Raw genomic sequence first — 72,089 nt, 5'->3', positions numbered from 1 at the left:
CAAGTTTAGTGTTGAACCTTGCTCTGATGCCAGCTGTAACAGAACCGTCCAATTTATAAGAGCACAAGTACAATAGCAATCACCAAAGCGATCAAACTATCATACTTGAACCCATATAAACTCGGTAGTCCGATGAAATCATGAAGGATCTCAAACAAACCAACATACAAACCAAGATCGTACATGATTCAACATAACTAGTCACATGTTACATCACAGTTCACAAATAGTTCACAAGTATCTCACATACATCAGAGTTCACATAGTTATTACAAACCAAGTTCAAATAGTGGAAGCAAAGTAGTTTGACATCAACATTACACTTAGTTCAAATACATGCTAGTACCACGGTCATTTCCAGCAAAAGCAGAACAGAGAGGATATCTTAGGAGTACCATGCCCTATGGTTTAGTCCTCATCCACGGCTGGATGAAGGTAGTTCTTACAGTACCCATGATACATCATATCATCTACAACAAGAGGGAATAAACCCTGAGTATGAGAATGTACTCAGCTAGACTTACCCGTTGTAAACCAGAAATAATATGACACCAAGGAGTATGCAAGGCTTTATCGATGGAGCTAGCTTGACAACATTTTGCATAAAAGCTTAAGTAACATAACTTGGAGATTTAATATCTTTAACAGCAATTGAATACCTATTCAATTAAGCATCTCTAGTTTAGCACCTGTACTAGAGCAATCACATGATTAAGCTAACAAGCATTAGTAACCATATCCGGTGTAAAAATTTGAGCATCATCATAACCATCAAGTTCCATCAATTAATGCTACGTTGTCGCTGCTCAGTCAAGGTCTCACTATCCGAGAGAGACGGCGACTCGGAATCGATTCCATCCTAGCTAGGGAGTTATTCCTAACACAAACCCATACTTCCCCCATTGGGGTCATGTCGGTTCACCTTTGATACACTTCAGGTATAGTTGTGGGTTCGAGCAGCGCCGCACCCATAGGGATACTACCAGTCTGCTAGGAAGTTCAGACTCGGCCTGTCCTTGGACTCACACCACTGGCTCCCCACACATCCTTACTGCATCTAGTGTGTGCACTTTCACTTATCGAAGACCCTGGCCTGAGTTGAGCTACTCGGCTTCACGGTCGGAATGAGTTATCCGGACAGCTAAGTTCTAGGCATGCGTTTAACATGACATGAGGACACACAACAAATTGGTCCTTTATCACAATCGCGCCCGGTCTCCTTTTTATTCATCAACTCATGGTTATTTCCACGATAGCAATTATAGCCAACCATGATCAGATATCTACCAATATCTCGCAGGTGATAGGAAAATCACTTGACTTCTACCGGACTAAGCATGGCTAAGCATATATTTGACCCTAGACCTACAAAGGATTTCAAGATATATTTGTCTGGTCAAGGAAAATATATGCAACAAGAGTTTTCAATCAACTCCTATAACCTAATGCATCAAACATAAAGGGATCAAGTGATATTTGTAAAAACATAGGAGGCTTATAATGCTTCGGGGCTTGCCTTTCAGAAACGAGGAAGGTTGGTGGTTAGGACACTTAGGAATATCTTCCACGTTGACTCCTCCTTCCGCCTAAACCTCCTGCTCCTCCTGACGCTCGGGTTCGAACTCGAGGAGCATCACTCCTTCCAGGGAACCTATTGCATGCTTATGCATAAATGAGTATCATGAATGTATAAGAGATGAGATGACATGATAAAGTGTATATGCATGAGCATGGTTATCTACAAGACGTATGATAAGTTTAACATTCATTCCAAAAAGATGAATACTTTCTTTTAGTTGATCTTTACTGAGTAGGTGCATATCTCTTCTATAATACAAAACATACACTCACCAAATTCTAGTAACCTAAGGTAAAGTTGTTCATCATTAGTAAGAGGCTTAGAACCTGCAGCTAACAACTAATCCCAATTAGCCTCAGCATCTACACAAGCATCACATAAGACAAACAATTATAATTTGACTTAGTCATTTCCTGGACTGTAAACAGTAGTTACTTATTTTGGCCATATCTAGAGTTCTACTAAACCAAATACTATGATCATGGACTTTATGGAAAGCTTATAAAATTTCCTACAACTTTCTTATAGTCATCTCAAGATGATTCAATGGCTATCAAGGTCAAACAAAGCAATTTCTCAGATCTGTCCAGAAATTCCAGAGAATAAGCATTTCTGGAGACCAACTTCCAACAGCTATAACTCTCAAACCATTTATCCTATTGCCATGAACATTTGACACAAGCAATTTAAGTAAGTTATCTACAACTTTGTTGTTGACAAGATTCACAGCAAACATCATTTTACCTATGCGATTTAGTTAACAACAGAAACTGTCCAAAACAGTCACTAAAACTGAATTATAGAGCAATTAATATTTCACTGCATACAAGCAATCAAATTTGGGCACAACCAATGGTACCAACAGTTCATAGACGTCATATACACTTTAGAAAACATAATGGTTAAACCCAAATAAATTATTTAAATGCCTTTATTAATTTATTTGGACACTAAGGTGAAATAAGGAACATATATCTAAATTGCACAGTAAATTTTGAGAAAATTACAGTAGCCTACATATGACCCCAATAGTCTACCGTATAAATTTCATGCTATTTGGATATGTATAGCCATGTCTACAAAAATGAACAAGTTGCATTGGCTTATTTTAGCAAAAATAGTTTAGCCTAGTGAAAAGTTGACAACAACAGATTTCATATTTTTCTTATGTTCATCCTAGCACCATAAGAAACTAGCAATTGTTTAAGATTACTTAGGAAGACCATATTCCAATTATGCTTACTCTAGGTGTAGTATTTTTCTTAGCTAGAGCATGTCAACACAATTTTATCACTATCCTCGCTCAAGTTATTCATTTTACAAGATATAAACTACTTTAAAAGCACTTATCTAGCTCAATTTAATTCTCTTAGAAAAATATTCCAAACAGTAGGTTTCATATTTTTATCAAATAGTACACTTCATGATGAATCCAACAAATTTGGTTCACTCAATTTGGACACTCCTAGCTCTAGATATGAATTTTTGAAACATGTATTCAAATCTGTGAAAAAAATTAGAAAATCAAAGACACACAGACTGCCAGATGGGGCCCGCTCGTCTACGAAACCAAAACGGAGGATGGAGGTTGATCGGCGATAGCTCGCCATCGGCGAGGTCACCAGCGATGAGGTTACCACCATCGTGTTCCCCTCATCAACCCGCACCTAGGGGTACCCCAAGTTGGGTCAGCGGCTCATCGGAGCAAGCTCACCGGTGAGCATGGCGGACGGCGGTGGTCGCGCGGTGGTGCTTCGGCCGTCTCCGGTGATGACATGACCAAGTAAGCATGGCTACGGCTTCCTCGGACTCTAGCGGAGCTCTCGGGTTAGGTCTAAGCCATAGTAGAGCGGCGGTGAGTTTTGGCCGTGTGCACGGAGCTAGGCGGCGCTCGGTGCATGGTGGCGGTGCTTGCCGTTCTGGCGAACCAGCAGCGAGAGGTGGGTCTACATCATAGGCTACAGATCTAGATCTCAAAGAGACTCGGTAACGGGCAATAGAGCGGGCTAAGGGGTGACTGGTTGGGGTTGGCCACGGCGAGCTTGAGCTCGCGGCCATGGCAGGCATGGCAGGAGCGATAGTCCATTCCCATGTGATGGTGTGGTGGCATCTACGCTAGCTATGGCCTGAGCAGTAGTGACCTAAGGCGACTATGGACCAGACGATAGGAAGGCGGGAGATGTAGTGGAGCGGCCTGGCCTTGGTGAGCTGAGAGTGCGGCGGTGCTCCGGTGATGTCGCGGCGGCAGAAACGGCCGTAGGCCTTTACCTTGGGCTCGAACAGCAGCTCTACTAGGTCGAGTTGGTAGAGCGGAGCAAGGCGGAGCTATTAGCATGGGCAATTTGGAAATAGAGCGGTGATGGCTGCGCGCGAGTGGGAGTGGAGGAAGCTCACGGCGGTGACGGCGATGGTGGCGCTGCTGCTTGCTCTGCGTGTAGGGGCAAGAGAGAAGGAGTGCATGAGTGGGAGTGGAGCAGTAGGGACGCGGCCCTCATGTCTGCTTGCTAGCCCGACCAACCCGACTGTCGCTACTTTGGAGCTGTTTTGGACTATGTTAGGCACTGAATTAGGTCTTGGCCCAAAAATGAAAGTTGTTACTCTGGTCAAGTAATACAACTTTGCTTAAGGGTGCACTGCCATGCAAACACTCTATGCTATAGTTCAGAATGACAGGTGGGGTCAGCCGGCCCAGGAGGCCCACATGGCAAACCCTCTTCGCTATGTCGGTTCTTCACCACCTTGAAGATCACATCTACGTTATTCTTTTAAGTCAGTTTGATCTGAGGGTCTAGAATTGATGCTACCCCCTATATATATCAGCCCCTGCCCACCCTGAGCCAATAAGTCAAGTCAATCTATCATTAGATTAGAAGTTAGGGTTTCTAGAGAGAATAGAATAGATCTCCAATTCTTCAAGTTTTAGTATAGGCTAGCTAGTAAGATTAAAGTTGAGTTGGGCTACTACTTAGGATTCTAGATTCATCATCTGGAGGATGGTAAAGCCATTATATCTCGCTATAATTCATAACTTTGTGCTATTTCAATACTATGTTTCTATTTATTATGTTCCTAGTTTGCTCTAGTAGTATGCTTGATATAGACATATTTGGTACTAAATTTATGCATAAGTTCGCAAAGCGCTTAACTCAGTACTCTAGTGAGTTAAGTGGTCAACATTATGTAAGCGTGGTGCTTAAATATTGTTTACCTGTGAATGCACCCTATATTCTGGGCCATGTGGTAGATCATGAGTTTGACACTCTCGTTGAGTCCTTTGTAGTCCACTCCCCGTTTGTAGGACAAGTAGGACCTGGTTGTAATGGGAATCAAGCTCTGTTCTTGATCTTCCTTAGTAATGTTCCTTATGCCTAGATACAAGATTAATTGTGCTATAGAAGAAAGTATATATACTTGGGGCGTACAAAAGACTTAGTAAATAAGAAATGACTTAGGAATCTTTTCTCTTAACTAATCTCCTGCCTAGCTATACTGCATTTATGAGTATCTATTTCTATATCTAAATTACTATCAATGCTTTACACTTATCATTTATTTATCATTTGACTTACCCCTATCAGAGCATGTGGTTAGTCAATGATCTTATAAGTATATATATTTGCCAATATCTTTGGCCACCACTCCTGCTTGTGGAAAAATATAAATAACGATACCTGGTATACTACATGGTGAAATGCTACAATGGTATATTATCTGTGTGCATGTGGATTACTCCAATATATAACCTTTCCTAAATATATAAGTGTCATAAAAATTATCAACAAACATTTCTAGCATCATTTCTAGGGATGACAACCTAGTAAGAGTGATGTTAAGAAATGTCAACTGCAGTTTCTCTTGTTCTGTTGAAAAATTGAGAGAAATAGAGAAAAGGAGATGGGTTGTCAGTCTATTGGTTGTAGCTCTGCTACATTGCTAGGCAGCAGGCAGCTAGCCAGCTCACCATCGTCACCGCCCTCTAGTGCCACTTACGCGCACGTAGCCACGCAGCTGTTGTGGTGGCAAGATCAAGCTAGAGCTAGCAGCGCCCAGAAGCCTCACCTTCCCCTTCTTGAGCTTGAGCCACCGGTGCTCCTCCTCTTTTCCCTCCCTACAAGCCACCGGGCACCTCTGCCCATCGGCAAAAATTAGCCACCACTGTAGCACCCCCACGCAATAGCTCTCGCCCTTAGCCTCGCTTGCTCCTAGTGCTCCCCCATGACTTACTCGCATTGAGCCTCGTGGCCGGAGTCGCTCATGCACCGCCTTCTTCTTCGCGGTGGATCACCACCACTACCCCGAGCACCTCGCTGTGTCCAGCCATCTCTGGTTTCTCCCTCACCCGTTCTTTTATCGTTTTGGTTTCCTTGATATGCCGCGTTGCTCATCGGCTCGCTGGTTGTTCCTTTTAACCTCAATATGCATAGAACGCCACCTCGCCATTGGGTCCATGCTACCGTGTCCATCCTCGACACTGGCAGCCACCTCTGCTCCACCTCCGCCTCAACCGAGTAGCCAAGCATGGTCATGGTGAGCCCCTGATGCTGTCTAGCTTTTAGTTTCTATTGCTACCATACTCCAGTGACTGGCATATGGCTCACCATGCTGTTGTGGCCACCAGGTCCATGTCTAAGCTCATGGAAAACCCTAATCCATTCAACTAATTCCCTAGGTAGGTTCACATAGTTGTGGGGAGCATGCCGGTGCCCTTCCCCTCACCGGAGACCTCACCGGCGGTGAGCGCCATGGCATACCCTCTGGCAAGCGCTCGGTCAAGGCAGGCAGGGTCAGTTTGACCCTGGCCCCCATGTGTTAGTGAGAGGGGGTAAGAACCGGGGGTAAGAAAAGAATTTCAATCAGTTTTTTATTTCTAGAAAATATTAAATGATGCTATTTCTTGTAACATGTATAACTAATTATTGGAGTGTGATAGAAATGTGAAATTTATTCTGTAGCTTTGTTATGATATGCTCTATCCATGAAAAATATTATTTGGTCATAATCAGTAGTCTTGTTGTGCTTAAAAATTCCAACTTTTAATAGAAAAATGCTCCTTGTGTAATTTTTGTAGACAAAAATATTAGTCATGTGATCATGAAACTTTTTGTATAAATGTCATGTGCTAATATCTACCTTCACAAAAAGTCTGGTACTACTTTAATAATTTTAAATTAGTTAATTAATTTAAGTGTGTGTAAATGCCTTTTCTTTAATTAATTAAATACCTGAATGATTTAGATAAATACTTAAATGGCTTTGGTGCATTTTGGATATTGATTGTGGACCTTGGAACACCCATATCCCTATTGTTCCTTGGCAACTTAATTACTTTCTGGATATGCTTGTAATCAACATGTTTATATAATAATTAAAATGCCTTAATATAATGTTTAGTTTTATAAGTTCTTTATAATGATCATGAGTTAAGATAATGTTAATCTCTTGTTGGTCCATGCTAAGTTTAATTCCTTTTATGATAACTAATTAACTTGTTAGTTAAATAACTAAAATGTTTTTTATAATAATAACCCTAGTTCCTTGGTGAAGGAAAGTTATACTCAACTTTCTTAACTTTGTTTAACTTCTGTTAATGCCCTTATGTGTCTTTCATCATGCATCATGTTAAGCGAAGCATCATTTATTACGTGTAGTGCATGAGAGTGAGAAGAGTCGTGTTGATCAAGTTTCAGAGAAGGTCTATCCACCAGAGGTGTTGGTGCCAAGCCTAACTCCTGGACCCTTCTATGGAATCTAACCTTCTTTGCAACGCAGGCAAGCCCCACAACATAAACCCTCTCTTAATATTTACAAAATCTTTATTACACTTTTAAGTCTTATGAGATGTGCATTAAGTAATTAGGAGTTGGTCAAATACCGTTGATGCATGATTGCCTTGATCTTTAGGTATCCTTAGTTCTATCCTGCTAGTATAAATTGGTCGATATCTCTTATGCTTAGTAATGCTTAGACCACGATAGAAGTTGAGCGATGGTTTCATCATTCGTGAGAAATAGGTTTACCTTTGTTCTTCTCGGCTCCATTTTCTAGGTCATGAGAATACGATGATGATGATAATGTTAAATTGAGACTGGGTGGGACTTGATGTTATTGTAAGTGTTCTTGGGTAGACAGGTTCGCCTGGTCGTGCTCGTCCCGCCTATTTCTGTTGAGGACCATTCGTTGTAGGCTTGCTTGTGTCGAGACTTTTTGGTACTGGCCACATACTTCGGTAAGACTGACACCTTGGCTATTCCATTATGGGAAAGGACAACAGTGCACTAGGAGTGGAGAGATGGCGAGAGTAGTGTGTACACATCCTACGAATCCATTGAGGAACGACGCAGGGAGGTGGAGTACTATGCTCTTGCGTAGCGCGTATCCATTCATGTTTTGGAGGATCTGAGTGAAGGTTGATATATGTAGGTCTAGGACCTACATATGTCTTGTGGTAAGAAAACCCCAGCTAGGCCTAATCGATTCAAATCGACAGTGCTCCTCAATTATGGAGACTCGATCAACTGCCATGCATCGTAGTTAATCAATGGAAACATGGTTACTTATGAATATGATATGACTAAAGAAGTGGTTGATTTAGATCAGGTACAAACTGGATATCGATAATGACTTAATGTTGAGCTAAAACACTAAAAGTAAGGATCCACTTGTAGTAAGCCTTTCTGCAAAAGTTATTCATGCTTCAAACTTTCCTTAAGCATGCATATCCTTGGAGTCTTTTCTTTTCGTCGGGTAACACTTGTTGAGTACCCTCAAGCAATGTTTTCCTAAACGGTAAACGGTCTTTACATGGTCGCCCTTCGTTTAGCGTTTAGGCTGTTTACACGGTGTTTAAACAAAGTTAAACGATCTAAACTGGTTTTGTACTTTTTTAAAAAAATACATATAATTATATATGTGCATATAAAAAATCAAGTATTCTAGCATTTATACATATTTATCCGAGTAAAAATCAATTATTTTGGTATGTATATATATTTATGCATGTGAAAAGAACCAAATATAGATATTTATGCATGTAACATATCAAGTGTACACATTTATAAATATAATAAACTTAAGTATACAAATTTATCCATATAAATCTGAACTAGATTTACCTCATGTTCGCCTAAATGGCCGTTTAAACAGCTATTTAGCCCGTTTAATGTTGTTTATCTCTGTTCCGATTAGGCCATTTAGGCTGTTTTTTCCTGTTTTTTGACAATTTAAATGGTCAACCATTTAATTTCTATTTACCCCATAAACAAAATAGTTTACCACCATTTACCATTTACTATCCGTTTAAACGGCCGTTGAGTCCATTTAGGCGAACACTGTCCTCAAGTACTCAGGGTTTGTTAATCCCTATTGCAGGTTCTGACTAGTGCTACTAATCAAGGTCATGTCGGTGGGCTCGACATGATCTGGTTGTCTCTCCTACCTTAGGTGCTTCACCTAAATTGCTTTTGTAGTTCTACTCACCTCTTTGAACTTAAGTTAAGTTTTTACTTGAACATGTTTTGTAAACTAATGTTATAAGTTTTTCGTACTCCAATATAAGTTATTTTTGTAACAAATGTTGTAATGCTATGGTGACTCAAATGTTGATCCTATATGAGTTGTAAAAGTGGATGATTCGGGGTTCCTGAGGACATCCGACAGACTACCGGAGTTATCTGGCTCTTGTGTGCAGCAGTCAGAGGTCTTTAAGACAATGACAGGTGCACATGGGCCATATAATTTGAGTGGTTCTGCCACATTGCGCATCACTCAATTCCTACTAGAATAAATGTTTAGCTTCCTTTGGTATCATCGTTGTCTTTGCTTTGCACATAACGTAATTCTTATAGCCACATTATTGTTGACTCATACATGTTGGGTACAGCATAAGACCAGTCTTAGTGAGAGTCATGGAATTAAATGTTTATGAAACTATAGAATGAAAGTATAGAATGAAACTAGTTTCATTGCATTTTATTTGATGTGGAATTTTTAGAAACAACGCTATGAAACTCTCCACTGAGACTGCCCAAGAGTTCAATCCAAGGAACTCATGCAAGCTGCAACATAGGATATGTATGGTTCCAAGGACATTATGTGTTTTTGTGTCATCCGATGCACATGTTGTCCTGCTTTAGATTGACTTGACAAAATAATACAGTACTATTACGTATCGTCCGGCTATGCAGGCGTGTGGCTATAACTTCCCCTGCCATGGGGGTTGGATGGCCTCCTGAGACTTTGCGGCTAGAAAAGCAGAAGAAAAGGAGAAGGACGTGATTACGTATCGAGCTCTCAGACTCACCTTCCCCTTCGCTATGTCTTGTCAATCTTGTGCTCTGCCTCACCGAGATCAATGGCCAACGGCAAGCGCCCAAGGTCACTGTCAGCTGATGAGCTGAGGACCAGCAGTCCTCGTCTTCACGCCCTGATCCGGTAAGTTAGTCTTTCCTCCTTTGACTCATTCGAGTTGCCCTAACGCCCTGTGTGTAACATCCTAGATATTAAAAAGCAGTTAAAACTTGATCATGAGCATCATCAAGCATAATCACCAAGTATCATGGCATGCATGCACTCCATGTTTCATTTATAGCATTGCTATGTTGCATGAAATGTTAACAACATTAATGATTAAGGCTCTATGAATTTATATAGTAATGATTGCTTAAACAATTAAAATTTTGTTAATATAAACTTTGTTGTTTAAAGTATGCTCTTGAATGTGGAATCAAAATGTGATGATGTTTCTAAGTCAAACTTGTGAAATTTGAGCCTCCAAAAATTGAATTAATGCTGACTACACACTTAGTCATTTTTATGGTTGTCCCTAAAAACCATTTAATAAGTTCAATCTTTGGAGATTTAATAATGCATTTTCATAAATAAAATTTGTTCAAACTTTGTTCCTTTGCTTAGTGCTTTGTTTGAATTATGTTACCATGTAAGTAGTTGAAATGTTGGATAGATAGTTGACCACTAATTAATTACCCAAACTTAGCTAGTCAAAACAATTTCAAAACCTGAAACTAAATTCAGTCTATCAGTTTCACTGTACACAACTTCTCAAATCATAATCTTCAAAACCATCAAGTTTTGAGTATCGATCCTTTAAGCAAAGATGGAGAGCACATGTAGATGGACATCTTTCGTTCTTGGAGATTTTCAAGTTGCCACATGAAATCAAGAGAACGAGAGGGAGTAAGTTGGAGTTTCAGACGGTGAATAGCAGGTCGGCAAGAAGCTGCCGTGCAGCTGCTCACTGACAGCAGCCACCCTGCAACGCTGCATCCCCGCGCGATGGCACGCAGCTTCCTACGTGGCTCGCAAGAGCTAGAGCTAGTGTTCGAGCCTCGTCCCATCTTCAAATCGCTGAGCCGGCCGCCATCTCTCTTTTCCTCCCTCAGCTCCGCCGCCACCAAGCTGCACCTCGCGGGCCGAATTCGCCGTCCTCGCTCAACCTCCATCCAATTCGCAGCGTCCATAGCTCCACCTTGACCCCGCGTGTCGCCTGAGCCTACTTGCCTCGCCTCTCATCACCTAACGCAGCCACGCATGCTGTTCCTGGCATGGCTGAGCCACCATGGTCGTCATGGGCACCTCGCCGTGGCTAGAGCACTCCAAAGCAGCTCCTGCCCACCCTCTTGTTGTTTATGTTTCCTTGTGGCTGGGTGATGCTCACCGACTTGTTGGTTTTATTAGGCACCCACCAGAGCCATCAGAATGTCATCTCGCCGCCGGGGTTCACGTCACCGTCGTCATCCTCCACGACGGCAGCCGCCCCTGCTTCACCTCCGCTTCAACCAACCAGCACAATAGAGTCGCGGTGAGGTCTTGGTCATGTTTGAGCCCTTAGCTGAACCACTACCGCTCTAGAGTACCAGGTCCACCACTGCGTCAGCGTGCTCTGTGCCGCCGAGCGGCTATGGCTGTGGCTGCGTGCGCACCTAACCCTAATCGGTTCAACCGATAGCCTAGACATGTCCGCGTGAGCTTGGAGAGTGCGTTGGTGACCTCCCAATCGCCGGCGAACTCACCATTGGCCACCTCTGCCGCATTGCAGCGCCGCCAGTCCACCATGGTCACAGTTGTGGGTGCCGTGGTGTGCTAGAAGTTCAACTACTACCGCTAGTGTGTGCGCGGGAGATAGGGGAACTCACCCGTGTAAGCCCGTCGCTGGATACCTCGCTAGCGACGAGCACCCGCCGGTCAAAGGCTGTGCCCCCGCGGTCAGCGCGGGAGGACTGTGCAGTTGGCCACGGTCCCACTTCTTAGTCTCTGTGGCTAGATGGGGCTGGGTGAAAAATGATTTTCATCGGTTTTATCTTTTTCAGAAAATGTTGAAATATGCTGAGTCTTGTTTATTTCATAACTAATTATTGGAGCATGCTAAAAATATGAAATTTGATCTGTAGCCTAGTTATGAGATGCTTTAGATGAAAAAATATGAGTTGGTCAAAAATAGTAATTTTTGTATGCTTAAAAATACTTCTTTTAATTAATAAATGGACCTACCTTCACAAAAAGTTTGGTACTGTTTTGACATATGTAACTTGGTTAATTAATTTAAGTATGTTTAAATGCCTTTTATGGATTAGTAAAAATAATTAATGATTTCTATAAATCCCTAAATGACTTTGAGGTGTATTTTGGACTTGATTGTAGACCTTAGAACACTACTCCCTTTGCTATTCCTTGGCAACTTAATCCTTTCCATGTTATGCTTATAATGAACTTGTTAGTTTTTTAAATAAAGTAGTTTACTTAAATGACTAATTAGTTAATGCATGTAATTAGGTCATGTAATGATCCTTGCTTATCCCCATGGGTGAACTTGTGTAATGTTAGTTAAATACCTTGCCTTGTTTGACTAGTATAAAGTGATAAGTGTTGCTTTCTTAATAACCACATAATCAACTTGTTTATATAATTATTAATATGCCTTCATTATTAGTTTGTTAAAATGATCATGAGTTAAGATGCATGTTAATCTTGTTGGTCCATGTTAGTGTAATCCTTTTGTGATAAACAACTAACCAACTTGTGGTTAATTAAAATGCTTTGTAATATAATGACCCTAGTTCTTAGTGAAGGAAAGTTGTACTCAAGATAATTAACTTTATTACGTGTAGTGTACAAGAGTGAGAAGACTCATGTTGATCAAGTCTCAGAGAAGGTTCATCCACCAATGGTGTTGGTGCCGAGTCTAATTATTGGACCTTTCTATAGAATCTAACGTTCTCTGCAATGCAAGCAAGCTCCGGAGCATAAACCCTTCTCTAGCATTTACAAATCTTTATTACACTTAAGACTTATGAGATGTGCATTAAGTAATTAGGAGTTGGTTGAATAAACTGTTGTTGCATTATTACCTTGTTACTCAGGTATCCTTAGTCGTACCCCACTTATATGTGTTGGTCGATATCTCTAATGCTTGGTAATGCTTAGACTTCGATAGAAGTTGAATGATGGTTTCATCATTCACGAGAAATATGTTTTACCTTGGTTCTTGTTGGCTTCAGTTTATGGATCATGAGAATACCATGTGTCGAGGGTTTAAATCCACGGCAAGCATGTTGTTCAAGTCGGTTTTAGAGTACGGGTCTCTGGTGGCTCGGGTGGACTTAGGAACATAAGAATGACACAGGGGAGACACAATGGTTTATTCTAGTTCGGGCCTAATTCGGTCCCTATGTGCAGCAGCTGATGATCCTTTTACTCAAGAGCACCCAAAATTGGGGGGTTACAACAGAGTGTGTAAAGGAAGAAGATTTGGTAGGAGGTTAGCTCGGTGCTAATCCCAAGGTTGCATCACCACCAATGGAGCCTTCCCCTCATCAGAGAGGAGGAAGACAACAGGATGTGGTGGAGTAGAGGCTCTCGGTGCCCCTCTCTGGGTTGCCTTGCCCTCTGTGTAGAGCATAAGCGGATGGAATGGAGTCTCTCGTGATCGAAAAAATGGGAACCTCCCCCTCTAGGTCTGACCTTATCCCTTATATAGCGAGATAGGTCAGGTACATGGTGGTTTGGGGGTTTAGTCTAAGGTCTACGTGAGCCAAAGTCTAAGAAGGTCTTGTAGCGGTGCGCCATGGACTGTGGCGGTGTCTTGGAGCTGAAGAAACCTTGGGTGTCGTCTGGCTGCTCTGTTCTGACACTCTGCGTGTCAAGCGGTGTCAGCTTGGACTGGCCTACCCTGGGTGAGACCTTTTGAAGTCTTCTTGGTGGCAGAGGAGGTTGGCTCTAGGGGCTGGCATGCATGCCTAGAAGCCTACGAGCCCCTAGAGGCCGTGGGAAGCTTTGTCTTCTTGTGTCATGCCCTGGATGTGACCCTATTGGAGAAGCACTTGGTAGGGTCATGCTTGGGGAGATACGCCGAGGAGCCCCATGCATCGGTAGCTCAGGGCCTATCTTCTTGTGCTCGGGCCTTGGCTAGCGTTTCGAGCTGGACAGGAGCCAAGGACCGGGCTTGGTCGTGCCATAGATTAGGAGCCCAAGGCTCAGGGAAGCCACCAAGGCCTAGGCAGAGGCTACGGTCGAGTTAGGCTCCGCTGGATCTCTTTACTAGAGGGTGTGCACGAGCGTCTCCGATGGACATAGCCCCCGTGCCCCTGGGCTATCCTAAAGGGGTCAGTCGAGGGGTCTTCTTCGTTCGGGCACCATTGGACCCGAGGCTTAATATACCTGTATGTTAGGATCTCCTCACCATGATAATGGTAAAGTTAAATTGAGACCGAGCGGGACTCGATGTTATGATAAGTGTTCTTGGGCAGATAGGTTCGCCAGGTCATGCTCGCCCCGCCTGAGTCGATTAAGGACCATACTATTGTAGACCTATTGTGAGTCGAGACTTTGAAGTACTAGACACATACTCCAATAAGTCTAATACCTCGGCTATTTCATTATGTGAAAGGATAACCGTGCATAGAGAGTGGAGAGATGGTGAGAGTAGAATGTACACATCATGTGAATCCACTAGGAGTGGCGTAGGGAGGTGGAGTACTATGCTCTTGGGTAGCGTAGGACCCATTCATGTTTTGGATGATCCGAGTGAAGGTTAATATATGTAAGTCTGAAACCAGAACCTGCATATATCACTGTGGTAAGGAAACCCAAGCTGGGCCAAATCGATTTGAATCATGCTACTTCTCGAAGAAGAAGACTCAATTCTCTGCTCTACATTGTAGTTAATCCATGGAACATGGTTACTCATGGATATGAGATAAGATGAGATGATTAAAGAAGTGGTTGATTTAGACCAGGTGCAGACTAGATACTACCCATAACCTAAAACAAAGCTAAAACATTGAAAGTAAGGATCCACTTATAGTAAGCTTTTCTACAAAAGTTCTTCTTGCTTCAATCTTTCCTTTAAGCGTGCATTCCTTTGGAGTATTTTCTTTTAGTTACGTAAGATGTTAACCCCTATTGCAGGAGCTGACTCATGCTGCTAATCGAGGTCATGTCGGTGGGCTAAATATGATCTGACTATCTCTTCTACCTTAGATGCTTTGCCTATGTTGTTTCCGCAATTCTACTCATCATTTAAACTTAAGTTATGTTTTGACTTGAACGTGCTTTGTAATCTAATTCTATATATCTTACGCACTCTGATGTAAGATATTTTTGTATCAATTGTTGTAATGTTGTGGTAACTCCATGTAGATCCTATATGAGTTGTAAAATGTGGATGATTTGGGGTTCCCGGAGGACACCCGACAGACTGCTTGAATTATCTGGTTCTCTTGTGCAGCAGTCAGAGGTCTTTAAGATAATGATAGGCACATGTGGGCCATATAATTTCGGTGGTTCTACCACTAGATGGTATTAGAGCTCATACATTGATCGACTACAACATTACCTTTAGAAAGCTTCAAAATGATTTTACAATTTAAAAGTTTTTGGAAGGCAACAGATTAAAAATATTCTTTAATCTCACTTATGCTTGCTCCCAAAGATTCATGAAGACTTTCTAATGACCATGTAAAAGACATCGAAAGGATTTTAACTCTCCTTCAGCAAGTCAAGTGGAAAGTCAAACTTCTCCGATAATGTTCTGCTAAGTGCCTTTCAATGTCTGTCTGGGCCAGAGTGAAGATAGTGTATAAAATATTGCCCTATATAATTAACTTGTCCTCCTAACGTTGTGAAGACATATAGGACGAGCATTCATCATATCATCCCTACAAGGTTAAAATGATGATTAAGATTTCCACCTTTTAATCTAGGACAACTATTCTTCTTTATAGTTGTTTTGTTTCAATAAATCTCATCATGTACCAGGTTTTTGTCAAATAACCATCTTTCATGATCTTTGCTCCATAAGTTCCTAGTCCTTGGGGAACTTTTGGATGCCCTTTTATTTACTATGCCAACTCAATACAGAAACCTAGGACTACTCCTTGACTTCTCAACCTATGCTTGTGTCATGTCTTGATTTCTTCTATCCTGACACATGATATTGCCTTGACTTTGATAGCCAACATGTGTTGGTTGAAAGTTACTGCAATTGTGGCCTATAGTGGTACCCTGATCCGTGACCTCTGTGCAGCATTGAAACCTGAGGTCTCTTGTGGCTCGTGACCATAAGGAAGTACTGCTAAGCGCTTGCTAATATCGAGGTTTATGGTCATAATCCATTATAGCCCACAATTAATATACTTTTGTTCTCCTTAGAACTCCTTTTGGAGATTCTTGTTTATGCCTGTCCTGAATTTCCTAAATCCCTTCTCTTGCAACTAATCTTTCAATCTCGATTGTAATCTTCAAACCAACCCTTATTGTTTTATTAACTTCTTGCAAGTTAATGTGCTTGACACATTTCCTTTCCCAATACTAAGCCCATGGTCTTTTGTCACTCCTTAATCTCAGGACAAGATTTCTTTAAGGGGGCACGATTGTAATATCCCAGATGTTAAAAAGGAATTAAAACTTGATCACGAGCATCATCAAGCATAATAACCAAGTATCATGTCATGTATGCACTCCATGTTTCATTTATAGCATTGCTATGTTGCATATATGATGTTTCATATGTTACATGAAATGTTAACAACATTAATGCTTGAGGCTCTTTATGAATTTATTAAGTAATAATTGCTTAAACAATTAAAATTTTGCTAATATAAACTTTGTTGTTAAAAGTATGCTCTTGAATGTGGAATCAAAATGTGATGATGTTTCTAAGTCAAACTTGTGAAATTTGAGCTCCAAAAATTGAATTAATGCTGGTTACACACAGTCATTTTTAAGGTTGTCCCTAAAAACCAGTTAATAAGTTCAATCTTTGGAGATTTAATAAATGCATTTTCATAAATAAAAATTGTTCAAACTTTGTTCCTTTGCTTAGTGCTACGGTTGAATTATGTTACCATGTAACTAGTTGAAATATTGGATAGATGGTTGACCACTAATTAATTACCCAAACTTAGCTAATCAAAACAATTTCAAAACCTAAAACTGAATTTAGACTGTCAGTTTCACTGTACCCATCTTCTCAAATCAAAATCTTCAAAACCATCAAGTTTTGAGTATTGATCCTTTAAGCAAAGATGGAGAGCATGTGTAGATGAACATCTTTTGTTCTTGGAGATATTCAAGTTGCCACGTGAAATCAGGAGAACAAGAGGTAGTAAGTTAGAGTTTCAAACGGTGAACAGTAGGTCGACAAGTAGCTGCCACGCAGCTACTCACCGACGGCTGCCGCCCGTGCAATGTCGTGTTCGCGCACTGATGGCATGTAGCTGCCCGCGTGCCTCACATGAGCTAGAGCTGGCGTGCCTAGACGTTTTGCTCGAGCCTTGTCCTGCCTTCAAATCACCAAGCCAGCCACCATCTCTCTCTTTTCCTCCCTCAGCTCCGCCACCGCTGAGCTCACATCGTCGGCCAAATTCGCCGTCCTCGATCCACCTCCATCCAATTCCCCATGACCATAGCTCCGCCTTGACCCCATGCATTGCCTGAGCCTGCTTGTCTCGCCTCTTATTGCCTAACGTAGCCGCGCATGCCATTACCACAGCGATCGAGCTACCATGGTCATCATGGGCACCTTGCCATGGCCAGAGCACTCTAGAGCAGCTCCTACCTTCCCTGCTTGTCATTTACGCTTCCTTGTGGCTCGATGATGCTCAGTGACTTGTTGGTTTTATCAAAAACACCAGAGCCACTAGAATGCCATCTCGCCATTGGGTTTGCGCCACCACCATCATCCTTCCTGATGGCAGCTGCCCCTGCTTCACCTCCGCTTCAACCAACTAGCACAATAGAGTGGCGGTGAGCTCCTAGTCATGTTTGAGCCCTTAGCTAAACTGCTACCACACCTGGAGTAGCTGGTCCACCGTCGCGCTGGCGTGCTCTGCGTCGTCGAGCCACCATGGCTACGGCTACGCGTGCACCTAACCCTAATCGGTTCAACCAATAGCCTAGACGTGTTCGTGTGAGCTTGGAGAGTGCGTTGGTGACCTCCCAGTCGCCGATAAACACACCGTTGGCCACCTCTGCCTCGCCAGAGCACCGCTAGTCCACCATGGTTGTCGTCGTCGGTGTCGTGGTGTGCTAGAAGTTCAACTAGTACTGCTAGTGTGTGCACTGGAGAGAGGGGAGCTCATCGGGGTAAGCCCTGTCATCGAAGACCTCACCGGCGATGAGCACCCGCCGATCAAAGGCCATGCACCCGCGATCAGTGCGTGAGCACAGTGCAGTTGACTGCGGTCCTGCTTGTTAGTCTCTATGGCTGGCTGGGCTAGGTGAAAAATGATTTTGATTGGTTTTATCTTTTTCAGAAAATGTTGAAATATGCTGAGTCTTCTTTATTTCATAACTAATTATTGGAGCATGCTAAAAATATGAACTTGTGAAAAATGACTTTGAGGTGTATTTTGGAGTTGATTGTAGACCTTGGAACACTACTCCCTTTGTTGTTCCTTGGCAACTTAATCCTTGCCATGTTATGCATATAATTAACTTGTTAGGTAATAAATAAAGTAGTTTATTTAAATGACTAATTAGTTAATGCATGTAATTAGGTCATGTAATGATCCTTGCTTATCCTCATGGGTGAACTTGTGTAATGTTAGTTAAATACCTTGCCTTGTTTGACTAGTATAAAGTGATAAGTGTTGCTTTCTTATTAACCACATAATCAACTTGTTTATATAATTATTAATATGCCTTCATTATTAGTTTCTTAAAATGATCATGAGTTAAGATGCATGTTAATCTTGTTAGTCCATGTTAATGTAATTCTATTGTGATAAACAACTAACCAACTTGTGGTTAATAATTAAAATACTTTGAAAGATAACAACTAACACAGGCAATCCCTAGAGCATAAACCCTTCTCTAGTATTTACAAATCTTTATTACACTTAAGTCTTGTGAGATGTGCATTAAGTAATTAGGAGTTGGTTGAATAAACCATTGCTACATGATTACATTGTTATTCAGGTATCCTTAGTCCTAACCCACTTATATGTGTTGGTTGATATCTCTAATGCTTGGTAATGCTTAGACTTCGATAGAAGTCGAATGATGGTTTCATCATTCGACGAGAAATAGGTTTTAACTTGGTTCTTCTCGGCTCCGTTTATGGATCGTGAGAATACCATGATAATGATAATGTTAAATTGAGATAGAGCAAGACTCAATGTTATGATAAGTGTTCTTGGGCAGATAGGTTCACCTGGTCATGCTCGTCCCACCTGAGTCGATTAAGGATTGTACTGTTGTAGACCTGTTGTGAGTTAGAGACTTTGTTGTACTGGCAACTGTTGGTGGTCTTTACCAATCAAATTCCGATCGCCAATTAAGACACAAAAAGAGGAGAAATAAGCAATCTTAAACACATATGCATCTACTATTAACCAAGTTCCACATGTATTTGGAGGACATCATTTTGCAGGTCACAAACACAAATACATGGAATAATTCACTGAAAGGCGCTTTTTCGACACTGATTTGCGCAAAGGAACAAGGGAGATGCCTATCAAATCAATGCAACTAGGGCAAAGCACCACAGGGAAGCCATCCTAGTCTAGCCGATAGCCTACCATGCTGAAGGCGGTGGCGAGCGACCATGGTCAAGGGACGGTCGACCCCTAGGGGTGGCCGGCGCGGCTTAGACACCCCTTGCTATGGCGGTGTCATGGAAGCATCCTAAGGCGGTGGGAGCCAGACATGTGCCAAGAATAGGCTCCAAGCACCACCTAGCTCCTATATAAATAGAGGGGCACCCCCCTCGCATAACACACAGTTCACTTGAGCATCACCTCACCACTACCTCACTCACTTGTAGTAGTTGTAGTTTTACTTTTTAGTAGCTTTAGAGCAAGGCAAAGCTACCTTGGAGAGCTTGGCTCCTTGGAAGAAGAGACCTTTGGGTATGCATGGATATATGAGTTCTTCCAAAGTTATGCTCTCATATGATATTTATAGTCAGTACTTATGAACTAGAGTATAGTTATTGTGTTATAATCTTGATATATGAACTAGTCTATAGTTTATGTGTCATGAAAGTAGCACACTTAACTTTATCCTTAAACACTCATATAACTTATATAATCAGAATTAGAGCAAAGTTGAGGTGGCGATTCATCGTGCCATTAGGTGTGCCCAAGTTCTTTACCTATCGGTCTGTAGGGTCAGGGAACCGGGGGATTTGGGTAGTTTCTATATATGCAAGCATGGTGCTTAGGTATGGAGCGGTAGGTGAATGCATTGTCCCTTTCCACGGTTGAGGGGTAGATGGCAGGTGGTGACAGCACTGTCCGTCCCTTGTAATCCCCCACGTTCGACTAGGGTGTAGGAGTTTAAATTGTCACATGAGGTTGCTAGCAGACCAGTACTCGGTGGCCTCCCAACCTACTTCACACTTAGCCCTAAGACTAATTATGTAACTTGTATGATCATTAACTAATCTTTGTATGACTATACTAGACCAATGCCTACTTGACTTAGATTATTCTTTTACTCTTTCTCTTTATTTTATCTTTTGAGGAATGCCAAGTGTGTCCACTATCTTGAAATCACCATTTTTACCCCTACTATAAACATTGGTGTACTTGCAAGCATTATTATTCATGATCATATCCATACTAGACTCTTAATCAAATGCCTTCCTTTGGCAAAATATAAATAACGATACCATAAATACTTCTGGATGAAATGCTACAATGATAGCTCCGTGCACTTGCGAATAAATATCTAAAATTGTTAAGGAACTATCAAGACTATTACTTAGTGGCATTGCTAATCATTAGTGATGACGCTAAGAAATACCAACAAGCATTTCTAGCGCCAGTTGCCAGGGATGGATTCTAACTCCATACTTGATGATTATGTTTAGAAATGCCAATAGCCACATACTCTAGTAAGCCTAATACCTCAGGCTATTCCATTATGTGAAAGGCTAACTATGCACTGTGAGTGGAGAGATGGCGAGAGTAGCGTATACACATCCTATCAATCCACTAGGAGTGGCAGAGGGAGGTGGAGTATTGTGCTCTTGTGTAGTGGAGGACTCGTTCACATTTTGGAGGATCCGAATGAAGGTTGATATATATAAGTTCAAAACCAGGACCTGCATATGTCATGTGGTAAGAAAACCCCTAGCTACTGTCAAATCGATTCGAATCGCCGCTGCTTCTCAGAGAACAAGACTCGATTCTTTGCTCTACATCATAGTTAATCTATGGAACATGGTTACTCATGGATATGAGATAAGATGAGATGATTAATGAAGTGATTGATTTAGACCAGCTGCAAACTAGATACTACCCATAACCTAATACAAAGCTAAAACAGTGAAAGTAAGGATCCACTTGTAGTAAGCTTTTCTGCAAAAGTTCTTCTTGCTTCAATCTTTCCTTTAAGCTTGCATGCCCTTGGAGTCTTTTCTTTTAGTCGGGTAAGACTTGTTGTGTACCCTGAAGTACTCAGGGTTTGTTAACCCTTGTTGTAGGAGCTAACTCGTGCTGCTAATTGAGGTCATGTCGGTGGGCTCGATATGATCTAACTGTCTCTTCTACCTTAGATGCTTTACCTATGTTGTTTCCGCAATTCTACTGATCATTTGAACTTAAGTTAAGTTTTGACTTGAACATGCTTTGTAATCTAATTCTATAAATCTTCCGCACTCTGATGTAAGATATTTTTATACCAATTGTTGTAATGTTGTTGTAACTCCATGTTGATCTTGTATGAGTTGTAAAATGTGGATGATTTGGGGCTCCCCATGGACACCTGATAGACTACCTAAATTATCTGGTTCTTGTGTGAAGTAGTCAAAGGTCTTTAAGACAATGATAGGCACATGTGGGCCATATAATTGGGGTGGTTCCACCACACTGTGCTATATAGGGATGACTTGTCCTCGCCTAGTCCGCCACCGGCTGCTCGCCTTACCTCCCATGAACCTGGCGCATCTTCGGCGCGCCATCCCTCCCTGTTCCTTCTCCCGCAACCGTCGTCGGTGACACTTCAGGAGACGAACAAAACATTGGCACATTGGTCATGTAGCTCAACCCAGCTAGTGCCACCATCCATTATATGCAAGTGGAAGTGGATCAGTTATGGTCGTCTCTATAGGCTACGGAGGTTGCGGTGGCCGCGGCTCACCAAGAGAGGGTTGTGGCACAAGCAGAGATTGCCGGCAATTACTGCTACAATCGCATTTGAATCTACATCCTGTCGCATCCCGCCATTGACTTTTTTGTTCTTCTTTCCATCTTCTAGCCTTCCAAGAACAGCTAGACATGGAGCGCTAGAACATGGGGCGCCATCTTCTCGACATGGCGACTGCCAGCCATCACCTCTACATTGCCGAGGAAGAGACAAGTACTAGTAGGTCTCCTTGAACAATGGAACCATGACCTTGAAACCTTCCATGGGACGACCATCGTTGCTTGCCACATGGTGTACCCTACTGGCAGAGCTCGTTGCTTCGGATAGAGGTCGAGGAGGGCCTCCATGCACTTCCTACGCGTATCGCAGGCATGGTCTCTCTCAACTGTTCCGGTGGGGGGCACCAGAGCTCTGGCTGCCACCTAGCTCCATTCTAGTGATGCAGGTGGACTTGCATGAAGTGGACCCAAGATTCCCACCACCACCACTATCATCCACGAGGTGGATTGCAGTAATTGGTGGCCGACTTTGGCACCACCGATGATGAAATCATTGCTACAGTGAACATGGATCACATCCTCCATTTTGCTCTTGATGAAGAGTAGATAGGTTGTGATTTCGTCATCCCTACCATTTGCAAAAATATATTTTTTCTCTAGAACAAGGACAATGTTATCTTATTACGTTAATGGAGGAGTGAAACTAGGCAAACTCTGATGCTTTGTGTGCCAGTATGATCCTGGGTGTCCATGCAGGCGAGATTGTGGGACAAGTGTCCAATGACTATGTTGGTCCCCCTAATATATGGTGATGAACTCCCTACTCATCGGAGCATGATATAGTCATTGCTCTTTAGTCTTCACTCAATTCATACTTTAGAAATTAGAATGAGTGTTTAGCTTCCTTTGGCATCAACGTTGTCTTTGCTTTACACATAACATAATTCTTTATAGCCACATTGTCCATGACTCATACATGTTGGGTATAGTATGTTTCAAAGCATAATCCAAGGAGTGTTAAACATAATTCAAACATGTTGTCACATCAAATGTTTGGACACAAAACTACTTGCACAGATGGAGACTAATTTGTGAGACGAATATATTAAACCTAACTAGTCCATGATTTGACAATGTGGTGCTACAGTAAACATGTGTTTATGATGGATTAATTAGGCTAAGTCTACCAAGATTGACTTGTGTTGGTTGCACATCATCCGTGTGAGTTGAAGCGTCGATCTTGATGGTTTGACTATTGATGCGTTGTTATGCTTGGGAAACCTGCCCTACTGGGAGCCGTGGGGGCGTGGTGTGGTTGTAACTTCCATGGCCATGGGAGTTTCGATGGCCACCTGAGACTTTTTAGGCTATAAAAGCAGAAGAAAAGGAGGAGCGACTAACTGTCTAGCTCTTAGACTCACCTTCCCCTTTATGATCTCTACTCAATCCTCTGCTCCATCTTGATAAGCCGGGTTACATGTCCATGTACCGGTCCTTAGAATCCAAGAAGGAATGAGCACAATCCATTCCACCAATTCCAACAATCCACCAGAAAGCATTTACCCAAAATCTGGCACACACCTCCACCAAAACCAACCATCCTACTAGATTCCTATTCACCATGTTGCTACAAACATTACCAACCCAAGTTGCATAAATCATTAATCAATATTAAATGATAACCTTTCCAACCCAAGACTGCAAGCTAAGCAAGACAGCTACCCAACCAACCTAGGTTACAAGGATGATAACATCAAGTTCTAGTAAACCCTAACATAGGATTCAAATTATGACTCAGCATTAAACTAATGGTCTAACTACACTAACTCAAAGTAAAACAAATGTAGGAGCAAGATGGTCAAGGACACTTGCCTTAGGCTTAGAAACGCATAATAACTCGAACTCTGGGTCTTCGGGATCCACCGATGACTTTTCTTCTATCATGGCAAACTTTGGGCGCATAGACATACATGCAAACATATACAAATAAATAAAAACAGTACACCAAACAAGATAAACAACTTATGAAAAGGTTACTTATGAGTAGGTCTTGTTTCTACGATCGCGTGAGTGCAAGAACCGCTGAAAACAGAGATCGGACAGAAAAGATACGGACTCCGGAAGATTTATCGAGAGGAGGGGCATTTTCAGGTATTTCACTTGAAAAGCGCTGAAATAAATAAAATAATTAGTATTGGCGGGATTAAACAATGATAGAGATACATATTGGAGAGATGAAACTGAAAGAATTTAATTCGGATATCATATGAATGAATAATAGATGAAAAGGATGGAAATTAAATGAACCAGGGACCTATCTATGAAACCAGGAACCTATCTGTGATTTCCAAAAATAAATAATCACGAAGGGGTCCTTCTTCTTCCTCACTGAGTTGGATCGGCATGGCAGGGGAAGTTACTGTTCACGCTAGGAAACAGAGGGGAAAGGCAGGGCCAGGGGAAACTGGGCGGCTGGCCAGGGAGGAGCCTTGGGGGAAGCTGGGCGGTCGGCTAGGGCTCTGCTGGCTAGCCAGCGGCGCAGTGACAAGCCGCGGCTGTGGTAGGCCAAGCGACACAAGGGCGCCGGTGGTGTGCAGCAGGCACGACTATAGGGGCAGGGAGGGTGCTTGCCCAGCCGGGGAGAGCTGGCTGGCCGACGGCGGGGTGCCTGGATGGCAGGAAACCGAGGGAGAGAAGCGCCCATGGCCAGTTACGGTCGGGGACAGAGAGAAAAGGAGCCGGCCATGGATGATCTCTCCGAAGAAGGAAGATGAGATGGGAAACGGGTCAAACGGTAATGGATTCACGCAATAGGATATACCATAATGTAGGGAACGACGAGATCTACCTCTCGGTGGTCTCAGAATTCGCTGGGGATGCCGGAGTTAGCCAGAAAGGCTCGCCGAACCTTCGCTGGAAAAGTTCACCGTCGCAACTTCGGCGATAGATGTAGGGCAAAGGGATTGGCGGCTCACGAAACCGATCGTACTTTTGGAATGAGGGCGTCACGGATAACACCGGCATGTATTTATAGGCAGGGTTTTGGTCAGTGGAAAAATTAGGGTTTTGGGATTATTTTAATTTCGTGAATTAAAATAATTCTAGAAAATGCAGAATTCCTTTTTAAGCCATGAAAAATAGCCTGGAGCTCAGAAAAATCCCTAGAAAAATCTTGGAGATAGATTGAAGGATGAGGAACTCGACTAAAGTTGTTTGAGCTCACGAAAAGATTGTTGCAGAGATCAAGGAAAAATATTAAGCCCAAGGAAAAAGGAATTTAATTCTAGAAAAGGTCAAAAATTTCCCAGAGAGAAAGAAGCGTCGCTCTATCATATTTCAAAACCATTCGCACTCATAAACACCAAATGCAACCGGCATGAATGCAACACTCTTCACATTATATTACAAAAGTTATTTAAAAATCAACATTTTCACATTATAAATTGCAAAAACTCTAATTAAATCTTGGAAACTTTAGAAAATGATAAAAGCGTTAATTTTATTCAGTGAAAACTATTCACAACCCAAAATAGAATTTTTGGGGTGTGATACTCAAGAACATAAGAATCACAGAGGAGACGCAACGGTTTATCCTAGTTTGGACATCGGTGCCCTACGTCTAGCAGCTGATGATCCTTATACTCAAGAGCACCCAAAATCTAAGGGGTTACAACAGAGTGTAAGGGAGAAAGAGAGAGATTTAGGGTGCTGATCCTTGGGATGCCTCGCTGCTGGTGGAGCCTTCCCCCTCGCCAGAAAGGAGAAAGATGACTGGATGCAGTGAAGGAGCTCTCGGTGCCCTCTCTAGGTTGCTCTGCTCTCAGTGCAGAGCATTAGCTAAATGGTGAGGACTCGAATGATCTTCGTGGAATCGTCCTCCCCCTCTTAGGATCCGACCTTCCCCTTATATATCGAGGTAGGTCGGGTACATGGCAGGTTTGGGTAGGAGTTGAGCCTATGATCTACATGCGCCAGGAGTCCTAGTGTGGTCTTGCAGCGGCGCCATGTGGACCATGGTGTTATCTTAGACCTGAAGAAGCTCTGGGCATTGTCCGGCAGCTCTGTTCTGATACGCTGAGTGTCAGGTTGTGTAGGCTTGGACCGGCCTCCAGCAAGGTGCACCTTCTGGAGGCTTCTTGGTGGCGAAGGAGATTGGCTTAAGGGATTGACGCGTGGGTCTGGAAGCACCCGAGCCCCTGAAGCCAGCAGAGGAGTTTGTCTTCTTGTGTCACGCCCCGTGCGTGACCCTGTCGGAGGAGCGATTGACAGAGCTGCGCCAGCGAGGTAGCACTGGGGAGCCCCCCAAGCCTTGGTGGCTCAGGGGCGCACCTTTTCGTGCCTGGGCCATGGCTGGCATCGAAGACTGGGAGGGAGCCAAGGATCGGGTCTAGACCTCCGTCGATCGGGAGCTTGAAGGCTCGGGCAAGCCCTCGAGTCCCGAGCAGAAGTGGCCTGATCCCTTTGTCGGAGGGTACGCCCAAGCAGTACCCAATGGGTATAGCCCCCGAGCCCCAGACAATCCTGGAAGGGTCAGTCGGTTGGGAACATTTGATCCCGAGGCTTAACGTACCCCTATGTTAGGATCTCGTCAACACACCATGGGTTTAGCAAGGATTTGAGGATTCCCAGGCTTATCTATGATATGCTGAGGCGCACCCTTTTTTGCCAAGGGAAGGGAGACTTATATTAAATCTTGGCACAATATATCTTCAAATTATACATGGAAAAATTTAAAATAAAAAATATATAATATTCTATCCAGATCCTTACATCATCTTTTTCCCCAATGGTTTCCCTCGAACGCCGGAAGCCAAAGTGCAGTCCTTATGGCAATCAAAGACTACCCAAGATCCAACACTTCGAAACCAATCCAAAACGTATCTAAATCGCTAAAAGAATATCGATAGTTGCATCAGTCAGGTACGACATAGAATGCATAATCATCACCTCAAGACCTTGATTTTCTCTCCGCGACCATCAGCGATGAGATCGATGACCCAAAGTCGCTGCCCTCATAAGGGCTCCCTAGAAGCACCCCTCTCCATATAGATAAAGGCCACAAATTGGCCACCTGCCAATGAAATCAAGGCTCCTAGAAGCACCTCTCCCCTTGCAGATAAATGATCACAAATTGACCGCCTACCGATGAAACCGACACCTGCAACGGCAAGTCTCGTCGTGACAATCGCCGAAGTTATCACAGGACACACGATCCCGACCAAAAATCATCTGTTTTTGCTCAAAATTTATTTAGAATCAAATTCTAATACACTAGAATACTGGAGAAAAAATGATAGGTCCTCTCTCATTCTTGCCTCTAGAAGACGCAAAGGAGGAGAGGGGCCTAGGCACGGCGGCGGAGCAAGAAGCAAGCAGGTGGCGGCGGCTCTACCCTAGGCGGTGGCAGCGGCTCTTTGCCTTACGTCCGGGAACAAGGACGCTGTTCGCTGGCCATACTACGAGATCATTACTGCAGTGATGACGGGTCAAGGGTTTAAAAGAAATTCCTTTTCTTTTATTTAGAAACCGTTTTCAAACTCAAATTCAAATCATGTTTTGATTTTCAAACCAAAAACAGCATGTATGCACATTCATGTTTCTATTTCCTTATATTTGATTTTATATCTAAAGAAAATTTCCCCTATATTTAATGCACACAAAATTGCATAATTAGATCAAATTAAAACTATTTTCAGAAATCAAAGTTTTAGGGTGTTACAAATTTACTAATCACTACATATTTATAAAAACAATATAAATGTCTCATTAAAAAAACTTTACAAATCGTAACTAACAATCTATGAGGCTTTTTAAAAAATAATATAACATCGACAATCATAAACCTCTATCACAACCATAAACATGCGTGTGCCTCGTAACATGCAGTAGTAACATATTGAACACCATAGATTTCACACCATGTTTGGCCTTTGGGGTAGTAGGAGGTTGTAGAACTTGTCTTTTAAGAAGAAGTTCCGGCCTTTGCTGTCGACAGACTTCTTCCATCCGCACCATCCGCCATTTACGATCTTTTTCAGATCGTCAGTACCAGTGTAGTGCGGATCAAGGATAAGAAATGCAGAGTCGCCACTGGCTTCGTTATAATCAACTCCGATAAGGGTGTAAGCCAAGACTCCACCACCTGGATTTGCCAATTCTATGTCAGATAATATTCACAGAATCAACTGTAGCCATCTTAACATTGTTATAACACGTTCAATATTAGACTCTTTACACAAAAGCACATACCAATCATCACAGGAGTTCCCTGGGTTTCAAAATGCCTGGCAAGTTCTCTGCACTTTTCAGGAAGCTCATCGCCAGATCTCACATTGATAACCTTGCAACTAACCTGCAAGATGCAGTTTCTGCTCAGCAGAAATGGAAGCACGTGGTACGGTACGGACATAATAATACAAGATGTGAACAATGGTAGCTACACTCCCAATCAGGTATGCCCAGGAAGCTCACACAAGAATAGAGTGGATTTGTCCTGCCTAAGGGCACCCACAATGTTGTGTACAAAAAGGGGTATATAAACCAACCAGAGTGGTCCATATACACTACTCCCTCCGTCCCATTGAAAGTGTCGTTTTTTACTTTTATACTTGTTTGACCATTCATCTTCTTCAATTTTTTTATGCAAATAATAAAATAAATAAATCATTATTAAAGTATCTCTAATGATAAAATAAGTCATAACAAAATAAATAATATTTATACAAAATTTTTGAATAAGACGAATGGTCAAACAAGAAGTCTAAAAGTCAAAAACGACACTTTCAATGGGACGGAGGGAGTTTGTGCTAATTTTTAAAGCAGTTCACATGTGCCAGGTCTACAGTAGTCCATATGCTTATGAACCGGCCATGAATAAACAAACTTCCTCCATCTTCCCTCCCCACCACATGGAGTCGATGCTTCCCGTGAACTCGCGAACACCAGATCCGCCTTGGGCTCTTCAAGCTTGTCACGCGCTAGGCCAACGATGATACCTAGCGGCTGGATCACCTCACTGCTGAGGACTGACAGTGAGGTTGGCGTTGAGGCCGCCATAAGTGATCGGTGGGAGGGCCTCAGGATGTCCTGGTGACGATGGATCACCAGTGGGAAGAGGTGATTCGCCACCAGCACCTCACTGCTGGTCCACGCGCGCAATGATGCCACCACCCCAGGCGTCCACATGCAGCAAGGTTACCCCCCCCCAGCCATCTGTGGCCGCCGTGGATGTGTCTAGGCTCAGAGACATCGCCATAGACTGACACGCCATGGACGTCGAGGAGAGATATCATGGTCCTCTCATCTAGATAAAAGACGACCTTCCTCGCCAAAAAAAAGGAAAGAAGAAGATGGGGCGAAGAAAGGCCAATTCTAGGCAGGGAAGACCGATTAAGAGTAGAGATAGGCCGATCCGAGCAGAGGAGGGACAGACAGAGAGACAATGGCACCAAGGAAAGGACAGGGTGTCTAGCGGAGGTGGAGACAATGATGTGGAGTGTTAGACAGGCCTAGTGCTTATATGGTTAGGATAGATTGAGATTGATTGATTGAGTGTTATCTAATAGGCAAGGATCCCCCGCTGGTTCTGTTTCTATAAACCTAGGACATCCTTGCATATATATGTGTAACCTCATAGCCCTGATAATCAATCAACTATCTTGTGCCTTTTTCTCGAAAACGCAGGAGAGTTGCGCTTCATTATATTAAGAAGAAAATACGGGACAAGAACCCAAACACCCATACACACTCTACACACACCAAACTAAAGTTTTAGGTTACATTTTCGCCTGCTAAATATAAAAAGACGACCACAAAACCAACAACTAGGCCACTCTAAGGCAAAAGTGCCGGGGTAGTCAAGGAAGAGAGGCTTCGTGCGCCTGCTATCTCCCAAAGACGCTGTTCCTCGCTGCTAACATTAAGAGCCCTTGCAATGCTAGGAGCAGCTCTGTCAAAAACACAAAGAATTGCGATGAGTCCAAAGAACCCAAGCACCTAGAACAACCAGAGAATTGAGACCTTTCTTTTGCTGTTCCGGGGCAGCATGCCACAATCTGTCCCACCAATCATCGAACACCATATCAGTTGAGGAGCGAATTGCTGCAGCCCAACCTGACATAGCAGGGAATACCAGTATTGCCTTGCAAAGGGACAGGATACTAGAAGATGGTTAATTGTCCCTTGCTCCTGATCGCATAAAGGACAACGTTCCGGACAGAGCAGACCTCGACAGGCAAGACAATCAGCCGTCCAACACCTGTCATGTTCGACTAACCATAAGAAGAACTTGCATTTTCCGGGGGCCCAAGTCTTCCAAATCTGTTCCCAATGTCTAAATAGAATTGATCCTTGAAAGAGATGTTCATATGCAGATTTTGCGGAGTACTGTCCTGAGGGGGATAGGCGCCGAGGAGCGCGAGCGCGCGGACACTGCACGGGCTGAGGCCGCATGTGCACCCCACCCCGCCCCAGCGCCCCCTCCGCCCTCCCTCCACGACGCCGCCTCTTCTCCATGAAGCCACGGTCCTCGCCAACCTCCACTCGCAAGCCGTCGACGTCTAGAATATCCGCACTGTCATGCCGATCGTCCTCGAGCTCTCCTCCAGCCAGTACACCAGGTGGCGCGAGCTGTTCCTCCTCGCCTTGGGGAAGTTCGCCCTCGAGGACCATGTTCTTCGAGACGACCCCGACCCAGCCTTCCCGGACTGGGCGCACATGGACTGCGTGGTCAATTCTTGGCTGTACAGCGCCATTACCCCCTAGCTATCCGACATAGTGCCACGTTCCCGCTTCTCCACCCGCTCAGGTGTGGCTGGCCGTGGAGTCGCAGTTCTTGCGGAACGTGGAACGTGGAGATGCGAGTACCCTCAACGGCAATGGGGAGCGTGGTGGCGTGAGTGCAGGGCAGCGGCACAGCTAGGGCTAGAGAGAGAGAGAGAGAGAGAGAGACACGTGATGGGGGCGGCCCTTGAGGCTACGCAATGATTATTGCCTTGCTTAATTAACTCAAACCAGTTTGGAGGCATATATCCTCTCCTAACAAATCAATCTAGATCCTGATTTCTAGGAATTAAATGGAAATATCTAAAAGGGAAAATATCCCTCCTAGGACGACTGCCCCTATGCCGACACGACCCCTAGCCACTTGCGCGAGTCCAGCGCTAGGTCACGCCGGTCATAACAGCGTAGGTAGGAAGAAAGGGCAGGACTGAGTTCACTAGCTCCAGTCTTCAGCATGAGAGAAAATTTGAAGTGGTTGTAAGTCTTCTTTCAACTTTGTTCATGATGAATCTGATGTGCTCCACTCTTGGCTTGGTGGTGCCCTTTGGCAATCCAAGGTATGTTAAGGGGACCATCGGCAATCCAAGGTATGTGAAGGGGATTCATGTTTGCATCCAAAAACCAGCCAGCTGATGAGCTTTCTCAGGAGAGAGATTTAGAGGCACCAAACAAGACTTTTTATAGTTGACTGTCCCGCAGTCCTTTTAGAGTGAAAAGTTCCATTTGGGAAGCTTTCAAGATGAGAATGGTGTCGTCTGCATACTGGATGTAGTACCCTCATTATATATGCATTTAGGTCGGTTTACTACAGTAACCGACCTGCTACAGTGCTAGCACATCTCAGACACAGCTAGCAACGACTATGTTTTGGCTTATACATATACAAAACCAATTTTGCTCCTTCACTGGCCCTGCTGATTCTACTACTACGGCAGCAGTTAAAATGAAGCCTCTAGAGGACAGTAGCAGATCCTCCCAGCTGTTGGGAGTGCAAGTCTCCAGTAGTCAACCAAATTGCCTTTTTACTCAAGAAAACAAATTATTTATCCAACATAAACCACTCCCCAAAGGTTGCAATCGTTGAAGCATCGCGATTATCAACATTGTAATTGAATTTTGACCAGGACGAATGGTCCCCAAACCTCCTTTGACTACCCATTGCAGCATCACCTCCCCATGGTGTTCGCATGTTTGCGCTCTAGTGCGGTCATCCCTACCCTCATAATCATCCACAATTGTGGTAGAACCTGCAACGATCACTCCTTGTCACCCTACTAATACCAATTGATAGCTACACTGCCTCTCAGCTCGCAGGTATGCCCAGGCAGCTTCATTAACCATTTAGAAAAGTAAGGAGTAAATCACAGGAGCAGATATTTTTGAGGCAGTACATCAGTGTTGTTTGGCCAAGGGCCAGAAATTAAGATCTGCTAACCAAATTCTGGTCTGCTTGTTACGGAGTATTTGTCAAACATTTGTGAGTTTTTGTGTCAAGGGCGTCGAGCCCTAGGGTAGCTGGCCCTCGGCTACGGAGATCGTAGCCTCGGTCCGTCTTCTCCGGCGAGGTTTTGCCCCTCTGCCGTAGGCTTTCGTTGAGAGAGAGAGAGAGATTAGATGGGATAATAATCTTGCTTGCTTAACCAATGTGCGATTACCGGAATATATGGCCACCGGCCTCAACCGATCAGAGCTAAACACTCCTGGAATTTAGGAACTGAAAATAGAAAGCTACACTATCTTTCCTAACTTAGCCACTGGTGGTGGCCTGGCCCTGCGTGTCACCGTGCGCGCTCCCCGCGCGTGCTGCCTGTTCCGCAGCCCTGCGTACGTCGCGGGCCCTCCGGCGCCTGGTGTACATGCGCCCCCACATGACATCTCTCCCCCCCTCGAGGAGCAGCTCGTCCTCGAGCTGGAAGGCCGGATACTTGGCAACGAACGGCTCCACGTCTTCCCATGTAGCCGAGGCAGGCGACTCCCCCTTCCACTGCACAAGGACCTAGCGCACACCTCGTGCCAGGCGCGACCGAACGGCACGTTCCGGCTCTGGAGCGGCAGCACCATGGTGAATGGGCGGCAAAGGCGGTGGAGCATCCGGCGGCGGTCCGTTGAACTTTCTGAGGAGGCCGATGTGGAAGACATCGTGGAGACGGGCCCCAGGAGGAAGAGCCAGGCGGACGGCGACCTCATTGATCAGCTCCGTGATGCGGTAGGGGCCGAAGTACCGAGGCTTGAGCTTGCCGGTGACCGCCTGGGGTAGTGACGCAGCCGCGCGCTGGCATAGACGGAGTAGTGCCCAGTCGCCGACCTGATACGACACGTCGCGGTGCGTCTTGTCGTAGTGCTTCTTCTGTAGCGCCTGAGCCTGTTCAAGGCGATAATGAATATCCGCCAGGAACTCGCGCTCCTCCATGCTCTTGGCGACGGCAGCCACTCGCGTGTCCCCCGGTTCATAAGATCGGATGGATGGTGGGTCACGCCCGTAGACGACGCGGAACAGCGTGTCCCGCAGCGAAGTCTGGTAAGCGGTGTTGAAGACGAACTCCGCCCACGGAAGCCATCGCAGCCACTGGCGCGGTCGATCCCCAGTGAGGCGGCGCAGGTACATGATGATGACGCGGTTGGCGACCTCCGATTGCCCATCCGACTGGGGGTGGAAGGCGGTGGTCATGCGCATGAGCTCGCGCCAGAACGTTGAGGTGAAGACCGGATCACGGTCGGACACCATGGACTGGGGAACGCCGTGTCGACAGACGATGTCGGCAAAGAATGCTTGGGCGACGGACTCGGCGGAGTACGGGTGCGCCAAGGGGATGAAGTGGCAGTACTTGCTGAATCTGTCCACCACCGTCAGGATGACCGACTTGCCCCGAACGCGAGGCAGAGCTTCGACGAAGTCGAGGGCGATGTCCGTCCAGACCCCCTGCGGCACGGGCAACGGAAGGAGGAGCCCGGCTGGGTGCAAGTGCTCCGACTTGTACCGCTGACAAGTGGCGCACGCGCGCACAAAATCCTGCACGAGCTGCTTCATGTTAGGAAAATGAAAGTCGCGGCGCAGTCTGTGCAGCGTGCGCTGGACTCCTTCATGTCCATCCTCATGGACAGCGGCCATGATCTCCTAAACGAGGGGGGACGCCAGGGGAATGTACAGGCGCCCGGCGAACTGCACCATGTTGTCGATGACCGTCCACGGTGCCCTGCGGGAGCCCGCGCGGACTTCGTCCTGGATAGCGACGAGGGCCGGGTCGGTGAGCTGTGCCTGGCGGAGACGTGTGACGAAGTCGAAGCGAGGGGCCGAGAGGGCCAGTATGGACCCTTCGTCCGCCGTGTCACGTCGCGAGAGAGCGTCGGCCACCGCGTTCGCCGTCCCAGGCTTGTACTCGACGGAGAAGTCAAAGCCCAAAAGCTTCCCCACCCAGTGGTGTTGGGGGATCGTCGCGAGCCGCTGATCGAGCAAGTACTTGAGGTTGTAGTGGTCCGTCTTGACGAGGAAGCGGCGGACCCACAGGTACGGACGCCAATGTCGGACGGCGTGGACGAGGCCGATGAGCTCCCGCTCATAAGCGGCGAGGGCGCGATGGCGGGGCGCGACGGGGCGGCTAAAGAACGCAACCGGGTGGCCGTCCTGGACGAGCACCGCGCCGAACCCATGCGACGAGGCGTCGCACTCGACGACGAACATCTTGGCGAAGTCCGGCATGGCGAGGACCGGGCCCGAGGTGACCGCGGACTTGAGCGCGTCGAACGCCGCGGCCGCCGCCTCATTCCAGGAGAAGCCATCCTTTTTTAGGAGGGCTGTGAGCGGCACGGCGATGGTGCCGTAGTTGTGGACGAATTTGCGGTAGTACCCCGCCAAGCCGAGGAAGCCACGCACCGCCCGCGCCGAGCGAGGTACTGGCCAGTCGTGAATGGCCTGCACCTTGGTCGGGTCCATGGCGACGCCTGCCTCAGAGATGACGTGGCCGAGGTACGCGACAGAGGTGACGCCGAAGGCGCACTTGGCGCGCTTGGCGAAGAGCTGGTGTCGCCGAAGCTCAAAGAGGACGACGCGGAGGTGACGAAGATGATCCACCCATGTCTTGCTATAGATCAAAATATCGTCAAAAAAGACAAGTACGAAGCAACGCAGGAACGGCCGGAGTACATCGTTCATGAGGGCTTGGAATGTCGCCGGGGCGTTGCACAGCCCGAACGGCATCACCAAGAACTCGTAGAGGCCGTCGTGGGTGCGGAACGCCGTCTTGTGGACATCTTCCGGCCACATCCGCACCTGATGATACCTAGACCGCAGGTCCAGCTTGGTGAAGAACCGCGCACCGTGGAGCTCGTCGAGGAGTTCGTCAACGACGGGGATGGGGAACGCATCCTTGACGGTGAGTGTGTTCAAGGCCCGATAGTCGACGCAGAATCGCCATGAGCCGTCCGCTTTCTTGACGAGGATGACCGACGAGAACGCCGAGTCGCTACGGCGGACAATGCCCTGCTCGATCATGGCGGCGCAGTGCCGCTCTAGTTCATCCTTGTGGGTCACCGGGTACCAGTACGGGCGGACTGCCACTGGCGGCGCGCCCGACTTGAGGACGATGCCGTGGTCATGGGCGCGCTTGGGGGGCAGTCCCGTGGGCTCGGCGAAGACATCCCCGAAGGAGGCCAGCAGCTCATCGAGGAGGGACTCGCTGGCCGTCGCGGCGTAGAGCCCCGGCGCACTGGGCGTCGACACACCCATCCAGCAGAAGTCGCGCCCATGGCGCGTGAAGGACATGGTGCGCTCGGCGAAGTCCCAGACGATCAGTCCCAGGGTGGCCATCCACCGAGTTCCCAGGACCAGATCGTACCCTGCAAGTGGCATGACAAAGAGATCAACGTGGAAGTCAGTGTTGTCGATGGTGACTGGCGTGTTCCGGATCACGCCAAGGCAGGCGACCTTCTCGCCATTGGCCACGATCGCCGTGAGGCACGGTCGGGGCTGGACAGGCAGCCCAGTACGCAGCGCTGCCGCCTCGGCGATGAAGTTGTGGGTGGAGCCACTGTTGAGGAGCGCGATGAGGGTGGTGGCGCCCAGCGACACCTTGATCTGCATCGTGTCGCAAATCGGCACGCCCGCGACCGCGTGCAAGAAGACCGACGTGTCCGTGCCTGGTGTCGCATCCCCCGCGGCGTCGGCGTCGGCGTCATCTTCTTCCACCACGCTGTCGAGGAGGAACAACCGCTTGCAGACGCGGTTGTGCCCACGGCCGTACTTCTCGTCGTAGTTGTAGCATAGGCCAAGGCGGCGGCGCTCCTCCTGCTCCACCTGTGTCAGCCGCTTGACGGGCCGGCGTTCAACCGTGATCGTGGCCGGCGCGGTCTTGTCGGCCGTGGGTGCCGGCAGAGCGAGGCGCGCCGCTGGTGCTAGAAAAAGAGGGCGATCGCGCTGAGGATCGCGTGGGGGCGCGCGCGTGGCCAACGCGACGTAGCTGTTCCGCAGCTCGATCTTGCGGGCGAGGCTCATGGCCGCCGCCAGCGACTGAGGGTTGTGGATCTCCACGTCGTGGCTCAAGGGAGGCTGGAGCCCCGCCGTGAACAGCTGGACGTGCTGCACTTCGTCCAGGCGGCCGACGTGAGGCAACAGTGCCTGGAACCGGTCCTGGTACTCCTCCACGGTCCCCGTGCGGTGGCACGAGGCGAGCTCGCCAAGGGGGTTGGAGCGGAGGGGCGGATCGTAGCGAAGATGGAGGAGCTCCTTGAAGTGGCGCCAGGAAGGGGTCCCCTCGCCCTGCTGGACTTGGTAGTACCACAACTGGGCGCCATCCTCCAGGTTATAGGATGCCATCCACACCTTCTCTTCCTCCATGATTCGCTGCTGATGAAAATAGGAGTCGCAGCGATTGAGAAAGATCAAAGGGTCAGACTTGCCATCATATCGTGGGAAATCCATCTTCTGGAATTTCGGCGACCGGTCGTTGTGGTGTTTGCCGGAGCCCGGCTAGCTGCCCGAGGAGGACAAGGCGGCGATCGCCTTGGCGTTGGCCTCCGCAGTGGCCTGCAGGGCTGTGACGGCGGCAGCGAGCGACTCCACGGTGGTCTTGAGGTCACCCTGATCACCCATGGCGTGGATGCAGGAGGACGTGGGGGTGGTTGGCGCGGCGGCTGGGGTCGGCAAGGTGGAGCGAGATGGCGAGGATCGTCGGGACCGTGATACCAGGTTGACAAGGGCGTCGAGCCCTAGGGTAGCTGGCCCTCGGCTACGGAGATCGTAGCCTCGGTCCGTCTTCTCCGGCGAGGTTTTGCCCCTCTGCCGTAGGCTTTCGTTGAGAGACAGAGAGAGATTAGATGGGATAATAATCTTGCTTGCTTAACCAATGTGCGATTACCGGAATATATGGCCACCAGCCTCAACCGATCAGAGCTAAACGCTCCTGGAATTTAGGAACTGAAAATAGAAAGCTACGCTATCTTTCCTAACTTAGCCACTGGTGGTGGCCTGGCCCTGCGTGTCACCGTGCGCGCTCCCTGCGTGTGCTGCTTGTTCCGCAGCCCTGCGTACGTCGCGGGCCCTCCGGCGCCTGGTGTACATGCGCCCCCACATGGCATTTTGGCAGTAGATAATGTGACCTTCCTGTTGCTTACATGCCAAACAAGTCTTCATAGCACATAATACATATGAGAAAAGTAAATTAACAGTCCACCAGGTTGAAAAGAATCATGAAGAAAAGAATAGTGAAAACTCACGCCCAGCAGTTTGTCGAGGACAAAGCTTAGCTCAATGGCTCCAATCCACTCACAAGATCCAATAAATGATGAATCCTTGTCACCAATTTCAACAAGAACTTGTTGAATCTCCCTGAATAGGAATGTTGGAGTTGGAACAGCAATATGAATCAAACTGACATCATATATTTCAATAACAGGCAAGAATACAAGATTCCTCTATGTTTCTACTAAAAAGCATTTGTTCAAACTATACATTATATGGTCACGTCAATATTGACAAATAAATTGCAGCGTGACAGTTTGCTGTGCTGAACATTTGTAGCATATGGGAATGGGCATGGAAACATTGCCCTTAGTCCCTTACAAAACGAAGGAACCAAATAATGGTAGAAAGGGATGTTTGATTCACATTGTTGGTAACATCATTAGGACCTTCATGCATGATGCTTTCTTGACACATTGAAATGCAGGTATGTTCATTTTCTGAATTTTCACGGGTGCAGATTGCAAGATGGTGTCTTGTAATAAGGCTTTATATCGATTTACTTAGCACATCCTCCTCTTTATGCAACATGCAGATAGAATTGCACATTTCTAATTGTTTGATACACTAATGCCAGAAAGTCAGAATTATCAACTGACCATAATCCTAGGGTCAGTTTGCAGTCAATATGACCAAGTTATAGTTATTCAAGTCAACAAGGAAAATAGGCACAAACCTGTGAGAAGGAACATCTATTGATGAATATTGTTGCAATCTGTACCAAGAGACAATTGTTTGTAGAGACCGATATGCACATCCCCATCCCTGAAACATTGAAAGAGAACTAAGACTTGCCAACCCAAAAGAGGGAACAACAGTTTAATTTCTACAAAATAGTGAGGAAATTCATAAAAGCCCAATGCTGGGCCTAAAAGGGCAATTTCAGAAAGGAAGTTTTGAAATGCAACATTATAATTTGTAACATGATCATCTCACTGAAGAAATATACACAAGAAATCATAACAGGCATATCCTCTGAATGTATTCTATGGTCAATTAATGATTTTTGTAACAAATATACAAACATCAACAGAAAACTGTATACTGCATTTTATTTATCACTATGTCGAGAGTAAATAAAATAGCAATCAGGATAAACATGAAAAGGTCTACATTGCAATCTGTGTGTGTGTGTGTTTAGTAAGGGTTCTTGCCCTTTTTTCTTAATATAATGGTACGCAACTCTCTTGCGTGTTCGAGTAAAAACTGTATTGTTCTGAACTTTGAAGATATTGAGGAATATCAATCCGTAATAATCATATAAGTGCATGAACTATGCAATTAACACCATCAAACTTTCAATTGAAATTTATTTGCATTAGCAATGTTGTAACTAGAATTTGACCCCGTGGGAGAGAATTTCAGGCTAGGGTTAAAAAAATCCCCTCGTTTGTCCACGCCAAAGCACAGGTCTAAAGCCCGGCTCCGGTCGTGGTTGTTCTCACATGGGCTACGGTGCCACCGTTTATGGGTGGGATAGGGGTTCGGGGGTTTTCTCAACCTGCGTGAGAAGGTCTTCTTCTTAATGCAATGCCCGGGAGCTGTCTTACCCCCTGCGGGTCGAGAATTTGAAAATGCTTATTGTGCAAAGCTTCAAGATAAAATCTTTCTTTGTGCAGCAAGTTCATCACACTTGGGTTCAAAATTTCCAGTAACCAACGTCATATATCGATGGGACTATATGGATCTATGATCATGAAGGTTGGCAAGCAATCACTATATAGGTTGAATAAAACAAACTGCAAAAGCAACCTTAATATATTTTACCACCTAAACATCTACAGGAAACAATCTAGAAGGGAATGACATTTTTTTAATAAAATTGATCTTATGCATTCATCAAGGAAATGATGTAAGATGTAATCCCCCACACACTGAGGTCTGGGGAAGGAAATTTCCAGGCAGACCTACAAATTATCATATCCATCTAAACAAACACTGAAGAAACAATTTAAAATTAGATTGGCTGTCTGCATCACATTACATTGTCATCAATACCATCGTGAAGGTAATGATAATACTCATACGAACCATCAATCAAAGACATAACACCTCCAGATACTGCAATAAACATAAAACTTTACGTCACTATCTCCTTCAAGAATACATTCACCAAATTTCTTATTTTGCTTAAAGCAAGAAATAGAGATACAACTAACCACCACTAGATGGAATTTCTCTGTGGACATCTCGAAGCAGCGAAGAACCTGAATGTGAAAACATAACGAAAGCCTTAACTAGCACAGTATTACATATACAAAGATAAGTTATTATCTTCATGTTAGATGATGTTATTAGCTTCTCACATAGTATAATATGATATTTTGCAGTTTTTATATATATTATACTCTGAAACAAATTTGCACAAAGTTACTGCAAGATCCCACATGTAATTCAGGGGTAAAACATAGTAATGTAGTATATGTTGCAACATATGCATGATGACTACCACTTCTTGGCATGCTTTTCTTCCTCTTTCCCGTGCCACCAAAAGTCAATGCATTAGAAATTCGCAACAAAGGCCGATCTAAGGGAAGTCCTAGCCTTATATGCAGTTCTTTTCTCAGCTCACCTGTAAATAATAAGGGATATTTTTAGGTATAGAGATATAGAGACAGTATTAAGGCCCCATATTCACTCCCATGCTTCATGAAATCATGAAAGAAATATGAACTTTCCAGAAATAGAATTTTTCATACTTTGCCTCTCCTCGATCTCACCATATCTTGTATTGTATATCGCTGTTACCGGAACATGCAAACCAGAAGGAATGAAATGGAATGGACAAAGCTGCAAACAAAGTCAAGCAGCGTTTGAGAAAACATTCTAATAAGAAATTAAAGCATTTAATGATCATGTTTATAATGAATGACACACTAAAAGAATCAGTGTTAATGATTAAGAGAACTTGATTTCACTTGTATGCGTTGAAAGAGAAATATGCAACCAAGAAAATACCAAACATCAATTGCTCAATTGCCCACACAGATTGAAAATAGTATGTTTTACTTCCTTTTTTATTTAGAAGTAATTAAAGTCCAATCCATAAAACAACAATACACTGAGAATCAAATTCAGAAGGCCTAGAATGAACATGTGTGCCAATGATTATCAAGGGTGGCGATATGAATGAGTTCTTGACTTCTTGTACGTTGTAAATGACATGGTGACGCAATGGTCATTGGTCATAGTCACATTTAACATAAAAGAACCAGAAAAAATACATAGTTCAGAAATGAACCAAGCATGGTCAAAATTTCAGCATGTCATTGCGGTATTGTTAAGTGGAGAATGTTATTCAACAATCCCACCTTTCATAAAATTTCCTGATTAAGTCAGTTATCCTATATGTAATTCTCATTGAACTTGCTGATTGGCCTATGCTGGATATGTAGCATATCTATAGACATGATAGCATCTTGGTAAAATCTATTTTTAGTCTTTTTAGGTTTACTGTATGCACATATGCATATTTACCATGTCTTATTCTTATGTGTACACATATATTGATACGTGGATCCTATCAGGATGCTTGCCGAAGTCTGCTAGATTGGGCATCCTGGTTCACGCACACTCAATATTTATCGACCTAATTTCCATTGAATGTAGCATCTCCAGTTACCACTTCCATTTTGTTTGAGTTCTTCCTTTCCTCTATCATCACTTCAATCTTTGTGTATATGTGCCTTTTGGTTCCAGCCTTGCTCATAATTCATTATTTCTGTAGATATATCAATACATGTGATGCTGTTAGAATTAATTACCTCTTAGCTGTAATCTCTTAGTCCTATGCGCCACCTCCAGGCTGGCCAGGCCCTTTGGGCTCTCCCTGCTCTCCTATATATACGTGTAACTCCTCCTGTAATCTGATTAAGTAATCCAAGCCTATTGCCCTTCCTCTATTATGGTATCAGACTAACTTACGATTCCTTTGCTTCCGCTATTCCCGGTGCCCGCCTCGAGCCGCGCCCGCTCCTTCACCCACGACCCTTCCCTGCCGCCGGCGTGCCCGGAGCTGCCCCCGTCGACGCGCTTGGTGCCGCCCCAGCCGCGCACCCATGGCCACTTCGACCTCCGGCGCCTCCGCCGCGGCTACCGCTATCAAGCTTCGTGATGAAGCTCTCGCCGCCGCCCAGAAGATGGAGGAGGAGGCCGCCTCCCTGCACTCCACCAACACCGAACGCAGCCAGCAGCTTCAAACGGAGGCCGACCTCCTCAAGTCCGCTGCTGCCGCTTAGGATCGCGTTCGTGCCGCCGCTGACGCCCTCGAGAAGGAGCGCGCGCAGGCCGATGCCCTGGAACAGCAGGCCGCTGCCCTCCGGGACCGTCTCCGCACGGACTCCCTCCACGACGACGACTCTCAGGACGGCGACGATCACTCCATCTCCTCCAACGCCGCGGCCATCGCTTATCTGCACAGCCAGGCTGCCGCTGTCCAGAACATCAAGAACTTGATTCCGATCGTTCTGGACCTCCAGTCCTCCAACTACTCCAGGTGGCGCGGCTACGTCCTCCTCATCCCCGGCCGCTTCGTGTTGAAGGACCACGTCCTCAGTGACGCCTCCGGCTTCAATGATCCAGCGTGGTCCCGCATGGACTACGTGGTCGTCTCCTGGATCTTCAACACCATCTCCACCGACCTTCTGGACATCATCCACGAGCGTGACGGCATCTCCGCTCGGGCAGTGTGGCTCGGCATTGAACATCAGTTCCTGAACAATCGCGAGTCACGCGCCATGCTCCTCGACGCTGAGTTCCGCACCCTCTCCCAGGGCGCCCTCTCCATCGACGACTACTGCCGCAAGATGAAGGGCAAGGCTGATGCCCTTGCCGATCTTGGCGAGCCCGTCCATGACCGTACTTTGGTGCTGAACATACTGCGAGGCCTCAATGAGCGCTTCCAGTTCATGTCGCAGTTCATCACGCGCCAGAAGTCGTTCCCCTCCTTTGCGGACGTCCGCGCCGACCTGCGCCTGGCCGAGCTCAACATGGCACCTCCCTTGGCACCTCCATCGGCTCTCGTCGTCTCTTCGTCCAGCAAGCCACCTGCATCCCAGCCGGCCTCTGGGTCTGCAACCCCGCGTCCTCAACAGAACGCCGGAGGGGCCTCGTCTGGTAGTGGCCATGGCCGGCGTCGTCGTGGCGGCCGTGGCCAAGGCGGCTCGAACAGTGACTCACCAGGTGGTTCCCAATGGCCCTCCCTCCTCAACCCGTGGACTGGGTCCATCCACATGTGGCCCGGGTCCACTCCCGGTGGCCCTCGCGGTCCACCTCCCCGCACCGGCCCGCCTCCGTCGCAGCAGCTACAGCACCACCAACAATGTCACCCGCACCCTGCTCTTCCAAGCGTCCATGCCCCCCACCTACTGGGCCGATGCACTTGCTACTGCCACCCACCTCATAAATCGCCTCCCCACCAAAACGCTGAACATGAGCACTCCCTTCTTCGCACTCTATGGCACTCACCCTTCCTATCATGACCTCCGGGCCTTCGGGTGCACCTGCTACCCGAATCTCACCGCTACCACTCCTCAAAAACTTGCCCCGCGCTCTTCTTTATGCGTTTTCATTGGCTACTCTCCCGATCACAAGGGTTACAGGTACCTCGACCTCGCCACAAACCGTGTCATCATCTCACCACGTTGTTTTCGACGAAACGTTCCCTTTCTCACTTCGCCGGCCCTCACCGCCTACACACGAACTGGATTTTCAAACTGATGACGACCCTCCGTCAGTCCCTTTTCTCCCTGCAGGTACACTTGGAGTCGCTGCCACCCTGCCAGCGCCTGCACCTCTGCGGGCCCCCTCCCAACCGGTGTCTTCAATCACCCCGGCGCCGGGAGTGGGCACACCGGCATCCAGGTCGCCTCCACCGGGCTTCACCATACCCAGACCAATGGGCACCTCGGTGCCCACTCCGAGCACACCAGTGTCCCGGTCTCCTCCACCCGGCTTCACCGCGCCCATGGCGCCCCCTCCACAGGCGCCCGCTGTATAGGCATCCACGGCGCCCATGGCGCCCCCTATACAGGCGCCCACGGCTTCCTCCTTCAGCAAGCCGCCCGTCGTCCACGTCTACACTCGGCGTGCCCCTGCACCCAGCTCGCCACCTGAGTCCCCGGCTGGGGCTCCTCCTCGACGCTCCGGCATGATTCCCTCTCCACCGAGCTACGTCAAGAGTGGTCCTCCACTGCCAACAGGAGCCGTCTCCATCCCGCCAATCGCCAACTCTCATGGCATGGTGACCCGCGGGAAGTCCGGATACAGGCAGCCTCGCCTTGCTCTACACACCGAGGCTCTGTCCCCACTGCCGCGTTCCTGTCATGACGCTCTTGCTAATCCGCAGTGGCGTCGGGCCATGGAAGAAGAATTTACTGCCCTCTTGGACAACCACACTTGGGATCTCATTCCTCGGCCTGCCAAGGCAAATGTGGTCATCGGAAAATGGATCTTCAAACACAAGTTTCATGCTGATGGCTCCTTGGACAGATACAAGGCTCGTTGGGTGCTCCGTGAGTTCACACAGCGCCCCGGAGTTGATTACGATGAGACTTTCAGTCCCGTCGTCAAGCCCGCTACTGTTCGCACCGTCCTCACTTTGGCTCACTCTCGGGATTGGCCCATCCATCAACTTAATGTGAAGAACGCCTTCCTCCACGGGACTTTGTCAGAAACAGTGTATTGCTCTCAACCCATTGGCTTTGCTGATCCTGCTCTTCCTGGACACGTCTGCAAGCTCAACAGATCCCTCTACGGCTTAAAGCAGGCACCGCGAGCATGGTACAGCCGGTTTGCCTCTTTTCTGCTCTCACTGGGTTTCACTGAAGCCAAGTCAGACACCTCTCTCTTCATATATTGCCGTGGCACCGCGACAGTCTACTTGCTTCTATATGTGGACGATATTGTCCTTACAGCCTCCTCTGAGCAGCTCCTACACCGTGTGATTGATGCACTGAAGGAATTTGCCATGACTGATCTCGGTCCCCTGCACCACTTTCTCGGCGTGGCAGTTCAGCGACACAGGGATACTCTCTCTCTCACAACGTCAGTACACTCTGGACATTCTCACACGACACGGCATGAGCGACTATAAACCATGCTCTACCCCTGTCGACACTTGTGCCAAAGTGTCTGCTGATGTCGGCCCTTCTGTTGATGATCCTACAGCCTACCGTAGCCTTGTGGGAGCTCTTCAGTACCTGACCTTCACCCGGCCTGACATTGCATACGCCGTCCAACAAGTCTGCCTACACATGCATGATCCTCGGGAAGTTCATCTTGTTGCTGCCAAGCGGATTCTTCGCTACCTTTAGGGCACTATCGGTCATGGTCTGGTCATTCCCAGATCTGCTCCAACTCAGCTCGTCGTGTACACCGACGCCGACTGGGCCGGCTGCCCGGACACCCGCCGTTCCACCTCAGGCTATGCTGTCTTCCTCGGAGGCAGCCTTGTTTCCTGGTCGTCTAAGCGCCAACCCAACGTTTCTCGGTCAAGCGCCGAGGCCGAGTACCGTGCCGTTGCCAACGGTGTCGCTGAAGCCTCATGGCTGCGGCAGCTTCTACAGGAGCTTCACCATCCTCTGGATTCTGCTTGCCTCGTCTACTGCGACAACGTCAGCGCCGTCTACCTCTCCACCAACCCCGCTCAGCATCAGCGCACCAAGCACGTGGAAATCGACCTCCACTTCGTCCGGGAACGGGTCGCCATTGGAGCCGTCCGTGTTCTTCATGTTCCCACCACGTCGCAGTTCGCCGATGTCTTCACCAAGGGGCTTCCTTCTTCTGTATTTATGGATTTCCGCTCCAGTCTGAACGTTCGCTCTAACGACGTTCCGACTGCGGGGGGGTGTTAGAATTAATTACCTCTTAGCTGTAATCTCTTAGTCCTATGCGCCACCTCCAGGCTGGCCAGGCCCTTTGGGCTCTCCCTGCTCTCCTATATATACGTGTAACTCCTGTAATCTGATTAAGTAATCCAAGCCTATTGCCCTTCCTCTATTAGATGCATTGGTGTTTCTAGATAAGAAATTAGATATCAATATGATTAAGAAAATAATAGTCTCCTTAAAACATGAATAAAATTTGCTCCCAAAATTAGTCATGCAGGGTAGTGAAAGGAGTTGACTCTTCTTAGAAAACTTGCATTAAGTTATATAATATATATTTATCCATCTCATCTCAATGCCGTGATACTATTTTTTTAAAACTAACCATATCCCTGCAATGTGACCGACAGCCTCATCACAGTTTTTTTGTCTTCTTTTATTTTATGCCTCATCGCTGTTTTAGTAGTTGCTCAGCTTCCTCAAATGGTGACCACATCCTATGATCCTCCCTTCCAGATGACAATGATAGCATTGGGTGTACTATATCAAACACTGACCTCAATTCCAATGATTTAGGCAGCTTCTTCCCTAGCTTGGAGCTATGAGTCTAGCAGTGATGGCTTGTCCAGTCGAAGTTGGAAGCTCTGTTACCAACCATTGTGATCAAGAGAAGCTCAAGAGCAACTGCCACTTCCCTTAAAAAATATAGCTAAACTATGTGCTCCTGTGACCGTGACTAGGGGCTCTTGGTGGATTTCAACTGTAGCCTACCCCAACTTGCTTGGGACTGAAAGGCTATGTTGTTGTTATGTGCTCCTGTGACACGTGTACTAATCAACGTAACTAGATCTATGTGTAATACACTATATTCTGCCATCTCTAGAAACTATGTGTCCTTCACATTGGAACTTTATGTCAGCTACGCTAAGACTGGTATTTTTTGTACTTCTGTTTGGTATGTCACTGTCCATAAACAATTGTGCTTTTCTAAAAAAAAAATTGTGGTGTTAGCAGGCTCCCAAAAATGCCACTAAGCGCACTGAAGCTACGCAGGGGGTCACCGCGTCGCTTTGGGCCATAAGCACTCATCCTTGCTTGCTAGGACCTACAGCCACATGAAACGACTGCAATCGTCCACTAGCAGCTAGAAGTAGCGCCCTATCACATCCTCGATGGAGAGCGTCAATAGGTCGATCATCGTCTCAATGGAGAGCACGATCTGCGTGCACTTGGCGGGCACCACTAGGTAATTGGCGACAACCTCATCGCCAATGATGACACCAAGCACCGCGAGCTAGTTGACCAGCGACTGCAACCGCAGCGTGAACTCCTCCACCGCCTCACCATCGCGGAATGCCAGCACCTCGTACTCCCGCCGAAGCTGTTGCGCCTTCGCCTTCTTTACACAGGCCTTCTTTACGCAGTCCGAGCCGACACGCATGGCCTTGAGGGCGTCCCAAGCAAGCTTCGCGGAGTCCTTGCTTCCTAGTGACTCCACATACTCCGACGGCACGGCCTTGAGGATCGTCTCCATGGCCGCGCAGTCTTCCTCTTCTTCAATGCCGACGTTGATGACGCACCAAAGCTTCCTTGCCTTCAGCATCACCTTCATCAACACCGCCCACTCGTCGTAGTTGGTGCAGGTGAGGACTAGCCAGTTTGCGCCGCCCACCTCACCACAATCTCCTGTCGCTGCAGTGACCAGGACTGCCGCGGCGAGGAGGCGGGTGGAGTCCTATCCCCACTACCACTCGCACCACTCAGCATCGCCGGCAATCACCGTGGCTTTGAAACCACTTGTTGGGATCCGACTGACCTGCACAGATGAGTAACACCTCAACACACACACACAACACCCTCGACTGGAGGTAGAAGAAGGGGGTGAGCACAGATACAGCACACACACAAAGTGCAGCAACTGAAACTACTCTCTCCATTCTATTCCTTGGTGTATATACAAATAGAGGTTGTAGTTCACCAACTACAGAGGTACACTAGTACCTGTACCTTAGCTTACATCAGCCATGACTAAGTGGCCTATTGCCATACTTGTACAGTAGTGGGGACAGATAGATGGACAGCAAGGAAATGACCTATTGCCAACTTCCTGTTGCAGCAAAACACCAAGAGAGTGCAGCAGGTTATCTTGCACAGAATAAACTTATAGAAGATAAACCGAGCTAGGAGAAACTAGAATTAAGAGGGCAGCAGCCAGGGGAGGAACCTGGGCGACGCCCAACACTAAAGGAAGCACATACATTTCCCAGGAGGCTGCCAGCAAGCAGTAAAGACAGCAGTAGAGGCTGCCATTAAGCAGCAAAGACAGCAATGAACGTATTAATGATGCATAGGGAGCATTGCTAACAGCCACTTCCATTTGCCAATTTATGGTTACACCACATATGCATGGTTGATCAGCCATCTAGGCACATAGACAGACTAAATGTCCGACTAGTCGACCAGGACCAACTAATTGACCCCGAAGTGGTACGAGTAGCCTCAATCATACAATCAGATAACATTGACGGGTGGCGGGTATGGGCACGGGTTTGAGAAGACAGGTCTATATTAGAGAGAGCGCTCACCTTTCTTTCTTTTTTCAGTTTCTCCATATAAAGAAGCAGGCAGGCATCTTTAGTAATGGCCCTGACTAGGTCGTAAGAGAACTACTTGAGCTCTAATGCTCTGATCCTCCTATATAGGACTATAAAACAAAGAAGACCATGATTGCCCCTTTTAACTTGTTCTCTCAATAGTCATAGTGCTTAGTGCGGGTGCCTGTAGGCTCCACCGGTGGGTAATGTGTCTGTTGCCATCCCTAGGTTCTAATGTACATGGCGTGTTTGTAAATATACTTCTCTAGGATACCTACTAGCATTTCCTTGTTTTTTTCCCTTTCTTAATGAAATGACACAAAAATCTCCTACATCATTCGAGAACAAAATTATCTTCACAATATGCGGTGACAAGCGGTAGAGTCTTACCGCCTATGAACAGAAGGTCCCGGGTTCGAGTCGCGGTCTCCTCACATTGCACAGGCGAGGGTAAGGCTTGCTACTGACACCCTTCCCCAGACCCCGCACAGAGCGGGAGCTCTCTGCACTGGGTACGCCCTTTTTAATATGCGGTGACAAAGCTTTTAAACTCCAAAACATGCAGCAACTTCAATATCTAAAGATCTTGTGTTTTTTATCCGACCTAGGTTTCAAGTAATTTGTAACAGCCAAAGCCATATGTGGTTCTACAAAGATATCTATGCTCCATGTGTATGTGCTGCTTCAGTAAAGGAATTAATCAATTGTGACATTAAGCAACACATACCTGTACTTGTTCAGTTATCTCTGAAGCAATAATCCTCTTCATTACAATCATCTGATCAGCTAATCCTGGAATAACAAATTCAGATACAGCAGCCGCCACAGAAAAATCTATTGATGTGTAGCATAGTATATCTAGCTTCAAGATGATTACTCTGAGGCTGGCAGGTGCTGAGGCTCAAAAAAAGAAAAGAAGGTATTTTCAGCAACATGAGGACACAAATTACCACACTTAAAGTGGAAAGAGAAAAGAACTAGGATGGAATCAAGAAAATTGACAAGCAAACTTCTGTTAATACATGTTTGGATCCTATGAATTGGGATGAATTGAAATTACTTTCTTGGGCGATCTTGTTTGGATGAACTAAGAATCGGAAAGCAAACATTCTGCCCAGGAAAGTAATTGAAATTACTTTCTTGGGCAACCAGAAACAGCAGCCTACTTAAAACTCACGGGCTAAAAACGAGAAATACAATTCCAGACTACCCCTCATCTCTCTCCCGACTCCTCCCGAGAGCCGCCGCCCCCTCGACTCATCGCTCGCATCTTCAACCGAGTTAATTCTCCTTGGCTGTGGCCAGGCTCGTCATCGCGCTGGCACAGCGGGGCAGACCCGGAGCCACACGCCGCTGCCGCTGCAGCAGCGCGCCCCCTCAACTCAGCGCATCAACTCATCGCTTGCAGCTTCACACCGAAGTCCTCCTCAGATGCAGCCAGGCTCGTCATCGCACCGTCATGGCAGCGCAGACCCGAAGTCACGACGCCATGTGCCCGCACCACCCAGCACCGACGAGCCCCAGCAGCCAGCACCCAATGACTGCAAATCCTTCTTGAATCTCGACTACTACTCCATCTCTCTCTCTCTCACTGCTCGACACAGATTGCTGGCATGTGCTCTATCTCTCTCCCTCTCTCACGTGCGTGGATTCTCTAGAAGGAGGTGGCAGGGCCAGGTGGAGGTGGCATGGGAAGGAGGCAATCACAGCAACTTAGACACAACAGTGCCATGGCCAGGGGCGGATCCAGAACGGGGCTGCGCCCCGGGCTGAGCTACTGATTCACGTTCAAAACAGTCTGATCTTGCTTCCTAGGCCTCCTTTTGTCTAATTAAGATCATAGTTTTTTAGGCTAAACACCACATATGTTACAGGGGCTACATGGACTCGCCCCGGGCTGCAGCCCGGGCAGCCCGGGCCCTGGATCCGCCCCTGGCCATGGCCGTGGCCGCTGGCTGGTCCAAGGTGTCATCGTCCACAGGGCTGGGTACGTGTGTTGCGGGAGACAAAACAGATAAGGGGTTTGATGATTTCCACGTTTTCTTATCCAAACAGCTTTTGTAATTTAATTCTTGGAAATAAATTATGCATACATCCAAACAAGAATGTTATTTCTAATTAAATTCTGGTCAATTCAATTTCCATGAAAGCAATTGCTGGAATCCTATTACTTGAATCAGATTCAATTCATAGGATTCAAACAGGTCCTTACATAATTTCGCTAAGAAAGAAAATGTATGTCTGCTGGTAATATTTAAAGCACTATGGTGAAAAAGTCAACTTTGAGAAGCAGAATTTTAACACGGGTAACATAATTACCAGGAAAATACTCTACCACAGGGGTAGTACCAGGCTTCAAGCTACTCGCTGATTGGTTGACAGTTATTGCAATTGCATCTGCATCCTAGCAAACAGAAATTGTAGAAATTTTTTACCCAAGATATCATGTGATACAGAAGTATGCATGGAAACAGCACTCTGCATGCATTTATCCAACTATAGAACTCCAGAAAAGAAATGGCACCTCATTAGCAGCTGGCTTTCATATATTTTACATTGACACACAACCCCTCAGTTCAATTTATAACAAATCTTCATGAACAACAATTATACTCAATTTTGATGCTCATACAAGAAAGATAAGCGAGCCAATTCAATAATAACTACAGTCCTCAAAAAATAACTTTAAAAAACATGTTTGGTTGAGTATCAGCTTACCTCTCTTGTCAATGAGAGGTTGTGCCTCTTTTCTGTGAAGAATTCTGAACAAGATACAATACTTGTGGTACAATTGTTCGTTCTTGAGTTTCCATGTGTATGTGAATCAAAGCTTAAATCATCACCACGCAAGATAATAGAAAGATGTGATTCACTAGATGTAATTGGCCCCTCAACTAAATATGATACATGAGGATCTCTGAGTTTAGCAACTGTAGATTCAAGAAGTGAAGAAAACCGTTCTTCGATGCCTTCAAAAAAGTAACACAAAACAAAGTTATCTCATTCCCTTCAGAAGCAGATAGTTGGCACCTAACTACCCGATACAATTGTTTATATCATAAAAAGAGAAAAAAACAGATTTCATATAAACAACTAGTGCAGTCAGACATGATTATGCACAGTCAAACCTTTTTGTTCTTCGCAAATTACAACTTTAAAAATTATACTGGTGTTAGTTGTAGCTGTATGTTCTTCCACCTTCACCTCTAAAGGATATTCTGTGAATGGATCTACAACTGCACGTACATGCATACTCTATGTGCAAGTTAGAAATTAGTAACAAATTTGCTCATGATAAATAGGTTCACAGACACAGTTCGCCATTTTAATATTTGATTAATTTGAATTGTTATATTAGCTCCCTGATTTGATGCAAAATTTTAGTTTCAGTTAGAACAAGAAGGAAGAGGCGATCCACCTCTTCATGTATGTTGTTACAATCATATTATTTGGTTTTAGATTCTAGATTCTCTATATGTTTATTGAATATCTATGGCAATGCACAGGCTCTCTAATAGCTTCTTTCATGATTGAATATTTGACAGGCTTAAGAAATCACATAGTTGAAACAAAAACCCTCCAGCTATGCAAGATGTAGTAACTTGCCACCTTATCCAACCAATTATTAGCTTCACACAGATCATAGGGTGGGTACTGAAATGAGAATTGCTAAGAACAATAATTTTTTTCTAAGCACATACTAAGGTAGAAGCAAGCAGTATCCTAACACAATATATAATAATCCAAAAAATTGAAACAGTTGCAACAAAAAGAATTCGCAGAACTCCAAGTTCTTCAAATAGATGTCAAGACACATCATATCATGATTGATTCAACTTTTGCCCATTCATTTGTACAGTAAATGATTAAATAGGCAGGTAAGCTTCGAGCATTTACCAGAATTCACATCAGGCCTAAGATAGAGTGGAAGCTTCAGCGGCAGTTCGCAGCGCAGGAGGCATCCCTTCTCCCACAACAACCTCCCCGGCTCATCCTCCCATGTAACCACAGACCCTTCCACCGAGTCCGTCCCTGCGCTCTCTGATACAACAAATCGAATATCCCCAGTGGCTGCATCCATGTGGCCTCCGACCAAGCCACGGCTCGTCGCCACACCAAACAGCAGCTCCCTCAGCGCCCGAGCCTGCTCCAGTGCGCGAGTGACGTCCACATCAGAACCCCCTCCCCCCACGAGCAGTGCCCCGATGATGTCGAAACCCCGCGGCAGCAACCCCCGGATTTCGTCTGCGTGGGGCATAGAAGTATAGGGAGATCGTCAGGCGGAACCATGAGTGGTTGAGAGAGTGGGTTGGTGAGACTTGCCTGCTTCCCTGGGGAGATCAGGGGCGGCGTGGTCACCGTGAGTGGGACGTAAGACAGCAGCGACGGTGAAGGGAGGGAGGACGCGAGGTGCACCGACGAGCCAGCGCAGCAAGGAGTGCGAGGGCGGGGAGAGTACGGATATCTTAGGGCAGAGGAAGCGCAGGGCTGGGCGGCCGCGCGAACCGGCGACGGAGGCGTCCATCGGCGGCGGTTCTGTTAGGGCAGGTACAAAAGTACAATACTGGCGAGGGAGAGTGTTTTGGACGGCTCCGCATTAGGAGCTTAAAAAAAAAGCTAAGGGCATGCTTGGAATGCGGGGTTTTTTTCCTATTCCTGCGTTTTTCTTGTGAAATTGAACTGATTTTGTGAAATTCCTGTGTGAATCCTGTGAAATTCCTGCGTTCCCAACAGACCCTAAATTATTTTTAAGGAACACCCATAGGGATTGGAGAGATATCCGCTTAACACTCCTAGGCATAAAACCTAGGTATTTAACACGTTAAATTTGTCTAAACCAGTCAATTAACCCTCTATGATGGTTTTCCCAGATGATTTTGCACACGTGGGCAGTCCAGCCTGGACAACGTGGACACGCTAGACATGCTGGCCCTTGGCCCCGCTCGTCAGGTGTATGTGGCGCATAACAGATGAAAACCGTCTCCGTTCCAGTCAACGAGGCCAGCATTGCCTACGCCTCGGCCAAATCCCCAGCGACGCCGCCCTATTAGGGTGCCCTCGTCGGCCACGTGGCCCGACCCCCTCAGCGCGCCACCGGCCCCTCAACAACGTGTGCCCGCCTCCGCCCATCTCGACCGTGGCGAGGTCTCGGCCACGGCAGTGCGGCCCCGCATCGCTCTAGCGAGCACCTGCAGAGGCGGGGTTGGGAGACCGAAGTAGGTAGACTGAAGGAGAGCGGCGCATTCCTCTACTCCCATGGCGGAATCGAGTGCCATGTCTTCACACTCATTAGCATGGACAGGCCACGGAGGGCATGCGAGGTCCCCAATCCCTTACCGTGAAGGGCCTCTTGCCTATGAGCCGGCGGTCTTCTATGGCTACAACCTAAAGGCCCAAAGTGGATCTCCTGGAGCGACGACAATCCAGGACAGAGGTACTATAGATGCAGACACGCACGGTGTTAGTGTTTTATAAACCGGACTAGTAAACTTATGCGATTGTCACGCTGCTCTAGGAAGACGATGGTTACATCTAAAAGACACAATGATTTATACTGGTTTTGGCTGGAGCCCTACGTCTAGTCTTAGAGATGATCGAGTGCGTGTTCCTCAGCTTGAATGCTCTGAAGTTCTTACAATGGAGGTGCAAGAATGGTGGAAAGAGTTAGGATAGCTAGAGTTAGGAGACGAGCTACCCGAAGGGAAGCTTCAAGAGCCCTTCTACGGTGTGAGAATGAGCGAACGAGTAGAGGATCCCCAAAGTAGGTGCCCTGGATGCCCTTATATAGAGTTCAGGGCCAGGACATGTACAAAGAAGAAGGTTCTCTCCGACCGAAGGGTCGCGAGCCTAAGGGAGGATCTAGCTAACTTGGCTTGCAAGCTATACCAGTCTTGTGGTGTACGTATGGGCGAGGTTGTCATCATGGTCTTGTAGGCCACGTTGTGACATGGTATGATGTGGTGCTACTAGTGCCAGCCATAGTGGCACTGTAGGCATAGTGATGGTTCGCTAGCCATTCCTGTGTGACGTGGTCTCCACCGTGGCCTTCGTCATCAGTCTCCTGGTGTCGGTACATAAAGTGACCAACTAGTAAATATTTATAGTTTTGATTGTACGTTGTGATCGAAGATGGTCCTAGCACTCAATGACACAAGATTTATACTAGGTTCAGGCAACGAGCCCTACGTCCAGTTGGGGTCGGTCGGTGACTTTATTCCTGAGTCCAGGTGCTCAAAGTCTATAGTGGGGTTACAAATGAGAAGGACAAAGGAGAGGTGTTCAAGAGGCTCGGCCGGGTCCGACCGGAAGGGTTGAGGACGGCCGAAACTCCGCTATGAGCTAGAAGTCCGAGCGTGTGCTTGAGGGGTTGTGAGCTATCGATCTAGTGAGTCTGAACTTGAAGAAGTCGACTTCCTTTGTTGGAGGGAGCACATCCCCTTTTATAAATAAAGGGGATGGCTTTACAGGTGAGAGGGAGAGAGTACGGATGTTTCTAAGTCTTGTTGCCCACGCCGATGAGGGTAGCGATGATGGTAGGCGGCCACAATACTGTTGATGTCACTGTAGAATGTTAGGTGCACATGGGAGGTTGTGTTGGCTTCTTCAGGAAGGGTGGATGTTGGTACCTGCAAAATACTATTTGTTATGTGAGGAGCCCTTACCATGTGTACCAGGTATAGTGAACCCTGGTGCCCATTATCGATGCCCAGAGGCATGGGGGGCTTTTTGCTGTATGGGAGCCCAATGGCGCCTACAATACTGTAGACACAAATGTCGGCGCCTACAATACTCTTTGTGTCAGGGCGGTTGTGGAGCACTGTTCCCATAGACGTACAGGGTATGGTCCTGGTATCGTGGTTTGACTTGTGCGCTGCCTTCTCTGTTCACCCCTGGTCCCTTCTGAGTGGACGTCTCCGGTCGGATGGCCCCAGTTGGCTCTGGCCACGCCAGTCGGAGAAGAGCGGTAAGCAGGCCTCCTACGGGTCCCTGGTCGAAGTCGCGGGGTCGGAGTAGAAAGCAAAGTTTTAGGTCCAAGCCTTCCAATCGGAGAGACCGCTCGGAGGCAGCTGGTGCCCGAAGCGAGTGCTTCGGTCGGAGAGGTGGGCCGAAGAAGTTGACGAGCAGGCGCTTGTTCTTTTGGGTAGACCTTCCGGTTGGCGATCGGACTGCCCTTCCGGCCGTTGTGTTTTAGACTCTTGGGTCGGCCCATGAACTACATGTTGTTTTCCTAGGCCGAGCCCTGACGTGGAAGCCGGTCCCCGAGGGACCCCAGGTTTATGAATCCGATAGGAGCCCCCGAGCCCCTAGGCGATTTGAGCTGAATCGTCTAGGGGATTTTTTGTCTTGCTGGTGGGTGCGCGCGAGCGCACCCGCGGGTGTAGCCCTCGAGCCCCCGGGCGGTTCGGGCAGAATCAGCTTGGGGGGTTTTCTGCGTTGCTAGCGGGAGAGGTTTTTTGTGTCGTGTCGGTGGGTGCGCGCGAGCACACCCGTGGGTGTAGCCCCCGAGCCCCTGAGTGGTTCGGGCAGAACCGTCTAGGGGTGTTGTTTTAGCGGGCATGCGTGTTTTTAGTTTTAGATAGAATTTTGTTTAACCACGGCGTCATTGTGCAGCCAAGGCATTTTTAGGCGCGGGGATTGGATCGAGACAGAACTTACTGATCCCAGCATCGGTGCGCGCTGGGGATCAGGCGAGGAAGTTTAGTTTGAGACAAACCCTGGCATCGGTGCGTGCCGTGAATGGAGACAGCTTAGTTTGGATGCGGCAGAGCTCATTGATCTTTGGCGTCGATGCGCACCGTGGGATCAGGTGAGGCGGAGTCGTGAGTAGACCCAGGCGTCGGTGCACGCCGTGGGATCGGGCGAGGTGGAGTCATGAGTAGACCTAAGCATCGGTGCATGCTATGGATCGAGAGAGTTAGTTTTAGTTTGTTTTTAGTTAGTGAAGCCATTACACGAGTTCGGAGTCATGGTCCCAAGAGTATTTAGAGCATAGTCAGAAGTGAAGCCGTTACGCGAGTTTAGGAGTCGTGGTCCCAGGAGCCGTAACTGGATGTCGCTGATCCTGTCGACGTGAGTTCGGTGTCGCGGTCCCAAGATTTCTTTGGAGCGTAGTCGGGAGTGAAGCCATTACGAAGACGTTGTTAGTTTAGTTAAAGATTGGATGAGGCGATGCTCGTGGATCCTGGCATCGGTGCGCGCCATGGGACCGGGCGAGTCATAGTCGTGGATCTGGCGAGTTCGAGGTCACTGTCCTTGGCATTTTTCTTGAGCCCCCGAGCCCTATCGGGCCTTCATGGGGGTCGATGTGAGTATTGTGCGTTACCCCATCCTCGGTTCCTCACAACCAGAGGGGCTGAGTTTCGTCGCCTGTCCCGATCGCTCGGGCTCGAAGACTAGCTCGATGAGTTCACTAACGGGTGTGATCGAGTGGAATCCGGGTCCATCGTTTGTGATGGGGTCGGCATAGCCCTCTTGTGACATTCCACTACTCCTTTACCTGCAACTCGACAGATGCCTAGGTCGTTTCGGAGACCGACCTGGGTGGCCTAACGGCCTCCCCTCGATGGAGATTTTGTGGGCCTAGCGAGAGGTTTAGGATCGAACGAGAAGGTTGAGATGACCTGGTCTACCGGACCGGGCGAGGGCCGCACGGTGCTCATCTACGGTTTTCTCCCCTGGCTCTGTTGGTTGCTCATATCGAATGAGGCAACCGCCGGTTTGTGACGCAACACAGGAGCGTTCTGGTGCATTTCGCTACACGTGCGATGCTTAGTTCCTGAGCCCCCAGGCGGTTCAGGGCCCTGAATCAGTCCGGGAGATGCAGGGCGTATGAGATGAATGTGCGTATGGATGTATGAATGATTTATAAGGAAATAGAGGGGGTTTTGATAGTGTTTACCTTGATGACTGGAGTGACGGGGCTCAGAGAGCTTCAGTCAGAAATGTCCGACCAGGACCCGTGCTCGTCGTTCGAGACAGAGTCGGCATGGCCTACATGAGGCATCCCTTTGCTCCTTACCTATCACTTGGTGTCTGTCCTAGGTGATTCGATCGACCTAGGGGATCGGTTGGTCTCCCGGTGGAGACTTTGTTTTTTGGTCTCCCCAGGTCCATCCTAGGGAAGCGGGGAGCCGCCCACGTGCGGTGGTGCTTCGGTTCCCATGCCCGTCGTGTGGTAGTGGTTGATTGTGCGGATAGTGGTGGGCCACAGCCAGGCCACTGTCCCATCCGATCAGGAGCCGTTCCATCGAGCAGGGTGTGTCTCATCGGTTCAGGGCACGTCTCATCTGCATTAAATGGAGAAGAGAGAGAAAATCATGTTCTACCGTTCTGCCTTCCCCGATCGGCGCGTCCTTCCTTAACCGCTTGTTCCTTTTCCTTTAAGTAGGAGCAGGGAGAGGGTTCTCGTTCTGTTCTTTTGCCTGTTCTTCATCTGCCGTTGCCTTCTCTCTTCCTTTTTTGCCGTGAGCGTTCCTGAGAGCCATGGAGGTTTCTAGGAAAGAAGGGGGAGAGAGCGAGGGAGAAGAGAGGAACTTACTGACCTTTTTCGATCCGGAGTGAAATGTCGAACTACGGACGTCCAACATGAGGAAGTCAGTGCTGGAGGCTTTCGTCGCGAAGGGGTTTCTACCGCTGTAGGAGGTGGCGCACTAGAGGGTCCCTAGAGGGGAGGAGTTTCCGCAACCTTGTCCCGATGAGGTGGTTTCTTTCCTTACCTTCCATGAGCGTGGATTAGGATACCCCATGCACTGGTTCCTGCGTGGGCTCCTCAACGAGTGGTGTCTAGAGCTGCAGCATCTCAATCCGACAGGGGTGCTACACATTGCTAGGTTCATCACCAGTCTGCGAGGCTTTCCTTGGGATGGAGCCGCACGCAGATCTCTTCCGGCTTTTCTTCTCTAGGAGAGCTATGGCGGACTGGAGTTTGGCCAAGATCGCACCAGTCGGAGGCTTCACCCTGTAGAGGAAGCCACGTGCAGGAGGCTCATATCCCGCATACACCCCATGTGACTCCAACCAGGGATGGCATGGGGAGTGGTTCTATATTAGGAATCCGGTGAGGGCACCGTTTCAGGCGTTTACCGACGGGAGGCTGGTGAAGCAGAAGAGTTGGTCATGGGGCTGCGCCCACACGGAGAAGCACAAGGTGGAGGCCATTGAGGAGGAACTCCGAAAGCTCGTAAGGGGTGGCCTCGATGGGGTGCGGGTGTTCCACACCCTTTACCGCCACCGGGTTGCGCCGTTGGCGGAGAGGACGCAAACGATGTGGACGTACGGCGGCCGGTCAGACTTGGATCATGCATCACCAGAGGAGCTGCCGGACGACGAGATCTGGAGTCGCGTTGGTCGAGTGTTGCAGCTGAGGCCCAGAGAGACAGTGGTGGGAAAACCCATACTGTTCAATGCCTCGATCGTGCCCACGCTGGTATGCTCCCTTATTTTGTTCGTGCTTTTTCTCTGCACCCTTTCTTTTCTGATTTTGGTTTATTCGTTCCATAGGGGCTTGGGAGGTATAAGTCCCGGCTGCACCTTCCCAAGGGACTAGTGGGCCGGGCCCGGTAGGCCACCCAGAAGGAGGCGGTAGATGCCCGGAAGAAGAAGAGAACCAAGGAGGTTCAGCGGAAAGAAGAGAAGAAGGAGGTCGCCCGGCGCGTGAGGGCCGGGGAACGTAGGGGCGACATCGACTCGGAACTCGCGTCGGATGATCCTATGGATTTGGACAACATGGTCTTCTCCGATGAGGAGAAGAGTCGGGAGGTCGTTGTGACCTCGGTGGTGCGTCGCGACCCTACGACGACGTCCGCTGGTGAGGAGCAGGAGGCCGCGCGGCATACGGAGGTTCCTGCTTCTAGGAAGTGTGCGACGAGCGTGGACGCCATTGGCGAGCGAGTGGTGAAGTAATGAGGACATTCCTAGCATTCACTCATCTCCAAATGAAACTACATTTGATATAGCTGGTCCGATTACAAGGAGTAGAGCAAAACAAATGGAGAAGGAAATTCATTCTCAGGTGAACGCTAACCTTATGCTTAATAATCAGATTATGATGAATGAGCCTATGCTTTTGAGTACTTGTTTCAATGTTCTTAGGAATGATGGAGTGCACGAACAAGCATGGGATGATGATGGATTCTGCCCACCAAATATAAGCAAGGAACCTGGACGTGCAAGAGAGAGAGAAAAGAACATTCAGCTACCATGAATAATAGTCGTTGGAGTGCAAGCAAATATTTCAGAAGTTAGGAATGCATGCAGCCAGCAACCGGATTGCTATCCACACACGTTCTAGCATGCATGCAGAAGAATGCCAACCATCCATGCGTCCCACTAGGCCTGGCTATTAATAAAAGTAGTGTTACAACTTTCCACTACATGTTCTCATTTATTTCTTCCAAACTGAAACTCAACTAGTATTATATATCCCTGTAATGGGTGACATGAACAGTAACTTCGAGATTGCAAATTCAGAAATACAAACTCTTTGAGTTCTTGTTCCAGCATGAGTCTTGAGTGGCTTGCAAACTTGTTCTTTTGATTCCTGAGGGAGTTGTAGAACGCCGAACTGCGGTTCACCCAGTTTGTGCCTTCACATCTATATGGCGTGATTGCGTGGGCTGTTTCAGTTGGTACGTGGAAGGGTGATTGTCTCGGTAGTTTGTCAGTGTGGACAGCCTCGCTGGTGCATTGCCTCTTCACCAGGTCACGCAGCGACAAGTTATCAAGTTCGCGGATCCTTCGAGAAGATCGGGACACATCTACTTGTCACACGTGATCCATAGACGTGTGCCCATTATCTAGTACCAGAGCCTCCGTTTACTCGTTAGGATCATTCTTATTTTGGTAGGATAGTTTTTTATATACCTACAGTCCACACATAGACAAATAGAAAACCTACAGCCTCTCATTTGTGCCTGATTTGTAGTTTGCATTATCGAGTTTTCAATCCTTTGAGACTTGTCTAGTTGCTGGAATTTTTCTTTTCCACATCATTCTAACTTTCATCCTTGATCAGCTGAATATATATATTAAAAAACCCCCACCCGTCCCATCCTTGATTGCTTTTTAACCGCCACAAATTCCCACCCTTTCCACCCGAGTTTTCTTGTTCTTTGGGATGCGCCACCCCTCTATGTTGTCTTTGCTGTGCCCCCTTAGTTGAAAGTTGTGCTGCGTTTGTCTCAAAAGATATCAAAAAAAAGAAAAAAATGAGAGTATATAAAAAAAAGAAACAAAAGAGACTTGTGATCAGCACGCCAAAAGGGGCTTGAGCAGCACTTTGGTTGGTGCGAGTTGTTTCCACTTCTTCCATATTGTTCCTTTCTTTTGCATCTTTTTCTTTCTATTTAGCAACTTAGACTTGTGTTATTTCTCTTTTGGATTATTATTCAGTTTTGCATCACTACATTTCAGCGCACTACTTGTACATTTTATCCCCACCAAGCTCCACTAAAAAGCACCATGAGCTGTTGCACCGTAGTCTCTGGTACAATCACTCTTCCACTACAGATTGCAGCCCCGGTTCTTGCCCTTTCTAGGAAGAGAAAGAACTTGTTCAGCAAGTGGTGAGGGAATGATTCCACATATATTCCACATATATATTGTCCTATTTTTTTTTCCCTCCACTAATATGGCAGGACATGGAGATGGTGCCACTGTTTCGGTGGAGGAATTCCAGGAGCTGCGTACACAAATGAATGATTTGATGCAACAACTACAAACTCTCCAATTGAACATGCCTCATAGAGAACCACCACCAAATGAGGATGATGACAATGAGGATAACGAGGCACCACATCGTGCCACTGGTCATGGACATGGACGTGGTGGGTTTGTCCATGGTTTTGGTCGTGCTCAGCGCGTTCTAGTTGGAGGTGGAGATTATGATGGTGATGATGATATGTTGTCTGACATGGATGATCATCGGCATGGTGTCCATCATGGTTATCGTGACCGCCGTCATCATCGTGATGATGATGGTTTAAGCAAAGTGAAAGTGTCTATTCCAAAATTTAACAAAAAGGAAAGTGCTGATGATTATTTTGAGTGGGAGACCAAGGTTGATCAGATCTTTGATTTCTATACTTATCCTCCTATCAAGAAAGCAAAGCTTGCTACAATTGAGTTCACAGGTTATGCAACACTGTGTTGGACATGATCGTATTACTTGGGATGACATGAAACGAGAAATGAGGCAGAGATTTGTTCCTACCCATTATTCTCGTGAGCTACATTTGAGGCTGAAACGTCTTGTCCAAGGTCATCATAGTGTGGATGAATATTTTTAGGAAATGGAAATGTGTCTACTTCGTACCGATATCACTAAAGATGAGGAATCAACGATGGCTCGATTTCTAGTTGGTCTTAATAAACCAATCGCAGACAAGGTGGACATGACTAATTACAACACTATGGATGAATTGCTACATTTTGCAAAAAGGGCAGAACGGTAGCTTGCTGAATCTTATAAGAACCGTGCTTCATTTTTAGCTCCTAATAGTTCTACTCCATGGCGCCATTCATAGCAGCACGGGTCAGGGGTGCACACACCTTCATCTCGTGCAACTTCTCGTTCAATTTCAACGTCTGCCAAACATTTTGATTCAAGAGGCAAAGCTATAAATTCCAATTAGTCCAGCTCCTCTGTTACAGTAGCCTAATGGAAGACAAGCAAGATTGAGTGTTTTAAGTGTGGTGGTCATGGACATAAGCAAGCTAAATGTCCCAATAGATGCACTATTATTACACTTGCAGATGGTTCTTATGATTCTCAAAGTGAAGAGGAGGATGAGCCTATTACCCAAGCACTAGCAGACCTTTGTCTTGACACTTGTGAGTATTCAGTAGAGGATGGTACTTTTGAGGTAGGTCTAAATTGTTTAGCCATTCAATCTCTTCCAGATTTTGCTCAAGATGACTTATCCCAAGATGATGTTCTTCAGCATCTAGCTGAGATTACTTGTGCTGATTTTGATAAGTTGCTTGCTGATTTTACTGATTTGGCGCCTTCTACTCTGAATACACCAGCTCCTTCTTTGGTGGTTCGGCGGGTTCTTTCAACACAATTTGTTGCTGCTGAGCAAGGCCAATGCCACAATTTGTTTCAATCACGATACAAAGTGAAAGGATAGGTGTGTTGCTTCATCATTGATGGTGGGAGCTACAACAATATTGTTAGTGCTTTGCTTGTTGAGAAGCTTGGTTTGCAGACACGTCGCCATCCACATCCGTATCACATGCAATGGCTAAATAATTATGGGACTAGTGAAGGTTTCAGCTATGGTCCAGCTTGTCATTCTCCATTGGTGACTATCATGGAGAGGTTGATTGTGATATTGTACCCATGCAAGCATGCCATTTACTGCTGGGTCGTCCATGGCAATTTGATGTGGATTCGGTGCACTTTGGATGGTCTAACAAATATACTTTCATTCACAAAGACAAGAAGGTGGTTCTTGTTCCATTATCTCCAGAAGAGATCTATGCTTCAGATGTGGCTCGCATGAAAAGAGAAGAATCTGAGAAAAGAGAATTGAGTGAGGCCCCCAACACTAGTAAGGGAGAGATTCCTAACCCATCCAGCCACATAAAGCCTCATTCCACTTCAAAATAGCTATGCCAAAATGAGTGCTTACTTGTGAGCAGGAGTGATTTGAGATAAGTGACGAACACCACAGCCCCATTCTTTGTGCTCTTGCACAAGGAGGTCCTACTTTCAACTACCGATTTACCTTCATCGCTGCCTAGTGTTGTTCTTGATCTCTTATAGGACTTCAAAGATGTTTTTCCTGATGAGGTGCCAACTAGACTTCCTCCACTTCATGGAATTGAGCATCAAATTGATTTGGTACCAGGTGCTTCTCTTCCAAATCGTCTAGCCTACCGCACTAATCCCGAAGAGGCAAAGGAAATTCAGCGACAGGTAAAAGAGCTTTTGGACAAAGGGTATGTTTGTGAATCCTTATCACCATGTGCTGTTCTTGTTCTTTTAGTCCCAAAGAAAGATGGCTCTTGTCGACGAAATATGGTCGGCAGTCTACCTAAGGGTATGCCTAAGGTAGTAGATTGTCGACAGACAGATGCACAAGCTACAAACAAGATGGTGACGCAAGACAGACACGAGGTTTTATCCAGGTTAGGCCGCTATGAAGGCATAATACCTACGTCCTGCGTCTGATTGTATTGTTGTATGTCAACGAGAGATGTTTTTGAGAGGGGTCCCCTGCCTGCCTTATATAGTCTAGGGTGCAGAGTTACAGATCTAGAAACTAATCCTAACCAGTTACAATTGCCATAGGTGGCCGGATAAGGATTCCTATTCTAACCGACCAGGATCTTGCTTGATCTCCAGGTCTGCCTTGATTCCTTGCTCGAGACTCCGAGCAGATTGGTCGGGCCGCACTTCTCTTCTAATGGGCCAGACCCCCTGGTCCGGGCTGGCCCAAGCCTAGCTGTCAGGGTATAGGGGTTAATACCCCCACAGCTAGTCCCCGAGCACCATGTATTATGTTGCGACACGCCGTTCGATCTTCTTCAACTAATGCGATCTGTCTTCATATCATCTCCAACTGGCTAAAACATTGACCAAGCAAATGTGCTAGTATTCTGGTCAGCACAGAGAGGAGTAGACCACGAATATAGCCAAAGATTTCAGTTGTCCGAAGAATGCATGGTGCTCTAAAGAAAAAAGAAAAAGATTTCTTTCCTGATTAAGTGTGCCCACTTGTATTTCTGAAAAGAAATGTAAGTGACCCTTGTACAATAGTAGTTTTGGCCAACAGTCAGAGCATAAGGGTCGATAAAATAAGTACATTCACCGCAAGGTGAAGTGTGCCCACTTAGTCCCTGAGCTTGGTAGTAGGTGACGCAGGCACGTGGTGCCAGGGTCTAAAAAGAATTCCCAATTAAGTTGAGAATCCAATCATCGTACAAGTGATATGAGATGCACCGGTAGGTGCATCGTACCGATGTAGTCCCCGAGCTTGCTAGAAGGTGAGGTATAAGCCTTATAGCAAGGTCTAAGTGAGAAAAAATAAATGCCTCTCAACTATATGTGAGTACAAATCACATGTAGTCGAGGAGAGCGGTCTCCGAGCAATGGTCGAAGAGTGGTCAGGGCAGTCCCCGAGCACAAGAGTCCCCGAGCATGATGGTGGTCTGGACAGTCCTCGAGCACGATGGTGGTCTGGTATATCCCCAAGCTTGAAAAGTGTGGCAAAAAATCATATGCCACTTGTACCATTATTTTATGTATTTACTTACTTGTTCCGTCAAGTCCAATCTAACACGTCTGGTCAAAAAAGTAGACGGGTATAACACGTCATACTACCTTTTTGTCTTGTCAAGCAAACAGTTGCATGGCACCTATCAGTAGGTGCGTCAGCGTGGGCCCTCCCACACTGGCAACGAAGAGGCGCATATAGTGGTGTAGATCTCACGGCTGTGAAAACAACCATCTACGGCGCGTGCGCATGTCGCCCAAGAATTCTGGGCAGACAAAACGGCATAACTCTTGGGTTAAATACGATATAGGATAGGTAAGTTACTATTTACTGAACCCCATTGCCATTCGCAACCACAGCTTTCTTCTTCCTTTCGCCAACCCTAATACATCCGAAATCACCACCAATCAATCCGCCGCCATTTCCTCGTTCACCAGCAAGGCCAGAGTCATGGCGAAAAGTGATGCGCAGAAGAAAGCAGGGGTCATGGCGAAGGAATGGTGGAAATCGAGAACCAATGAGCAGACCATTGAACACCTTGTCACCATGGGGGTACTCCACAACAAGGTGCTCGTAGGATGGTGTGCGCCGGAGGGTAAGGGGTACCCCGATCCACAACCAGGTGAGATCGTGGTGTTCGAGGATTTCTTTAAACGGGGATTTGGGGTTTCGGTACATCCTTTTCTTCAGGAGCTCTGTCTTTACTACGAGATTGGGATTTGTAATCTGCATCCCAACTCGATCCTCCTTGTCGCCACTTTCATACATCTCTGCGAATCATATGGCGGCTCCAGCCCCATTTTGATTTTTCTGCCATCTTTTCTGTCTGCGGAAGAAAGGAAGTGGCGGTTCGAAGATAGCCGAGGGTGTGTACCTCAACCTCTGTGACGGCATGAAAGCCCAGTACCTGCACTGCCCATGGAACACGTCGCTAGATGATTGGTACAAGAAATGGTTCTACATCCATGAAGAGCCGAACATGATCACACTGTACGACGTGGGGTACATTCCAGAGAAAAGGACAAGCTAGTCAGAGAAGCCCGAGCACCTGGAATAGATTCTAGAAATATTTGGGATGATCCTGTGGAAAAAACTAGATGGTCCGAGCGTGGTCGAGAGCTTCATCAGCCGACGGATCTAGCCCTACTAGAGGAGGGTACATCCTGGCTATGAGTATCAAGGTAGCGCAGACCCGACGAGGATGAGGCAGGGGGCGCTTGACAAAAATGAAGTCAGAGCCAGAATTGGAGAGCTATTTAACTTAGCTGATCCAAATTATGCCAGATTGAGTGACATCAAGCACGCTTTTAAGCTTGCCTGACCTCCCCCAAAGGTAACTCGTCTTGCCTTATACCCGTAGTCTTATATTGTGGTAGGATAAGTGGAAACTTACTGTATTCACTCCATTTTGTTTCCTAGGTTAATGGTCGAGATAGAGTGATAGTGTTTGTGTCGCCACCCCCTAGAGTAGATTGGCCGCAAGGAACTGATCCCACCACCCAGACCAGCGTCGGGATCGAGGACGTCGACTGGGCGGTGCTCGGAGCTAGAGAGGAGGCAGCGGCCAAAGCTGCTGCTAAGCGGCTGGCTGCCCCCAAACAATTGAAGAAGAGATCAGCAACCACCCTGCTCACCGGGGGAGTGCTAAATATCAATGAGCCCGAGGGGGCCCTGAAGGACAACCCGGCCAGCAAACATCATCAGATGATTTTTACTTGGTCGGACGATGACGCAGAGGAGGGAGAGGATGCAGACACCTTTCGACTTGTCCCTCGAAAGAGGAGGAGGTAACTAGAGTCGATGGAGCAAGGTGGCTCCTCCGTGCCGGTGGGACCTACATCACCGATGTTAGTGAAGGATGCGGCCGGGTCAATCTCGGGAGTACCAGGGCAAGGAACGTGACCAGCGATGGGAGCAACAACTCAACCGAGCACGCCACTGACCACTGCAGCGCAAAGGATAAGTGGCAGAGGGGTCGAGCACCAAGGCCCAGCGATAGTGCTAGATGTAGAGGGAGACCAAGAGTCACCCGCACAACACGCAAAGCAAGTACGGACGAGGAGATGCGCCTTCTCCACATCATTCCATGCTTCCAACATATAGGTATTTGTAACCTTGATGTAAGTTAGCAATTTGCATTGAATATGATTGCCTTCTGAACTTATCTCAGATGTACTGGTTCAGCATCCACAGAAAGTCCGGATCAGCTAGCCAGAAGTAGCGTGGCTCCGCCAATAAGTTCAGAACAGACTGCCCAGTAGCTGGCCACCGAGGAAGCCATAGTAGAAGATCCGTCGAGGCCTTAGCAAACGAGTAGTCAGACAACAGTCCCCGAGCAGGTGGTCGTGGGACCAGCTGAACCGGGCACGAGTCCTCTAAGCACTAAACCTGCTGAGGGCAACACCTCAGCATCGAGGGTGATGAAGCAGACCAAAGAGCAGTGGCTGGAGGTGAGAGCACAACCCACATTTACCGACGCTGTAGCCCATGGGAAGGCTATGGTGATCACAGATGCTGCCGATGCTGGGCCAGCACCAGGACCCAAAGAAGAGCCCGAAGAGGATGAGGTGGAGGAGGTCCTAGGCCATCCGCAAGACAAGCGACAACATGTGTATGTGTCTCGTTGGTGGAACGACCAATGGGTTGTCCATGAGGAAATCCCGAAGGTCGAAGAAACTAAGAAAGTTGAACGGGCGGTGAAACGGCTTGTGATGGAGGTGCATGTAAGCTTTGCTTCACCACCTGATCTTGCTACCTAGTCGAGCTATCTTACTTAGCTGTCTACACACAGGACTTAATGAAGAACGCAAGGTACCGCAAGAAATGCTTTGACCAGATCGAGGGGATCGTTGCAAGCAACAAGGAGCTGACGGCGGAGGTGGAACGCTTGCACCAGCGACTTGAAGCCGCCAACCATGAAAAGACGGTGCAAGAGTCCTAGAACTAGAACCTGGTCATCCAGCTCAGTAATAAAGAGCAGGAAAGAACAAGTAAGTAGCCATTTTATCATACCGACTACTGATAAGTGATGTTGCGTTGTTAGTAGTAATAGCTGTAGTGCAGGCTTAGAAGCTAAAGTGATCTGTCTCCATGAGGAGAAAAGTCGCACGGTCATGGAGTGTGATCGCTTGAACGAGAACAATAGAAAACTAGCGCAAGACCAGTCGCAGCTCTGGGACCACACGACCAAGATGACAGAGGAGCTGAAAGGTAAGTTGTCCAAATGCCTTTGCTCATTTTTGTTGCCTACCGTAATTTGGCGTGGTCTGACATTTTAATAACGTGTGCAGTTTGCAGTTATAAAAGTCAATGCAAAGAAACATCTGGAGGCCATGATGAAAGACTGTGACGGCTGGAAGGCGAAATGCTAAGAGATCACCAAGGACCGTGACACTTGGAAAAGCCAGTGCCAGGAGGTTGCGAAGGGCATTTTGCCAGTCCTTAACCTCATCGATCCGGCGCTAGTAGAAGATGTGCTAGGGACGCCGCGGCTGGGATTGATCGACAGATGCCAAAAGGCATGGGGGTGGTTCTAGGAGTTCGTGAAGGAGGTAGGAGAGTACGCAGGCGCACATGTGCTGAGCATGGTATGTGCTCACTACCCCCTGATCAATCTCAAGCGCCTGGAGGCTGGATACCCGAAGGAGGTAGATCCAGACAAGGCTGAGGAGCTACAGATGACCTAGCTGGACTTGTCGGCGAAAATAATTGGCGACATTAACTTGTGTGGAGGTGCAACAGCATCCGTACAAGGAACGCCGACAACAAGTCAGCTGGGCGCGCCTTTATTTTCAAGCCAACCGGTGAAGCCTACGGTCTCGACCAGACAGGCGTCGGCGGGGCCATCTTCTTCAGCTCGATCAATGCAAGAGTCCCCGAGACTCGAGCATAATGTCAGGCCCAGCGAGCAGCAGGTGCCACATGCCCTGACCAGCCATTAGTGTAGGCTATAGCTATAGGAGAAGATGTAGTTGTGTTATTGTAAACTTGGACCTTTTTAGGCAAGCTTGTAATAACGTAACTGTATATCAACATGAGCTTGTTTGTTTTGTAGAAAACGTGTTTAAGCTCGGATATCATGCTAATGTAACTAAGTTAGAACGTGTTGGCGTTCTGTTTAGTTGTACCAGTTTAGTTGACGCGTCATCCTGAAAGGTTTGTATGGCCCTAGTTTGTCTTGCGGTCAGAGTGTTTGTGCACACGTAGAAACACACAAGTCAAACCAAAGAGCACCTGCCGATCACCTGTAGCATAGAGAGCGGATCCCATGCACACGTTGGGAGGAACCAGAGACAGGGCTGCTCCGAAAACCCGAGAAGGAATGGTGGTCGGTTTTAACTGGTAGAGTTAGAATAACAATAGACTTCAAAATGACACATTAGAGTGGTCGGTGAAATCAGAATAGCTTTATTGAAATAAATCAATAGTACAAGAGAGATACATATCTTAGTAGCTAAGCATAGAAATGCCTAAGCTTGTCGATGTGCTAGGAATTGGGTACGTCTATGCCATCTAGGCAAGCTAACCTATAAGATGTAGGGCGTGTAACCTCCTTGATCATGAAGGGTCCTTCCCATGGGGTTGTGAGTTTGTAGACACCAGCCTGATTCGTCTTCCACTTCAGGACCAGGTCCCCAACCATGAAGAATCGCTCCTTGACATTCTTGTTGTTGTACTTGCGCAAAACAGCAAGGTATTTGGCTGTACATACGCAAGAATCGAGCCACTTCTCTTCTGCACTATTCACTTCTAGCTCCCGTACTTCATTGGCCTTATCTTCGTCGAAGTTCTCTACCTGTGCTGATCGGAAAGCTATATCTACTGGGAGCACTGCCTCAGTGCCATAAACCATAAAGTATGGTGATACGCCGGTATTGCGACTAGGCTGGGTTCTGAGACCCCAGACCACGACTGGTAACTCTTTGAGCCATCTTCAAGGAGCTTTGTTATTCTCTCTATACATCCTCTTCTTAAGTGTGTCCAGGATCATACCATTGGCCTGCTCGACCTGTCCATTAGCTCTAGGGTGTGCCACCGAGACGTATTTTACTACTATGCTCCTTTCATCGCAGAAGTCCCAAAAAGTGTTCCTGGTGAACTGAGTACCCAGATTAGTGATGATGCTATTGGGTATGCCGAAGTGGTGGATGACCTGGTCGATGAACGCGATGGCCTTTTCTGAAGATGCCTTGACCAGGGGCATGTACTCTATCCACTTGGAGAATTTGTCGATCAGCACAAAGACGCATGTAAATTTTCCAGGGGCCAATTTGAAAGGCCTGATCATATCTAATCCCTAGCATGTGAAGGGCCAAGAGGCTGGTATAGTCTGAATCTCGTGTGCTAGTATGTGGATTCTCTTGGCGAAGAACTGACAACCTTCACAATGGCGGACTAGCTTCTCTACATCGGCTACGACTGACGGCCAATAGAACCCTGCTCGGAAAGCCTTGCCAACCAGCGTTCTTGAGGCCACATGGTTGCCGCAGGAGCTAGAGTGGATTTTGTCTAGGAGATGTTCACCATCCTCCTGGGTTATACACTTCATCAAGATTTCCTCCTTCGCGTTCTTGCGCCACAATTTGCCATCGACGAGCAGATACTGCTTACCGCGACGCATCAGGTGTTTGTTTTCTGTCCGATTGGTGTAACCACTACCATCTGTTAGGTACTTGATGAAAGGTACTCTCCAGTCAGGCTCCTTAGTGGTCGGAGGTGGTTTGGTGGTGTTTGACGCCAGAACCTTAGCCACCAATAGCTGGTCTAGAGGCTTGTCGACCGCAGGATCTTCTTCTTTGATGGAGGGCATGAGCAGGTCTTGTACAAATACGCCATGTGGGACTTTGGCTTGGGATGATCCTAACTTTGACAGCGCATCTGCTGCTTGATTTTTGTCCTGGACCATGTGTGTGTACTCGATGCCATAGAACTTGCCTTCCAGCTTTCTGATCGATTTGCAGTATGCATCCATCTTTTCGCTGGTCGTATCCTAGTCCTTGTTGAGTTGGTTGATGACTAGAGCCGAGTCTCCATAGACATAGAGACGCTTGACACCAAGTTCAACCGTGATGCGCAGACCGTGTAGGCATGCTTCGTACTCGGCGGCGTTATTAGATGCCAGGAAATGAATCCTGAGGACATATCGGAGCTGCTCCTTGGATGGTGATATGAAAAGGACTCCTACCCCCGCGCCATCGATGTTGAGAGAGCCGTCGAAGTACATCTTCCAATACTCGGTGGGCCCCTGAGAGGCAGGTGTACTTAAGTCTATCCACTCGATGATGAAATCGACAAGTGCCTGAGACTTGATTGTAGTACGACTTGCAAATTCCAAGGAGACAGGGCATAGCTCCATTGCCCACTTGATGATGTGCCCATTCGCATCCTGTTGCGAATGATGTCTCCCAGAGGGTACTTGGTCATGACCACCACACTATATCCGTCGAAGTAGTGTTTCAACTTTCGGGATGTAATTAGTATGGCGTAGATCAGTTTCTGAATCTATGGGTACCTGGTCTTGGATTCATTAAGCACCTCACTGATGAAATAAATTGGTCATTGTACCTTGTAGACATGGCCGGGCTCGTCACGCTCGACCACCATAGTAGTGGAGACCACTCGATTAGTTGCCGTGATGTAAAGCAGGAGGGTTTCGTCTTCTCTAGGAGCAGTGAGGACCGGAGGTGATGTAAGAAATTATTTCAGCTGTGTAAAGGCAGCGTCTGCTTCCTCTGATCACTCAAACTTCTCGGATGCTTTGAGCAGCTGGAAAAACGGTAGTCCTTTTTCGCCTAATTTTGATATGAAAGGACTGAGGGCAGCCATGCATCCGGTAAGCTTCTGAACATCCTTCACCTTTTTGGGTGGCTTCATGTCCAAGACAGCTTTTACTTTCTCTGGGTTAGGGCGTATGCCGTCGTGACTGACGACGTTGCCGAGCAGTATACCGGATGGAACACCAAAGATGCACTTCTTTGGGTTTAATTTCCATTGGAATGTGTTAAGGGCTGCAAAGGTACACTCTAGGTTGTCGACAAGGGTATATGCTTCCTTGGTTTTGACAACTACATCATCAACATAAGCCTCGACGAGGTCGTCTTTTATCTCATCTTTGAGGCAGGCCTATATGGTGCATTGGTAGGTAGCCCCGGCGTTCTTGAGCCCGAACGACATGGTCGTGTAGCAGTAGGCGCCGAAAGGCGTGATGAAGGATGTCTTAATCTGGTCATCCTTTTTAAGAGCGATCTGGTGATAACCAGAGTAGCAATCAAGAAAGGAGAGCAGCTCGCAATCGATAGTTGAATCTACGACCTTGTCTATGCAAGGTAAGTCAAAGGGGTCTTTAGGGCAGTGTTTGTTGAGATCAGTGTAATCAAAGCATATTCTCCATTCCTTATTCTTTTTGCGTACAAGAACTGGGTTGGCTAACCACTCTAGATGATACACTTCTTTAATAAATCTGGCTGCTAAAAGCCATGTAACTCTACCCTAATAGCCTCCTTTTTGTCGCGAGCGAACCATCATAGCTTCTGCTTGATGGGTCTGGCCTTGCCATCGACATTTAAGGAGTGCTCGATCAAGTTCTGAGGTACACCGGGCATGTTGGTGGGTTTCCATGCGAACACACTCACGTTGCTTCTCAGGAACCTGACAAGAGCGTCTTCCTATTTAGGATCTAGGTTGGCCCCGATAAGGGCCATTTTGTTGGGATTGCTGTGGACCAGCTGGATCTCTTTGTGCTCTTTGGACT

The 72,089-nt window shown here is 47.0% G+C and overlaps 2 protein-coding genes across 3 annotated transcripts; one reads left to right on the top strand and one right to left on the bottom strand.

Moving 5' to 3' along the window:
- Positions 1-27,907: 27,907 nt before the first annotated feature.
- LOC136502787 (probable Ufm1-specific protease) lies at positions 27,908-52,703 on the bottom strand. Of its 2 annotated transcripts, none has more exons than XM_066498031.1 (13): positions 52,443-52,703; positions 52,017-52,364; positions 50,838-51,088; positions 50,439-50,523; positions 48,847-49,013; positions 40,399-40,489; positions 40,149-40,271; positions 39,859-39,906; positions 39,684-39,760; positions 38,376-38,464; positions 37,675-37,786; positions 28,435-28,537; positions 27,908-28,327 (listed from the first exon to the last, which is right to left on the bottom strand). In XM_066498031.1, the coding sequence occupies exons 1-13, from the start codon at positions 52,642-52,644 to the stop codon at positions 28,098-28,100; spliced, it is 1,926 nt and encodes a 641-aa protein (XP_066354128.1). In that variant the 5' UTR covers positions 52,645-52,703; the 3' UTR covers positions 27,908-28,097. The 2 variants fall into 2 exon arrangements, with proteins under 2 accessions (XP_066354128.1, XP_066354129.1); XM_066498032.1 differs by having other exon boundaries at positions 48,847-48,911.
- Positions 42,292-43,179, top strand: LOC136505584 (uncharacterized). Its single transcript, XM_066500745.1, has one exon. The coding sequence runs from the start codon at positions 42,292-42,294 to the stop codon at positions 43,177-43,179; it is 888 nt and encodes a 295-aa protein (XP_066356842.1).
- Positions 52,704-72,089: the final 19,386 nt, after the last annotated feature.

The sequence above is a fragment of the Miscanthus floridulus genome, chromosome 14, assembly GCF_019320115.1.
Source record: "Miscanthus floridulus cultivar M001 chromosome 14, ASM1932011v1, whole genome shotgun sequence".
Lineage (NCBI taxonomy): Eukaryota > Viridiplantae > Streptophyta > Magnoliopsida > Poales > Poaceae > Miscanthus > Miscanthus floridulus.
Note: the sequence above shows the minus strand (reverse complement) of the source record. Positions and strands in the feature narration are given on the sequence as shown.

Excerpts from the sequence above, each read along its gene's own strand:
- LOC136502787 (XM_066498031.1), bottom strand. The coding sequence starts at position 52,644 with ATGGACGCCTCCGTCGCCGGTTCGCGCGGCCGCCCAGCCCTGCGCTTC. Across the intron at positions 40,272-40,398 it reads TGAGATCGAGGAGAGGCAAA|GTGAGCTGAGAAAAGAACTG; the intron begins GTATGAAAAATT and ends TATTATTTACAG. Across the intron at positions 28,328-28,434 it reads GGGAACTCCTGTGATGATTG|GTGGTGGAGTCTTGGCTTAC; the intron begins GTATGTGCTTTT and ends TGGCAAATCCAG.
- LOC136505584 (XM_066500745.1), top strand. The coding sequence starts at position 42,292 with ATGGACTACGTGGTCGTCTCCTGGATCTTCAACACCATCTCCACCGAC.